Below are 72089 nucleotides of genomic sequence, written 5' to 3'. Positions count from 1 at the left end.
ATGAAATCTTTATTGAGGGAACACATGAGAAAATATTTTGGAAGTTTAGAAATTTATACTGATGGATCTAAAGCTGATGAAAAATGTGCAGCAGCATTTCATATTCCTGCTTTAAAGTTGACAAAATCTTTCAAAATTGGTAATGGATCTGTTTTTAAAGCTGAAATGATTGCAATAAATAAGGCTTTGGAAGTTTTAATTAACAAGCCTCCTTTAAGATGTGTTATTTTCTCAGATTCCTTATCCGTCTTACAAGCTATTAATTCAGATAATTTCAAAAACTTTGACTTTAGGGATTTCCATTATCTATTTTACCAATTGTCTAATATGGGAGTTGAAATAATCTTTTGTTGGATTCCTTCTAATGTTGGCATAAGAGGAAATGATATTGTTGATCTGGCAGCTAAAAAAGCTTTGAATAAAAACTCTTTGGATATTATTTTCCCATACTATGTTGATGATGTGGCAAAACTAATTGAAGATGTTTGTCTTGTTAAATGGCAAGATCGTTGGGATTCTAGTGAAAAAGGCAGATTTTATCATTCTATGGAACCAGAAGTTTCATTCAAAGTTAAATTTGCTAATAAAAATAAAATGGTACAAACAACTTTTACTCGTCTGAGGTTTGGCAAATGCCTTTTCAATGACATGATGTTCTTGTTTAAAAAACATGAAAATGGTTTATGTGATACTTGTGGAATCTTAGAAAATGTTCAACATGTTCTTCTTGATTGTGTCAAATATGTTAACTTCCACCAACAAATTATATCAAAGTTAAACGAAGAAGGGTTAAATTTTTCTGTATATAGTATTTTGTCTCAACCAATGTTCTATAATGATGTATATAAATTCATTGTTGAAAACAATATTTCAATTTAAAAATATGTGTATATATGTATATATAAATATATATATAAAACTTGTCAAACTCTTGAGTGGTACTGCATTAAATATTTAGGATTTTAATAAGATAAATCAAACCTTTACAGGACGCCATATCAATTCTCATTGGGCGCGTCCTTAAACCCCTTCAGTTCAGTTAAGTTCAGTTCAGTTCTGACTTTGCCAGAATGTCTCGTTTGTTTTCTCTAGTCGTTTCTGTGCCATTCATGCTTTTCATGGTTTTTCCCTCTAGCTATTTTTCTAGTTCATGTTTTTGCACCAAGGGTTTTTTCTTGTTCATGGTTTTTTTGCTTTTGTATTTTTGTCCTTACCTGTCTCATGTTTTTGTCTCTTGTTACCCGGACTATTTTTGCCATTTGTGTTTTTGTCCTGTTTTGCTACCTTTTTGCCATGCCCTTTTTTCCCCTGGATTAAATCACCTTATTTATTGGATTACTGTCTGTTGTGTGTTTTTCTGCTTCTGGAGCCAAACTTCACCTCTACCACCCATAACACTACTAGCTTTTCAGCTTGCTTACTTGCTTTCATTCACTCACTCACTCACTCACTCACTCACTCTACACACACACACATGCATTGTGGTCGGGAGGGAGCCCCTTTACTCTGCTCTCTCCCTCCTTTTATGCTCTGTCCCTGTAAGACACACACACTAATTGACAGCAGGTGGAATGACTTAGCCACTTACCTTCCCTGACCCCGCCCTCCATTCACAGACTGCTGCTTGGCCACGCTCCCACTGCCATATATCCCCACCGCCCGACCCAAGCCGGGGAGCCGTCCGTCCTGAAGCTGACTCCCCCCCGACGGGACAGGAAGTCTGCCACCACCATCTCTGCCCCTGGCCTGTGGATCACCTCGAACTTAAATGGCTGGAGGGCGAGATACCAACGGGTGATCCGCACATTGGCATCCTTCATGTGGTGGAGCCACTGGAGGGGCACGTGGTCCGAACAGAGAGTGAAAGGGTGCCCCAGCAGGTAGTATCGGAGGGCGAGGACCACCCACTTGATGGCAAGAGACTTCTTCTCAATTGTGCTGTGCTTGTTTTCATGCATCGACAGTTTCCGGCTGATGTACACCTCCACCTCCTGGGACAAAACGGCCCCCAGCCCTCTGTCCGATGCATCAGTCTGCAAAATAAAGGGGAGAGAGAAGTCAGGGAAGTGTAAAAGTGGCCCCCCACATAGTGCAGCTTTTACCTCAGAGAAGGCCTGTTGGCACTGCTCCGTCCACTGGACCGGGTCTGGAGCCCCCTTTTTAGTGAGATCGGTTAGTGGGCTGGTGACGTCCAAATAATTAGGTATAAACCTACGATAATAGCCAGCCAGCCCCAGGAACCGTCTCACCTCCTTTTAGGTCTTGGGCCTCGGGCAGGCCGCAATCACTGCAGTCTTGTTAATTTGGGGATGCACCTGCCCATGACCCAAGTGGAACCCCAGATACTGTACTTCCATCCGCCCTTTTTTGGGTTAGCTGTGAGGCCCGCTCACCTCAGCGACTTTAGAATGGCCCTCAGGTGTTCCAAGTGCTGTGGCCAATCATGGCTGTAGATTATTATATCGTCCAGATAGGCGGCCGCGTAGGCAGCGTGAGGGCGGAGGACCCTGTCCATAAGCCGCTGGAACGTAGCAGGTGCCCCAAACAACCCAAAAGGGAGCATGACAAATTGGTGTAAACCAAACGGTGTGGAAAAGGCTGTTTTCTCTCGGGATAGAGGAGTCAAGGGGATCTGCCAATATCCCTTTGTTAGATCCAGTGTCGAATAAAAGCGAGCAGCGCCTAACCGATCAAGCAACTCATCAATGCGAGGCATTGGGTATGCTTCAAATTTAGACACCGTGTTGACCTTTCTATAGTCCACACAGAACTGGACCGACCCGTCAGTCTTGGGAACCAGGACCACTGGGCTGCTCCAGTCACTGTGGGACTCCTCAATTATGCCCATTTCAAGCATGGCCTTGAGTTTGTCCTGAACCACATTTTTCTTGTGTTTGGGCAAGCGGTAAGGGCGGCTACGCACTACGACCCCCGGGGGCATTTCGATGTGGTGTTCTATGAGGTGGGTACGACCAGGAAGGGGCGAGAACACGTTGGAAAATTCCTTTTGCAACTTGGCCACCTCTGTGAGTTGGGCCGGTGAGAGGTGGTCTCCACAAGGGACCGGAGTGGTCCGAGATGTTATCTTTTTCACCTCTGGCCCCGGCTCTGCCTTCTCCAGGACTACCGATGCCAATGCCATGGGGACCCACTCATTCCAGCATTTTAAAAGGTTGAGGTGGTAGATTTGCAATGCCCCGACCCTATCCGTTAGCCTCACCTCATAGTCAACGTCCCCAACTCACCGTGTGACCTCGAAGAGCCCTTGCCACTTGGCGACTAATTTGGAGCTTGGCGTGGGCAATAATACGAGCACTTTGTCTCCTGGCATGAACTCTCTAAGGTGCGTGCCCCTGTCATACAGCCAGATTTGACATTCTTGTGCCTGCCTCAAATACTCCTGGGTTAGGTGCATGAGTGTGTGGAGTTTTGCGCGCAGATCAAGAACATACTGGATTTCATTTTTGCTAGGTGAAGGTCCCTCCTCCCAATTTTCCCGTAGCACGTCCAGAATGCCATGCGGCTTACGCCCATATAATAATTCAAATGGAGAAAACCCCATGGAGGCTTGCAGGACATCTCATACTTAATCCCTAATAACCTATACAGTTCGCACAGTGTGCGTGACATAAACGAAGTGCCTTGGTCTGTCAGGATTTCTTTCGGAATCCTGACCCGGGAGATAAAGCGGAAGAGCGCTTCCGCAATACTGCATGCTGAGATATTGCGGAGAGGCACTACTTCCGGATATCGCGTTGCATAGCCCACCAGAACTAAAATAAAGTGATATCACCAGGCTGACCGATCTAATGGCCCGACAAAATCCATCCCAATTCGCTCAAACGGGGTCTCGATTAGAGGAAGAGGGCGCAAAGGCACTTTTGGAGTGGCCGCAGGCTTTACTAATTGGCATTCACGGCATGCTGCACACCACCGACGGACATCCCTGCGAATCCCTAGCCAATAGAACTGGGCCATTATTCGGGCTAGTGTTTTATCTTGCCCTAAGTGTCCAGCCATGGGATTAAAGTGAGCCGCATGGAATATGAGTTACCTATGGCTCTTTGGGATTAATAATTGGGTTATTCATTTGCTAGTTTGAGTGTCCTGCGTCACTCGGTACAATCTATCTTTAATAATAGCAAAATAAGGGAAGGTCGGTGCCACGCTTGGCTGAAGTTTGACCATCGATTACTCTCACTTGGTCAAACGCATGCCGCAGAGTCTCGTCTCGTGACTGCTCTAATGGGAAATCCCCAAGGGAACCCCCGAGAGAGGGAGGAGCAGGCTGCTCCTCACTCTGACGCAGTGTTGATGTAGACGGCTCTGTGACAGCTTCTCCAGTCAACACCACACCGGGATCTTCCCGTGACCTACTAGTGCAGGACCCACTACGTGTTAAATATTCCATCAACTTTTTAAACCCTTGCCAATCAGTACCCAAAATCAATGAGTGGGTGAGATGAGGACTAACCGCCGCCTATACTCTATGCATTTGTCCCCAGAATAGAATACGGATGGACACTAAGGGATAATTGTGGACATCCCCGTGCACACACAACACTTTCACTGCTTGTGCTCTCCCCAATGCCTCACCTTGCACCAGGTGTTGGTGAATTGATGTCTGATTACAACCGGAATCCACCAAAGTGTGATATGTAGTCCCTTGAACACTTATCGGTATGCGATACATTCCGGCCCGATCGGGGGCAGTTTCTGGCACGTCGGGGATCTGGATCACATCTCCCACCTCCCTTGCAGGGCTCCAACTCTGGAGATGCTCCGACTCCCTGCTGCGCCAGCACACCGGCCCAGGCTTTCCCTCTGCACTGGTGTTATGGGTGTCACTCACCTGAGGAGGAGACAACACAGACATGGAAGAGGGAGATGGGAGGACACCACGGGTGCGACAGGCCGGCTGGGGAGGAGCCGGCCTCCGCCTCCGCGGCAAGGGAATGGGGTGGGGAGGAGAATGAGAGATGGGGGGAAGAGAGAGAGAGAAGAGAAGCAAGGGGAGACACCTCGTCTGCCTGCCATCAGAGCTGCCTCCAGATGGTCCTCCACCAGCTTGATGGCTTGTTCCAGCAACGCTGGGCGATGACACTGGACCCATTCCACCATTCTTTCCGGAAGTTGTGAGATGAATTGTTCCAGTGCCACCAGATCGATGATCTCATCGGCGTCGCGGTCTTCGGTCCTCAGCCACCGCCGGCAGGCATCCCGGAGTTGCTGGCCGAATGCAAACAGCCGGCCAAGCTCCTCCAATGCCAGCGTCCGGAAGCGCTGGCAATGTTGTTCTGAGGAGCGGCTGACCCGCTGCAGGATGGCTTTCCTCAGGTCAGCATACAGCAGTTGGCTGCCAGCAAGGAGCTGCTGCGTTGCGAGCTGCGCCTCACCAGTCAGGACCGTGCACTGCTCCAGCGGCCACCCCACACCTCGGCTGCTTGCTCGAAGAGGGTGAGGAACGCTTCTGGATCGTCCTGCGGGCCCATCTTCGTGGGGGTGCCGGCTGCGGTGATGGTCGACACTCCTGCTGACGCGAGCAGGTACCGAAACGCCTGGCGATCTTCCTGCTGGGCCAGCATCAAGGCTTTGAAATGTTACTCTTGTTCCTTTTGGAGGATGGTCAGCGCTTGATGCTGGTTCTGCTGGGCGGTAGCGAGGGCAAGGATGAGCTCTTTGAATGGGGAGGACTCCATGGGGTGGTTCCCTTCTGTGCTTCCTGGGTTTCAGCACCACTGTGGCAGTTCCTGGTGTGGGTGGAGCACAGACGCACAGCAGGCAAGTTGATGGTCATACACAAACTCTTTATTTCACTTTACTACTAGCTTGCTTGCTTGCATTCACTCACTCACTCACTCACTCACTCACTCACTCACTCACTCACTCACACATGCGTTGTGGTCAGGAGGGAGCCCCTTTTCTCTGCTCTCTCCTTCCTTTTATGCGCCGTCCCTGTAACAAACGCGCACACACACACATTAATTGACAGCAGGTGGAATGACTTAGCCACTTACCTTCCCCGACCCCGCCCTCCATTCACAGACTGCTGCTTGGCCACACCCCCGCTGCCACAATGACATAAACAATGTGTCAGACTATATGAGCGTAAGTCAAATACTCTAAAGAATACAGACAAACCACACACACACACACACAAACCAAGAAGCAATCAGCTGCACTAGTATCACATAATAAATCATTTAAAATTGTTCAATGATTGAATGATTTGTCAACTTAATTCTGTCTTCAAAACGAATAGCACACTGTTATAATGATGCTCAATATTTAAGTTTGATATTTAAGATGCAATTTAAGTGATTATAGTAATGCGAGCGTGTCTGCAAATCAGTGGAGCTGCACATTCATGTGTTCGAATAAGTTTAATTGCAGTGTTTACAGGGAAGGAGTGCTAGAGCATTATTTTAAAATAACCATGTGGATTATGGTTTTGCAAAAACAATCTGGTTTGCATGTACATACAGTATTTGTGATCTATTAAGGAATTTCCCCTTTCTGAACACTAGATGGAGGCCTGTCCTTTCAGTGGACATGTGTACTGGAAGAAACCATTTGATAACAGAGGCAAAGACTCTGAAGTACATGCAGGACAAAAAAAAAAAGGATCTCCTTTCTACTGTTCATTTACCGTCATCATGAAGCACAAGATCTTCCATACCTTTTAATTTTCCCAAATAGAATATCAAGAATATCAATAATGCATGTATTTGGAATTTTTTTCCTTCCTTTTCTGATTCTTCATCCCCTCAGCTCCTACCCCCCAAAATTTGGCCACCTGCCAAATCCCACCCACTAACCAGCTCTCATCTATCATTTGATAAATACCAACCAGGGAGGGTGAAGGCTAAGGCGTGCTTCCTCTAATATGTGAAGTCAGCCAACCACACCTTTTCGAACCCCCTCAGTGTTATACAGTCATAGGAAAGTGCTATCTGCACTCTTCCACATACTTGAGCACACAATAGCCCATGATTGGCTCGTGTCACTGTGAGTGACATGGGAGAGACAGAGAGATGACAAACTATTTTTGAAGCAAGTCCTTGGAATGATTTAAGTTTTGAATTATTTCTAGTGTGCTATCAATCAAAGTCGAAGACCCTCTCATGCCAGAATCTGGTCTTCCCAAGCAGTATCCTATCCCAGGACTACAAAGTTGTGCTAAAAAAAAAATTATATATATGGTGACACGGTGGTGTGGTGGTTAACACTATCGCCTCACAGCAAGAAGGTCCTGAGTTTGAGCCCAGCGGCCGACGAGGGCCTTTCTGTGCAGAGTTTGCATGCTGGCCACGTGGGTTTCCTCTGGGTGCTCCGTTTTCTCCCAAAGGCATGCAGGTTAGGCTAATTGGTGGCTCTAAATTGACCATAGGTGTGAATGGTTGTCTGTGTCGATGTGTCAGCCCTGCGATGACCTGGCAACTTGTCCAGGGTGTACCCTGCCTCTCGCCCATAGTTCGCTGGGATAGGCTCCAGCTTGCCTGCAACCCTGTAGAACAGGATAAAGCGGCTAGAGATAATGAGATTTTATATATATATATATATATATATATATATATATATATATATATATATTTGTTTAATTGGCAACAGGTCAGTAACATGATTGGGTATAAAAAGAGCATTCCAGAGAGGGTGAGTCTCTCAAAAGTAATGATGGGGAGGGGTTCACCGCTATGTGAAAGACTGCATGGGCAAACAGTGCAACAATTTAAGAATAACATTCCTCAGTGTAAAATTGCAAAGAATTTGGGGATCACATCATCTATGGCACATAATATCATTAAAAGATTGAGAGAATCTGGAGAAATCTCTGTATGCAAGAGACAAGATCGAAAACTGACATTGGGTGCCTGTGATCTTCAAGCCCTGAGGCGACACTGCATTAAAAGCAGACATGTGTCTGTAGTGGAAATCACTGTATAGGCTCAGGAACACTTCAGAAAACTATCTATCCATCCATTATCTGTAACTACTTATTCTGTGCAGGGTCGCAGGCAAGCTGGAGCCTATCCCAGCTGACTATGGGCGATAGGCGGGGTACACCCTGGACAAGTTGCCAGGTCATCACAGGGCTGATACATAGAGAGAAGCAACCATTCACACTCACATTCACACCTATGGTCAATTTAGAGCCACCAATTATCCTAACCTGCATGTTTTTGGACTGTGGGGGGAAACTGGAACACCTGGAGGAAACCCACGAAGACACAGGGAGAACATACAAACTCCACACAGAAAGACCCCCATCAGTCACTGGGCTTGAACCCAGAACCGCCACCTTCTTTGGGCCCGAGCTTTTTTACGATGGACTAAGCAAAGTGAAAAATTGGCCCGAGGTCTGACAAATTCCATCCATTATCCGTAACCATTTATCCTGTGCAGGGTCACGGGAGCCTATCCCAGCTGACTACTATGGGTGAGAGGCAGGGTACACCCTGGACAAGTCACCAGATCAATGCAGGGCTGACACATCGAGACACACAACCATTCACACTCACATTCACACCTACGGTCAATTTAGAGCCACCAATTAACCTAACCTGCATGTCTTTGGACTGTGGGGGAAACCAGAGGACCTGAAGGAAACCCATGCAGACACAGGGAGAACATGCAAACTCCACACAGAAAGGACCCCGTCGGCCACTGGGCTCGAACCCAGAACCTTCTTGCTGTGAGGCGACAGTGCTAACCACTACACCACTGTGCTGCCCATTCTTTCTTATTGATTATTTGTAATGATTCTTCACTGATATAGTTCAAACTCAAAGATGTAGAAATTGAAATTTCTAGGCAAGCATACCGTATAAAAAAGAAATCCCATCCTTTGGAACTCTTCTTTCACCACAAATGATTTCTCATTTATGAACTGTCATATAGTTGGATTCTTTGCTCATACAGAGTTGTATATCTGATATAATTGTCAGTTTTATTGTAATAATCTTCAACAGGACATCTGGAGCTGGATTTGAGGCATTTAGAACGCTGTATTTCCTTTGTCCGCTCCTCCGTCTCCTCCTATTCATCCTCTTAGTGCCCCACTGTCTTGCTGATGACATTATGGTCTCAGAAGTATGATGTGATGGTAACGTAGTCTGATTCAGCATATGGTAAAAGAACCATCCCCCCACACTGATCCCACTCTACATTGTTCTGCTTGCTCTTACAGCCTGAAAGTACACCAGGAACAATCAAATTAGTTGTTATTGAAACCTTAAAAATGTAAAGACTTCAATATAGTTAAAAGAGACATGGCAAGAATGATATGAGATCAGGAAGACAGAGGTCACATTAGTGCATTTGAAGTAAACACAGGGTTTACACTGTATACAGTGGTGCTTGAAAGTTTGTGAAAACTTTAGATATTTTTGCATAAATATAACCTAAAACATCATCAGATTTTCACAGAAGTCCTAAAAGTAGATAAAGAGAACCCAGTTAAACAAATGAGACAAAAATATTATACTTGGTCATTTATTAAGTGAGGAAAATGACCCAATATTACATATCTGTGAGCGGCAAAAGTATGTGAACCTTTGCTTTCAGTATCTGGTGTGACCCTCTTGTGCAGCAATAACTGCAACTAAATGTTTCCAGTAACTGTTGATCAGTCCTGCACACCGGCTTGGAGGAATTTTATCCCATTGCTCCATACAGAACAGCTTCAACTCTGGGATGTTGGTGGGTTTCCTCACATGAACTGCTCGCTTCAGGTCCTTCCACAACATTTCCATTGGATTAAGGTCAGGACTTTGACTTGGCCATTCCAAAACATGAACTTTATTCTTCTTTAACCATTCTTTGGTAGAACGACTTGTGTGCTTAGGGTCGTTGTCTTGCTGCATGACCCACCTTCTCTTGAGATTCAGTTCATGGACAGATGTCCTGACATTTTCCTTTAGAATTCGCTGGTATAATTCAGAATTCAATGTTCCATCAATGATGGCAAGCCGTCCTGGCCCAGATGCAGCAAAACAAGCCCAAACCATGATACTACCACCATCATGTTTTACAAATGGGATAAGGTTCTTATGCTGGAATGCAGTGTTTTCTTTTCTCCAAACATAACGCTTCTCATTTAAACCAAAATGTTCGATGTTGGTCTCATCCGTCCACAAAACATTTTTCCAATAGCCTTCTGGCTTGTGCACATAATCTTTAGCAAACTGCAGATGAGCAGCAATGTTCTTTTTGGAGAGCAGTGGCTTTCTCCTTGCAACCCTGCCATGCACACCTTTGCTGTTCAGTGTTCTCCTGATGGTGGACTCATGAACATTAACATTAGCCAATGTGAGAGAGGCCTTCAGTTGCTTAGAACTTACCCTGGGGTCCTTTGTGACTTCGCCAACTATTACATGCCTTGCTCTTGGAGTGATCTTTGTTGGTCGACCACTCCTGGGGAGGGTAACAATGGTCTTGAATTTCCTCCATTTGTACACAACCTGTCTGACTGTGGATTGGTGGAGTCCAAACTCTTTAGAGATGGTTTTGTAACCTTTTCCAGCCTGATGAGCATCAACAATGCTTTTTATGAGGTCCTCAGACATCTCCGTTGTTCGTGCCATGATAAACTTCCACAAACATGTGTTGTGAAGATCAGACTTTGATAGATCCCTGTTCTTTAAATAAAACAGGGTGCCCACTCACACCTGTTTGTCATCCCATTGATTGAAAACACCTGACTAATTTCACCTTCAAATTAACTGCTAATCCTAGAGGTTCACATACTTTTGCCACTCACAGATATGTAATATTGGATCATTTTCCTCAATAAATAAATGACCAAGTATAATATTTTTGTCTCATTTGTTTAACTGGGTTCTCTTTATCTACTTTTAGGACTTGTGTGAAAATCTGATGATGTTTTACTTCATATTTATGCAGAAATATAAATTCTAAAGGATTCACAAACTTTCAAGCACAACTGTATAATATCTCAGGAGACTGAAAGAAACCTGCTCATGTATGTTACTGTCACTGAAACAAGAAGAATAACTGCATGGTTTGATAATGATGAGCAAAGATTGCATCTCTAAAGATTACATGGTTTAGGGTGATTATTATCAGCAAATAAAGAACACATGCAAAAATTTCAAGATTATGAAATTATTTAAGGAATTTGCAATCAGAATATAATTTCCTATATTTAATTGAAAATAGTACAAAGACAACATAGCAAATGTTGAAACTGAGTAATGTTATTAATATGCTCACTTTGAATTTAATGCAAGCAATACATTTCCAAAAAGTTGGGATAGGGGCATGTTCACCACTGTGATGAATCACCTCTTCTTCTTTTTTTTTTTTTTAAACAACACTCTGTAAACTTTTGGGAAATGAGAAAAACAACCTCTGTTGTTTTAAAGTGTTATCCCATTCTGATCTAAAGTAGGATTTCAGCTGCTCAACTGTTTGGGGTATCAAATGTTTTCAGGTCTGGACTGCAGGCAGGCCAGTTTAGCACCCAGACTCTTTTACTATGGAGCCATGCAGATGTAATTGTGTAGAATGCGGTTTAGCATTGTCTTGTTGAAATAAGTAACGCCTTCCCTGAAAAAGACATCATCTGGATAGCAGGACATTTTGCTCCAAAACCTGTAAATATCATTCAGCATTAATGGTGCTTTCCTAGATGTACAAGCTACCCATTTCATGTGTACTAATGCACCCTCATACTGTACCATCACAGATGCTAGCTTTTGAGCTGTGCACTGATAACAAGCCAGATGGTTCCTCTCCTCTTTTGCCTGAAGGACATGGTGTCCATGATTTTGAAAATGAATTTCAGATTTCGATTCATCAGATCTCGGGACAATTTTCCACTTCACCTCAGTCCATCATAAAAGAACTCTGGGCCAGAGAAGGTGGCAGTGTTTCTGGATATTGTTTATATATGGCTTTAACTTGCATTTATGGATGCAGTGATGAACTGTGTTCACGGACGATAGTTTTCAGAAGTGTTCCTGAGCCCATACAGTGAGTTCCATGACAGAATCATGTCACCTAATGCCCCGAAGATCACAGGCATCCAATGTTGGTTTTCGTCCTTGTCCCTTGTGTACAGAGATGTCTCCAGATTCTCTGATCTTTGAATGATATCATGTACCTTAGATGATGTGATCCCCAAATTCTTTGCAACATTACTTTGAGGAATGTTATTCTTAAATTGTTGCACTATTTGCCCACACAGAGTGATGAATCCCATTGGTAATACCTGTACATCTTTACTCCTGAGAAACTCTGCCTCTCAGAGATGCTCTTTTTCTACCTGATCATGTTCCTGGCCTGTTTACAATTAATCTATTTAGTTGTGAGATGCTCCAACAGATTTTTTTTTATTTTTTATTTAGCATTACACAAGGTTTTCAGTCTTTTGTTGCCCCAACCCCACTTTTTGAAACATCTTGTTGGCATTAAATTCAAAATGAGCATATATTTTTAAAAATATGAATACATAATAAAATTTCTGTTTCAACATTTGTGATGATGTTTTTGTACTATTTCCAATGAAATATAGAGTTTCCATCATTTGCATTGCATCACACTCATTTTTAAAAAAATTTTTAATTTATTATTTTACACAGCATGCCAGCTTCTTTGGAAACAGGTTTATTTATTGTGTATATATATATATATATATATATATATATATATTCATTCATTTCATTTCATTTCATTATCTCTAGCTGCTTTATCCTGTTCTACAGGGTCGCAGGCAAGCTGGAGTCTATCCCAGCTGACTACGGGCGAAAGGCGGGGTGCACCCTGGACAAGTCGCCAGGTCATCACAGGGCTGACACATAGACACAGACAACCATTCACACCTACGGTCAATTTAGAGTCACCAGTTAACCTAACCTGCATGTCTTTGGACTGTGGGGGAAACCAGAGCACCCGGAGGAAACCCACGCGGACATGGGGAGAACATGCAAACTCCGCACGGAAAGGCCCTCGCCGGCCACGGGGCTCGAACCCAGACCTTCTTGCTGTGAGGTGACAGCACTAACCACTACACCACTGTGCCGCCCTATATATATATATATATATATATATATATATATATATATATAGAGTGCCTGCAAAAGTATTCATCCCCCTTGATGTTTGTCCTTTTTTTGTCACGTTACAAGCTGGAATTAAAATGGATTTTTGGGGGGTTAGTAACATTTGATTTACACAACATGCCTACCACTTTAAAGGTGAATTTTTTTTTTTTTACTGTGACACAAACAATAATTAAGATGAAAAGACAGAACTCTGGAGTGTGCATATGTATTCACCCCCGTTCATATGAAACCCCAAAATAAGAGCTGGTCCAACCAATTCTCTTCATAAGGCACATAATTAGTTGATTAAGATCCACCTGGGTGCAATCAAAGTGTCACATGATCTGTCACATGATGTCTGTATAAATCAGCCTGTTCTGGAAGGACCCTGACTCTGCAACACGACTAAGCCAGCAACATGAAAACCAAGGAGCCTCCATACAGGTCAGAGACAAAGTTGTGGAGAAGTATAGATCAGGTTTGGGTTATAAAAAAATATCCTAAAATTTTAATATCCCATGGAGCACCATTAAATCCATTATAGCAAAATGGAAAGAATATGGCACCACTACAAACCTGACAAGAGAAGGCCCCGCCCACCAAAACTCACAGACCAGGCAAGGAGGGCATTAATCAGAGATACAACAAAGACACCAAAGATAACACTGAAGGAGCTGCAAAGATCCACAGCGGAGATGGGAGTATCTGTCCATAGGACCACTTTAAGCCATACACTCCACAGAGTGGGACTTAATGGAAGAGTGGCTAAGAAAAAAGCCAATGCTTCAAGAAAAATTTAGAAAACATGTTTGGAATTTACCCAACAGCATGTGGCAGACTCCCCAAACACATGGAAGAAGATTCTCTGGTCAAATAAGACTAAAATTGATCTTTTTGGCCATCATGGGAAATGCAATGTTTGGCATAAACCCAACACCCTGGTATCACCATTCCTACAGTTCATTGACAGCGAGCTAAACTTTGACAGTCACATGAAAGCAATCACTAAAACGGCATTTTATCACCTAAAAAACATTTCCAAACTAAGAGGACTTATGTCAAAAAATGATCTGGAAAAACTTATACATGCCTTCATCTCTAGTAGGGTTGATTACTGCAATGGCCTTTTCACAGGCCTGCCAAAAAAGACCATCAAACGACTTCAGCTGGTTCAAAATGCAGCGGCTAGGGTTCTCACATGAACAAAAAGAACAGAGCACATTACTCCAATTCTTAGGTCCCTTCACTGGCATCCAGTAAGCTACATAATTGACTTTAAAGCATTGCTGCTGATGTATAAATCTCTAAATGGTACAGGGCCCAATTACCTCTCTGATATGTTGCAGCAGCCTAACCCAATCAGATCTACCAGATCGCAGCAGCAAAATTTATTGGTAAAACCTGTTGTTAAAACAAAGTGTGGTGAAGCAGCTTTTAGTTACTATGCAGTACAGCTATGGAACCAACTGCCAGAGGACATCAAAAATGCTCCTGCTGTTGACAGCTTCAAATCTAGACTAAAGACCAAGCTGTTTTCAGATGCTTTCTGCTAAATGATTAATATTGTCATCTTTACATGTTTTAAACTTTCTTAACTTTTACAGTCTCTGCATGTTTTAAACTTTACTTAACTTTTATTCTATTTTATTCTGCTGTTTTTTTACTGAACTTTTACTTCATTTTATTATTTTATTTCTACTATTGTTTAATTCTTATTATTTTTTCCCCATTTATTTTGTGTAATTTTATTTTCTATTGTTTACTGTTTTGCTTTTACTTCTATAAAGCACATTGAACTGCCACTGTGTATGAAATGTGCTATATAATGCCGCTTTTCCACTACAAACGCGGCTGAGTCGGGCTGAGCCGTGCCGTGCTGAGTCGGGCTGAGCGGGGCTGTTGGAGTTGCATTTCGACTACAACTGCGCTGAACCGTGCTGGCTGGAAGTGGGTGGACACATTGGGTGGAGTTAGCGAAAGTGGGTGGACGTCAGGTGATGTCGTTAAGCAGCGCAAACAGTGACATCAGTGAGCTTTTAAGCGGTAGTCTCACGACCCGAATAGTAAACAATAAACATGGAGGACATGGAGTCGTTAGTGTTGTTGGTCTTGGTGCTGTGGCTTGTTGTCACCGACAACGCGGACAGATACTGGCAAGAGCGTATAGATGAGGCGAGGCGCATAAGGCTTCAGAAATTCTCGTAATTTGTAATTATTCTCCTTCTGGGTTTGCGGTGTTTACAGATCCCAGCGCGCTCGCGGGGCGTGTGTGGGCATGTGAGGACACTCCTCCTCACCAATCAGTGCACAGGGGAGTGTCTGCTCACGCCCCCAGCCTCACTCGGCACGGCTTGGCTCGCTTCAGCCCCACTCCAAAACGGTGCGAGTTTTAGGGGCTAAGCAGGGCTGAAACGAGCTGAGTCGTGCTGGTTTTTGGTAGTCGAAACGCAAGCCGTGTCGGGCTGAAGTGAGCTGAAGCGAGCTGAAGTGAGCTGAAAAAGGGTAGTGGAAAAGGGCCATAAATAAACTTGCCTTGCCTTACAGTGAAGCATGGTGGTGGCAGCATCATGCTGTGGGGATATTTTTCATCTGCAGGGACAGGAAAGCTGGTCAGGACTGAAGGAAAGATGGATGGCACTAAAGACAGGACAATTCTGGGGGGAAACCTGTTTGAGTCGGCCAGGGGTTTGAGACTAGAACGAAGGTTAATGTTCCAGCAGGACAATGACCCTAAACATACTGCTAAAGCTACATTGGAGTGGTTTAAAAAGAAACATTTAAATGTCTTGGAATGGCCTAGTCAAAGCCCAGACCTCAATCCAATTGAGAATCTGTGGCAAAACTTGAAGATTGCTGTACACAAACGCAACCCAGCTAACTTGAAGGAGTTGGAGCAGTTTTGCCTTGAGGAATGGGTAAAAATCCCAGTGGCTAGATGTGCTAAGCTAATAGAGACATACCCCAAGAGACTTGCAGCTGTAATTGCAGCAAAAGGTGGTTCTACAAAGTATTGACTTTGGGGGTTGAATACCTATACACACTCCAAATTTCTGTTTTTTTCATCTTAATTATTGTTTGTGTCACTCACACACACACACACACACACACACACACACACACACACACACAAAATCACCTTTAAAGTGGTCGGCATGTTGTGTAAATCAAATGGTGCTAACCCCTACAAAAATACATTTTAATTCCAGCTTGTAATGCGACAAAACACCAAGGGGAATGAATACTTTTGCTTGATACTATAGACACTATATTAATTAGTGTCTATAGTATCAAGCAAAAGTATTCATGATTCATATATATATATATATATATATATATATATATATATATATATGAATCATCACTTTTTAAGATCATAACAGGTACAAGTATAAAAGCAAGGCTGTCAATTAAAGCACATTTGTGTTATACAGTACACTAATAAGCCAGCAGAAAGCTGATGCTAATCTTTTAACTTCATTTCCTTTTTCAGACAGGAATAACACCCTACTGTGCCTCCACTGAGCTCTTCTTCTATCCATCTATTCTTGAAATATAAGATCTCAAAAAGTCTCCTCAGCTGGAACTTGTTAGTGAGATGCTCTAAGGCACAGCCATTATCTCTGTACTCTGTGTGTGTGCGTGTGTGAGATAGATAGATAGATAGATAGATAGATAGATAGATAGATAGATAGATAGATAGATAGATAGAATGGTGTTTGAATGTTTGTGAACCATTTAGAATTTTCTATATTTCTGCATAAATATGACCTAAAACATCATCAGATTTTCACACAAGTCCTAAAAGTAGATAAAGAGAACCCAGTTAAACAAATGAGACAAAAATATTATACTTGGTCATTTATTTATTGAGGAAAATGATTCAATATTACATATCAGAGAGTGACAAAAGTATGTGAATCTCTAGCAGTTAATTTGAAGGTGAAATTAGAGTCAGGTGTTTTCAATCAATGAGATGACAATCAGGTGTGAGTGGGCACCCTGTTTTATTTAAAGAACAGGGATCTATCAAAGTCTGATCTTCACAACACATGTTTATGGAAGTTTATCATGGCACGAACAAAGGAGATTTCTGAGGATCTCAGAAAAAGCATTGTTGATGCTCATCAGGCTGGAAAAGGTTACAAAACCATCTCTAAAGTGTTTGGACTCCACCAATCCACAGTCAGACAGGTTGTGTACAAATGGAGGAAATTCAAGACCATTGTTACCCTCCCCAGGAGTGGTCAACCAACAAAGATCACTCCAAGAGCAAGGCGTGTAATAGTCGGCGAGGTCACAAAGGACTCCAGGGTAACTTCTAAGCAACTGAAGGCCTCTCTCACATTGGCTAATGTTAATGTTCATGAGTCCACCATCAGGAGAACACTGAACAACAATGGTGTGCATGGCAGGGTTGCAAGGAGAAAGCCACTGCTCTCCAAAAAGAACATTGCTGCTCATCTGCAGTTTGCTAAAGATCACATGGACAAGCCAGAAGGCTATTGGAAAAATGTTTTTTGGACGGATGAGACCAAAATAGAACTTTTTGGTTTAAATGAGAAGCATTATGTTTGGAGAAAAGAAAACACTGCATTCCAGCATAAGAACCTTATCCCATCTGTGAAACATGGTGGTGGTAGTATCATGGTTTGGGCTTGTTTTGCTGCATTTGGGCCAGGACAGCTTGCCATCTTTGGTGGAACAATGAATTCTGAATTATACAAGGGAATTCTAAAAGAAAATGTCAGGACATCTGTCCATTAACTGAATCTCAAGAGAAGGTGGGTCATGCAGCAAGACAACAACCCTAAGCACACAAGTCGTTCTACCAAAGAATGGTTAAAGAAGAATAAAGTTCATGTTTTGGAATGGCCAAGTCAATGTCCTGACCTTAATACAATCAAAATGTTGTGGAAGGACCTGAAGCGAGCAGTTCATGTGAGGAAACCCACCAACATCCCAGAGTTGAAGCTGTTCTGTATGGAGGAATGGGCTAAAATTCCTCCAAGCCGGTGTGCAGGACTGATCAACAGTTACCGGAAAAGTTTAGTTGCAGTTATTGCTGTACAAGAGGGTCACACCAGATACTGAAAGCAAAGGTTCACATACTTTTGCCACTCATGGATATGTAATATTGGATCATTTTCCTCAATAAATAAATGAGCAAGTATAATATTTTTGTCTCATTTGTTTAACTGGGCTCTCTTAATCTACTTTTAGGGCTTCTGTGAAAATCTGATTATGTTTTAGGTCATATTTATGCAGAAATATCGAAAATTCTAAAGGGTTCACAAATTTTCAAGCACCACTGTCGATAGACAGATATCTCCTCTCATACTGTATTACCTCTCCCGCAGTTTTAGACTTCCATACACCTATATAGACACATGTCTCATTCATCTCATTATCTCTAGCCGCTTTATCCTGTTCTACAGGGTCGCAGGCAAGCTGGAGTCTATCCCAGCTGACTATGGGCGAAAGGCGGGGTACACCCTGGACAAGTCGCCAGGTCATCACAGGGCTGACACATAGACACAGACAACCATTCACACTCACATTCACACCTACGCTCAATTTAGAGTCACCAGTTAACCTAACCTGCATGTCTTTGGACTGTGGGGGAAACCAGAGCACCCGGAGGAAACCCACGTGGACATGGGGAGGACATGCAAACTCCGCACAGAAAGGCCCTCGCCAGCCATGGGGATCGAACCCGGACCTTCTTGCTGTGAGGCGACAGTGCTAACCACTACACCACCGTGCCGCCCATAGACACATGTATGGATCCAAAAAAATTTTTTTTTTTTTTGCTCCTTACCAGAACACAACTGTGTTTCACATAGTTTAATAATAATTTAATGATTTTTATTTTCACATGCACACATTCTTAGCTATACCAGTGATGGAAAGCGTATCAAATACACTGACTTGGGTACTATGAATGTAGAAATAATTAATCTGAGTAAATGTAAAAGCAGTGATCAAGAAAATGATCTTGAGTTTAAAAACAACTTCTGTTTACAAATTACAAATCACTTTGTTGTTTTTAACATCATTAATCCAAAAAATTTCTATATCTGTGTCAGGCATTTTTGAAAAATTGTACACAGTGTATTGTTTGAAATTTTTCAAAAATTGTCCACAGTATCGTATCTAAAAATTGAAGCAACCCCATGTCTAGCATCCCTGCTGGCTGGTTGCAATATAACATGTTCCACCACCCATCACCATGTGTTTCAATTACAAAATAGCCTTTTTCCTATATCACTTTTCTCATGCCAACTGTCTTTCATCTACAGTGTCTAATTTGTACAGTTAGTTTTCCCTATGCTCATATCTGTACATTTTATTTTCCCCAGAACTTAGACTTTAAAATGTTATTCTACTGTATCATAAGAAGGTGTGGCTAAGCTTGGGAATGAAGTAATTGGCAGCCTTGGCAAAGTGCTGGACCTTGGTATTGTGGAGAAGGGGGAATGCCTACCAAATGAGTAGGTACCAGACGTTGACTCTTGTCTCTACTGCACAGACTCTGGCTCCAAATTTAATGTTTGAAAAAGTTAACGCTGACACCTTTCTGTTTTAGCCAGCATTAACTTTTTCAGCAGTTTGGCTACAGTAGCTCTTTTGTGAGATTTGGCCATATTGGCTAGCCTTCATGCTCCATGCAAATCAATGAGCCTTCAACACCCATGACCCTGTTGCCGGTTCACCGGTTGTCCTTCCCTGGACCATTTTTGGTTGGTACTAACCACTGCATACAAGGAATACCCCACAAGATGTACCAGTTTGGAGATGCTCAGACCCAGTCATCGAGCCTTCACAATCTGGCTCTTGTCAAAGTCGCTCAGATCCTTACGCTTGCCCATTTTTCCTGCTTCCAACACATCAACTTCAAGAATTGACTGTTCTTTTACTACCTCATTTTTCCCACCCCTTGACAAGTGCCATTGTGATTGGTCATAATGTCATGGCTGATCGGTGTGTGTGTATATGGACATGAGTGTAGTTCATATGAACTACATCCAGGACATTGAGTAACATAGTTTCCAATATCCTCACTCGTGAGGAAATCTATGAATTGTTTTGATAAATTTTGATACTTTTTGTATGTGATTGTGTCTATATAATAAAAAGAAAATCACACCTTGGCTTGAAGATATGAAGTTTATCTTCTCGTGTTGAAAAACACATTTTTTATCGAAACATATTGTGGATCTGAGTGACATATTTAAACAATATTGGCTTGCTTTAAGTGGTCTATCGGATATATTCCATTCAGCTAGCATGATACTGAACAAGTCGAAGACAAGTAGCTGAATGGAACATATCTGATAGACCACAACAAAAAGCTAGCCATTATTATTATTATTATTATTATTATTATTATTATTATTATTATACATACACATTCCTTTCAGGTGTTCAATGCATCATTCTCTTTCAAAATTCTCTCAAAATCTTTCATATTTAATGAAGCAAACCTGGAGGCCATGTTTGTTTACAAATTGTCACAGTCGCTCGCTAGCGCAGAAATTTTACATTTCCGATGTCTCTTTTCTAGTTTTTTGATGTCTGTTGGTATGTTTTTCTCTTGTAAATATGTTTGAAGAATATCTAATTAAGTTTTGGTAGCCTTTTGGGCGTTCAACGTGTCCTTCTCTTTCCTGGCAAACAAAGAAATGATTCTGCGCATGCACAGCAGAAAACTTTCTCATTGGATATTCACATCAGCTCCAACATGTGATGTCATGTTGTCTTGATAACCATGCAATATTGTAAACCATATACAACACTCATTCTCCATTGGGTAGAGTGATGTAATACATGTAGGATAAGTGATATGCTAACAATATTGCATGCTATCAAACCAAATGAATGGAACCCACTAGAAGGGAATACAATACATGTTTTTATTCCATCGAAAATTGTCCTGTATGTATAATAATTCAATAATATTGGCTGGCTTTAAGTGGTCTATCAGATATATTCCATTCAGCTAGCATGATATTGAATGAGTCGAAGACAAGTAGCTGAATGGAATATATCTGATAGACCATGAAAAAAAGCCAGCCAATATTATTATTATTATTATAATACACTTTCTTCATATCAGCATTTTCGAAGGCCAATGTGAACTTACCCACAACTCGGGGCTGTTAGCGCGGCAGTCCAGTTACCTTCTTGCTGGTGTAGTCTTAGCGAAGGCCAATGCTAGTGCAGTCAAGATGAATATGATTATTATTATTATTATTTTCCCTGTGTAATTTACTTGTTACTTTTAAAATCAACATGGACAGCTACACACAACGGAGCGACCTGGCAGCCAAAATTCTCTCAAAATCTTCTACTTTTAACGACGCAAACCTCGCAGCCATGTTTGTTTACAAACTGTCACAGTCACTCGCTAACGTGGAAGTTTTACATCTCCGATGTATCTCTTTTCCAGTTTTTCAATGTCTATTGGTATGTTTTTTTTCTTGTAAATATGCGTGAAAAATATATAATGAAGTTTTGGTAGTCTTTTGGGTGTTCAGCGGGTCTTCTTTCTTTCCCGGCCAACAAAGAAATGATTGTGCGCATGCACAGCACAAAAGTTTTATCACTGGATCTTTGCATGAGCTCCGATGTGTGACATTGTGTTGTCATGACAACGTGCAATATTATAACAATATTGCATGCTCATTCTCTATTGGGGAGAGTGGCGTAATACATGAAGGATAAGCGGTATGATAACAATATTGCATACCATCAATAAACCCACTAGAAGGGAATAGAATACATGTTTTTATTCCAATCAAAAAAGTGTCCTGTCTGTATAACATCCATCCATCCATTATCCATAGCTGCTTATCCTGTGCATGGTCGCAGGCAAGCTGGAGCCTATCCCAGCTAACTATGGGTGAGAGGCGGGGTACACCCTGGACAACTCGCCAGATCATCGCAGGGCTGACACATAGAGACAAACAACCATTCACACTCACACATTCACACCTACGGTCAATTTTGAGCCACAAATTAACCTAACCTGCATGTCTTTGGACTGTGGGGGAAACCCATGCAGACATGGGGAGAACATGCAAACTCCACACAGAAAAGCCCTCGTCGGCTGCTGGGCTCAAACCCAGGACCTTCTTGCTGTGAGGCGACAGTGCTAACTACTACACCACCATGCCACCTATATGTATAATAAGTCCCGATATTTCACTCTGATGATGTCACTCTCAGTGTTTTCCCACTGACTAGACGTGTGTTGTCAAAATGACGAACTGGTTCAAAATTAAAATTCTTTTGATTAACTTGTGTATTTTTTGTGGATGGCCTAATGGTTAGAGAAGCAGCTTTGGGACCAAAAGGTCATCGGTTCAAGTCCCTGGACCAGCAAGAATGGCTGAAGTGCCCTTCGGCAAGGCACCTAATCCTCAATTGCTCCCTGGGCTGTTCTGGGTATGTTGTACGGTATGTCGCTCAGGGTAAGAGTGTCTGCTAAATGCCTGTAATGTAATATATAATATAAAGAATATTACATGGTGGTGAAAAGTTTATACTCTTGTATTGAAAAATAGTTTACTTGCCCGCTTCATTTACTCATGAATATGTTCAACACTCGAAGATAAACTTCATATCTTCACACACAAAGTCCTCATTATTATGAGTAATACATAATACATAGTATGTGACATACGTTACAAAACTAGCCAGTCTTGTTTGGACTTGTATGCTGTTTCTTCTTCTTTAAGGTTTTATGGCAGTTGGCAAACCAACTTAAAGGTGCATTACCGCCACTGACTGGGCTGAAGTTTTGAACAGAGATATACTGTAAGGGAGGGGGAAAAAATGTATATTCTTTTAGCTAATTCTGTATCTTTCAGAAATTTGATAATGTAACAATACATCTGACTTGATGCTCTCCCTAATAAACCAGGTAAAGTGAAATTGTGATGATTAACCATTCTGAGAGATTTATAAAGCTCATTTCTTTTGCATTCATATTTCTTACAGTGAAGCATTACCTGCTCTACTGATTCCGGATGGCTACAGTATTCACAATTTCCGGCTGGGTATTTGCCTATTTTGTTAAGAGAACAGTGAAGTCCTGTATGTCCAATTCTTAATCGGGTGATCATGATGTCTTCTCTCCAACTCCTGCCCCCTATCCTTCCAGTATTCACCTGTTTTTCAATGTAGTATAGATGTCTTCCTGTTTCACTGCCATCCCAATATTCCTGCCAGACTGACTTTGCGTAGGACTTGATGTAAATCTTAGCCTCTGCCTTACTGATTGGGATTTGCAATTCTATTTCTATATTATTTAGTGTTTGCTTAGCCAGCTTGTCAACCTGTTCATTTCCATCCACGCCAACATGCACAGGTACCCAAAGAAAACTAGTTGTAATGCCCTTTGAATCTATTTTACACAAAGTTATAAAGATTTCATTGATTATATCTGTTCTAAATGATTTACCTGATTGAATACTTTCCAATGCTGAGTAACTATCTAAGATAGTTTTGTTGACTGTTTTGTTTACTGCATTTTCTTTAACCCATTCCAAGGCCAATAATATTGCCACCAATTCTGTTGTATTCACATTGTTGGTCACTCTTTTCTGAAGACTTACTCCTTTCTTTGGGATATACACTGCTGATTCAGCACACCCTTTTTGGGGGTCTTTAGAACCATCTGTAAATATACATGTATATTTAGAAAAATAAAAATCCAAATAATTTTGTACAATTTCCCTTACTGATATATCATTTGATTTCTTTCTTATTTCTTGATGAATATTTAAATCTACAACTGGTAATGGGAATAACCATGGTGGGACTGGTGATAATGGGACTGTTTGGGCAATACTGTAGCTGATGTAAACCAATACTTTCTGCTTTAGAAAGAAAGAAAGCACAACTTTATTCATCACATACTTGTGAAATTCCTCTCTGCATTTAACCCATCTGAAGCAGTCAACACACACATGCGCACACACACATACCCAGAGCAGTGGGCAGCCATGCTAACAGCACCCGGGGAGCAGTTGGGAGTTAGGTGCCTCGCTCAAGGGCACCTCAGCCCAAGGCCGTCCCATATTAACCTAACCGCATGTCTTTGGACTGTGGGGGAAACTGGAGCACCCGGAGGAAACCCACGCAGACACGGGGAGAACATGCAAACTCCACACAGAAAGGCCCCTGTTGGCCACTGGGCTCAAACCCAGAACCTTCTTGCTGTGAGGTGACCGTGCTAACCACTACATCATTTTAGCATCACTTATCCATCCAAAGCTTTGGAAATTAGATTCATAGTGTTCCCAACAATCTTTTGTTCTACTTTTAGCAGGATGATTGTCATAATGCCTCTGAAGATTGACCCAATATGCCATCATCAAATCAAATCAAATCAAATCAAATCAAGTTTATTTGTACAGCGCTTTTAACAATAAACATTGTCGCAAAGCAGCTTTACAGAATTTGAACGACTTAAAACATGAGCTAATTTTATCCCTAATCTATCCCCAATGAGCAAGCCTGTGGCGACGGTGGCAAGGAAAAACTCCCCCAGATGACATGAGGAAGAAACCTCGAGAGGAACCAGACTCAAAAGGGAACCCATCCTCATTTGGGCAACAACAGACAGCCTGACTATAATATTAACAGTTTTAACAGGTATAACCCTCAACTGTCCTCATGGGGCCGTCCTTCACAGGAGCGGTGCGATAAAACTCCGACCAGACACAGGGCACCAGGATGGATCAAGCAGGTCCGAGGGGCAGAAGAGGCCAGCATCTCAATCCCAGGATCAACATGTAACTCAGAGGGACAGATTGGGGGGGAGAGAGAGAAAGAAAACACATTGTTAGGTATGCCCTAAAAATGACAAGTATTAAATCTGTGTGGTAGGCTCGCAGAGACGAGAGTCTTTACATCCGGCATAACACACAACAATGGCATGTTAATATGGTAAAATATATCATGACCTGCTCTGGCTGGATGTTTGATTGGGTGATGGGAGCACACTCCTCAGCAATGATGAGATGTAGATGGGACCCTTAGGGCTGGCCAAGACAATTCAGTTACATTTCACCTGGTCTGGGACATGCGACAGAAGTCTGACGGCCAATTCCCTGCAGGCTACGATAGCCAGTCGAGGTCTCCACCCTCTCCACCAAAAGATTTCCTGTTGACTCCATGTAACTCAGAGGGACAGATTTGGGGTGGGGGGGAGGGAAAGAAAACACAGGTGGTTAGGTATGCCCAATGTCACCTGAATAAGTAGGAACAGTATACATATTGCACCAAGTACAAGCAGGGACTTCGGCAACTAACTATGACAGCATAACTAAAAGGAGAGAGCCAGAAGGTAACACAGGCATGAGGGAGCCCCGGGACATAAAGCAGCCAGCCACTACACCGTCAACAAACTCGAGTGAGCAAGCGAGTGGGGACTGACAGCATCCATACATCCCAGTTTACCAAAACACTCTATGTCTGAGGACCCTCCAGATCTACTCCTTTACCTCATAAACACCATTAACAAAAGGCTTGACTAAACAGATATGTTTTCAGCATAGACTTAAATGCTGAGACTGTGTCTGATTCCCGAACATTACTTGGAAGGCTGTTCCATAACAGTGGGGCTTTGTAAGAAAAGGCTCTGCCCCCTGATGTAGCCTTCACTATACGAGGTACCAGCAGATAGCCTGCACCTTTTGATCTAAGTAGGCGTGGCGGGTCATAAAGGAGCAGAAGTTCACTCAGGTACTGTGGTGCGAGACCATTTAGTGCTTTAAAGGTCAATAGTAGTATTTTATAATCAATACGAAATTTGATTGGGAGCCAATGCAGTGTGGATAAGACAGGCGTGATGTGGTCATATTTTCTAGTTCTAGTAAGGACTCTTGCTGCTGCATTTTGAATTAACTGGAGCTTGTTTATGCACTTATTGGAACATCCAGACAGTAAGGCATTACAATAATCCAACCTGGAGGTAACGAAAGCATGGACTAGTTTTTCTGCATCATGCAATGACATTAAATTTCTTATCTTTGCAATATTTCTGAGATGAAAGAAAGCTATCCGGGTGATGTTATCAATGTGAGTTTCGAATGAAAGACTGGGGTCAATAATCACTCCGAGGTCTCATCAATTGTAGCCTTCTGATCCTTAATGGCATTTCTCCCATTTCCACCTGCATTGAAGACACTGGGGATGTTTTAAAAGACCCACTGCAAATTCTTAAAGTCAAGTCAAGTCAAGTCAACTTTGTTTGTATAGGGCTTTTAACAATAGACATTGTCCCTGTGGCAGCGGGGGCGTGGTCAAGCGCCGGTCTGTGACAGGAGGGCGGAGTCAGGGAAGGTAAGTGGCAGAATCACTACACCCTGGGTGCGATTTGCTGGGGGGGATGGTGGGGATCATCCTCCCCTCTGGTTTTTATCTCTGCTGAAAAAAAATCCTCGGGGACAACCCCGTCAATAAAACAAACAAACCAAAAAAAAGTTGACATGACAGGCATGTTGTGACACAGTTTTCTATGGTCTACATTGCACTCACTTTCAAAATGACCTGAAGTGGCAGCTTTGATGTTCACGAACGTCTAGGGTTGCCAACCGTCCCGTATTGGGCGGGACATCCCATTTTTTGGGTAATTTTAATTTGTCCCGTCAGGGACAGATCCTGCCCCTCACTCCAATGCTGTGGTCTAAATTGCGTAATTGCCGTGAGAAGCGCTATTACAGCGAGTCGCGGTCATCTGTGATTTAAAACCATTCACTGTTGCCATATCCTGAATTTTTAAGCTATACTGACAAAATAGGCATCAAATTAAACTAGAGCAGATGGTGCAGCCAGTGGATACAGCCTAACTGTTCAATAAGGATAGCAGATAGCTTAAAAAAAAAAACTTCCGAAACAGGATAGACCTCAGCCTATAGAAGGGGAGCTTTTCTGCCTCACTCCTGCCTTTGTGATGTCTTTCTTTCTTCTGCTATGAAGCATTGCAGAAGGTTCTTAGGGTTTTCAAATGGACAATTAAGCAAATATCAGGGTTTTACAGCTACAGCAAATCATTTTTCAGTTTATGACATTGCCTTCATAAATATGGCCTGATGAATTATTTGGCCAAAGTTTAAAAGAGAAAAATGAGACAATAATATTAGAATTGTTTGTTATTTTGCATTAAGTTACTTAAAAATATCCATTAATTGGTCTATTAATTTTTAAAAGCTCTATTTTAGAAATGAATTTGTAGTGGCCTACATTTGAAACACTCACCTAAAGGCGATTCGGTACTGTAACTATTTTGGGGTGCTGGGGTGCGTGTACAGGGCCTGTACCAGTACTTGTCCACACCCGGAACAAAGTGTCCCTCATTTGGATATGAGAAAGTTGGCAACCCTACGAACATCCCCAGCAAATAGAAACATTGTAGATAATCAGAGTGTGAACGTGGATTTAGCGCCATGAATCACATCCTTACTGATGAGCGCAACAGAATGAATGTATCCACACTGACAGCCTTCTTTTCCTCGCTGTCAATGGGCCAGACGTGCGTTCCTTCCCTGCTGAGAAATTCGCAGAAATGTGGATTAAAGAAGGGCGAAACGCGGCGGATAGCGCATCGACGGGAAAGCAGAAAAGGCCACATGAACTGCGCCATCAGAGCAAACTGTTCATTTAGTATTCATGTATTTTAGTGATTTTCGAGTCACTGTCCATTTAATCCGGAGGGAGAGAAACATCACAGCAACGCGACAAGCCATGCGAACTTTGTTGTGTTAGTGTTCATGTATTTAGTCAGAGAGATAGGAAGATGAATTTACTATCTCTGGTTTAGTGTTCGTTTTCATTTAGTATTATTCATTTGATATCATCGGATGTTAATGAGCTGTTAGCCTATTGTTACCTTAATTTTGTGACGTTTCATGATTAAAAAAAAAACATCCCCCCTTCTGGTTTTTTGACAAATCGCACCCTGACTACACCTGATGTCAATTAACCTGTGTTTGTGTGTGTCTTCCCAGTGACAGCGCCCTACTTAAGGAGGGAGAGCGAGAGCAGAGGAGCTCATCCCGAACCAGACGCTGGTCGTGTGTGTGGGTTTGTTTGGTTTACGAGTTGTTCACTGAAAAGTGTGGCAATAAAACCCCTGTTTACGAACCTGATCTCTGTCCTGCCATCCTCTGTGCTCCACCCACCCATATAAACTGTTACAGTGGTGCCGAAACCCGGGATCTGGAGCGCAGCAGCCAAACAGCCCCATGGAGTCCTCCCCATTCGCCGAACTGGTCCACGCCCTCTCCACGGCCCAGCAAAGCCAGCACCAGGCGCTAGTCACCCTCCGAAAGGAGCAGGAACAGCGGTTCGAGGCCCTGGTGCTGGCCCAGCAAGAAGATCGTCAGGCGTTCCGGCACCTCCTCACGTCAGTGGGGTCCACCAGCACTCCCACCGCGGGCCCGTCCCCCCTCACCCTAACCAAGATGGGCCCGCAGGACGACCCCGAGGCATTCATCACACTCTCCGAGCAAGTCGCAGAGACCTCGGGGTGGCCGATGGAGCAGCGCGTGGTGCGCCTCCTCCCCCTGCTAATGGGAGAGGTGCAGCTGGCCGCGCTACAGCTCCCCACCGACCGCCAGCTGGCCTATGCGGACCTCTGCTGGGCCGTCCTCCAGCGTGTGGGGCGCACCCTTGAGCAGCAGCAGCAGCGCTTCCGTGCTTTGCGCTTGGAGGAAGTCGGCCGGCCGTTTGCATTTGGCCAGCAACTCCAGGACGCCTGCTGGCGGTGGTTGAGGGCCGACAACCATGATGCCGAGGGGATCATCGACCAGGTGGTACTGGAGCAATTCGTCGCACGCTTGCCAGCAGGAACCGCGGAGTGGGTCCAGTGCCACCGCCCGGCGTCGCTGGATCAGGCAATCGAGCTGGCAGAGGACCATATGGCGGCTGTCCCGGCGGCAGGACAGCAGACAGCCTCTTCTCTCCTCTCCTCTCCTCTCCTCTTCTCTCTCTCTCTCTCTCTCTCTCTCTCCCTCTCCTCCTGTGTCTCGTCCTCACCCCATTCCCCCACCACAGAGGCGGGGGCCGGCGCCACCTGTGCCGGCCCGCCGCACCCGCGGTGCCCTCCCGTTTCTCCCTTCTGTGTCTGTCTCTTCCCCCGCTCAGGTGAGTGAGCCCCAGAACACAGGTGCAGAGAGGAAGCCCGGGCTGGTTTGCTGGCGCTGTGGGGAGCCGGGCCACCTCCAACAACAGCGCACGGTAATGGAGGTGGGCGCGGTGGTTCGGATCCCCGACGTGCCAGGAGCCGCCCTCGATCGGGCCGGAGTGTATTGCATACCGGTGAGTATCCAAGGGGATACATATCAGGTGTTGGTGGATTCTGGTTGTAATCAGACCTCAATTCACCAAAGCCTGGTGTAAAATGAGGCATTGGGGGAGCACAGGGGGTGAAGGTGTTGTGTGTGCACAGGGACGTTCACAGCTACCCTTTGGTGTCGGTCCACATTTTTTCCGAGGGGAAAAATTTATAGTGAAGGCGGCGGTTAATCCTTGCCTTACCCACTCTATAATTTTGGGGACTGATTGGCCGGGATTTCGGGATTTAATGACACACTTAGTGAAGAGTGGGTCCTGCCATTTAATAGGGGGAGGTCCCGGTGTCCCTTTGGTGGGAGCAGCTGTCGCAGAGCCGTCTACATCATCTCCGCGTCAGAGTGAGGAGCCGCTGGCCCCTCCTCTCCCTGTTGGTGAATCCCTCGCGGATTTCCCATTAGAGCAGTCGTGAGACGAAACTCTGCGGCATGCGTTTGACCAAGTGAGAGTAATTGATGGTCAAACGCTCCAGCCGAACGCCACCCCGTTCTTCCCCTACTTCGCGATTATGAAGAATAGATTACACCGAATGACGCAGGACACTCAAACTAAAGAGCGAGTCATGCAGCTTTTAATTCCGAAGAGCCGCCGGGAATTGGTATTCCAGGCGGCTCACTTTAATCCCATGGCTGGACACCTAGGGCAGGATAAAAACACACTAGCCTGAATAATGACCCGATTCTATTGGCCGGGGATTCACGGTGATGTCCGTAGGTGGTGTACGGCGTGCCGCGAGTACCAGTTAGTAAATCCAGTGGCCATTCCAAAAGCGCCTTTGCACCCTCTACCATTAATCGAGACCCCGTTCGAAAGAATTGGGATGGATCTCGTCTGGCCATTAGATCGGTCAACATGAGGGTACTGCTTTATATTAGTTCTGGTGGACTATGCAACGCGATACCCGGAAGCCGTGCCTCTTCGCAATATCTCAGCACGCAGTATTGCGGAGGCACTCTTCCGTGTCATCTCCCGAGTTGGAATCCTGAAAGAGATTCTGACTAATCAAGGCGCCTCGTTTATGTCACGAACACTGAACGAACTGTATGGGTTATTAGGTATTAAGCCGATCCGCACCAGCGTGTATCACCCACAAACTGACGGTTTAGTTGAACGGTTTAATCGCACCCTCAAGAACATAATTAAAAAATTCGTAAGTGAGGACGCACGTAACTGGGATAAATGGCTCGAACCCTTGTTATTTGCAGTACGAGAAGTCCCCCAAGCCTCCACGGGGTTCTCCCCATTTGAATTATTATATGGGCGTAAGCCACGTGGCATTCTAGATGTGCTGCGAGAAAATTGGGAGGAGGGACCTTCACCAAGTAAAAACGAAATTCAATATGTTATTGACCTACACGCAAAACTCCACACCCTCACGCACCTAACCCAGGAGAATTTGCAGCAGGCCCAAGAACGGCAAACCCGCCTGTACGACAAGGGTATGCGCCTTAGAGAGTTTGCACCGGGAGATAAAGTACTTGTACTGTTGCCCACATCGCGCTCTAAATTAGTCGCCAAGTGGCAAGGACCCTTTGAGGTCACACGGCGAGTCGGGGACGTCGACTATGAGGTGAGCCGAATGGACAGGGGTGGGGCGCTACAGATTTACCACCTCAATCTACTCAAACTTTGGAATGAGGAGGTCCCCGTAGCATTGGTGTCGGTGGTTCTGGAGAAGGCGGAGCTGGGGCCGGAGGTTCAAAAAGGCGCATTGACATCGCATACCTCTCTGGTCCCCTGTGGAGACCACCTCTCCCCGACCCAACTCGTGGAGGTTGCCCAGTTGCAGACCGAGTTTTCAGAAGTGTTCTCGCCCCTGCCCGGCCGCACCAACCTCATAGAGCACCACATTGAGACGCCCCCGGGGGTGGTAGTGCATAGCCGCCCTTACAGGCTACCCGAACACAAAAAAAAAAGGTGGTTCGGGAAGAACTCGAGGCCATGCTCGAAATGGGCATCGTCGAGGAGTCCCACAGTGACTGGAGCAGCCCGGTGGTCTTGGTACCCAAGGCCGACGGGTCGGTCCGGTTCTGTGTGAACTATAGAAAAGTCAACGCGGTGTCTAAATTTGACGTGTACCCAATGACTCATATTGATGAGTTGCTCGATCGACTAGGCACTGCTCGCTTTTATTCGACACTGGATATAAAGAAGGGATATTGGCAGATCCCCTTGACTCCACTATCCCGAGAAAAAACGGCCTTTTCCACACCGTTTGGTTTACACCAATTCATTACACTTCCGTTTGGGCTGTTTGGGGCGCCTGCTGCGTTTCAGCGGCTGATGGACAGGGTCCTCCGCCCCCACGCCACCTATGCGTCCGCCTACCTCGACGACATTATCGTCTATAGTAATGACTGGCCGAGGCATCTCGAACATCTGAGGGCCGTCCTTAGGTCGCTGAGGCGAGCGGGTCTCACAGCCAACCTGAAGAAGTGTGCGATTGGGCGGGTGGACGTATGGTATCTGGGCTTCCACTTGGGCAACGGGCAGGTGCGTCCCCAAATTAACAAGACCGCAGCAATTGAGGCCTGCCCGAGGCCCAAGACCAAAAAGGGGGTGAGACAGTTCCTGTGGCTGGCTGGCTATTATCTTAGGTTTATACCTAATTATTCGGACATCACCAGCCCGCTGACTGATCTCACTAAAAAGGGGGCACCAGATCCGGTCCAGTGGACGGAGCAATGCCAGCGAGCTTTTTCTGAGGTAAAGGCCGCACTGTGTGGGGGGCCACTTTTACACTCCCCTGACTTTTCTCTCCCCTTTATGTTACAGACGGATGCGTCGGACAGAGGGCTGGGGGCTGTTTTGTCCCAGGAGGTGGAGGAGGAGGACCGCCCAGTCTTATACATCAGTAGGAAGCTGTCGGTGCGGGAGGGGCACTACAGCACTAGGGTTAGGGAAAAAGACTGCCTGGCAATCAAGTGGGCGGTCCTCGCCCTCCGTTACTACCTGCTGGGGCGCCCTTTCACCCTCTGTTCGGACCACGCGCCCCTCCAGTGGCTCCACCGCATGAAGGATGCCAACGTGCAGATCACTCGTTGGTATCTGGCACTCCAACCCTTTAATTTCAAGGTGGTCCACAGGCCGGGGGTGCAGATGGTCATGGCGGACTTCCTCTCAAGGTCAAGGGGGGGGTAGTCAGCTGCAGGCCAGACGGCTGCCTGGCCTGAGTCGGGCGGTGGGGGTATGTGGCAGCGGGGGCGTGGTCAAGCACCGGTCTGTGACAGGAGGGCGGAGTCAGCGAAGGTAAGTGGCAGAATCACTACACCTGATGTCAATTAACCTGTGTTTGTGTGTGTCTTCCCAGTGACAGCGCCCTACTTAAGGAGGGAGAGTGAGAGCAGAGGAGCTCATCACCGAACCAGACGCTGGTCGTGTGTGTGGGTCTGTTTGGTTTACAAGTTGTTCACTGAAAAGTGTGGCAATAAAACCCCTGTTTACGAACCTGATCTCTGTCCTGCCATCCTCTGTGCTCCACCCACCCATACAAACTGTTACAGTCCCAAAGCAGCTTTACAGAATCTGAATGACCCAAGACATGAGCCAATTTTATCCCTAATCTATCCCCAATGAGCAAGCCCGTGGTGACAGTGGCAAGGAAAAACTCCCTCAGACAACATGAGGAAGAAACCTTGAGAGGAGCCAGACTCAAAAGGGAACCCATCCTCACCTGGACAACAACAGACAACATGACCATAACATTAACAGTTATGACATGAAGTCAGTTTCGTTGATGTTATAAACTCTTCATTAATGGAAACTTGAGTGCAAAACTGTTTATGACAACTGCAGTCCTAAAGTTAGCAAGTCAACTGTAGTCCTCAGCCATAAAAGCATTACTCTTCCAAGTGCGACTTCCAACTGTCCATATGGGGCCGTCCTCATCTGGACAGGCGCGAAGTGCTGAGACTCCAACAAGACACAGGGCATCAGGATGGATCAGGCAGGTCCGAGGAGCAGAACAGGCCAGGATCTCGATCCCAGGACTGACATGTAACTCCTGAAATATTAAAGTCTGAGCTTGTAGTACAGCTAATGTTTTAATGTTTGATTCTGCTTCAGACATACAGGGGCATAGCTAGGATTTTTTTCAAAGGGAGGGGGGTTCACACTCTGACTGGCAGCCTGAGTACATTATGTAACAAAAAAAAAATTACCATTGCTAGTTTTAGGTAGCGGGCAGCACGGTGGTGTAGTGGTTAGCGCTGTCGCCTCACAGCAAGAAGGTCCGGGTTCGAGCCCCATGGCCGGCGAGGGCCTTTCTGTGTGGAGTTTGCATGTTCTCCCCGTGTCCGCGTGGGTTTCCTCCGGGTGCTCCGGTTTCTCCTACAGTCCAAAGACATGCAGGTTAGGCTAACTGGTGGCTCTAAATTGACCGTAAGTGTGAATGTGAGTGTGAATGGTTGTCCGTGTCTATGTGTCAGCCCTGTGATGACCTGGCGACTTGTCCAGGGTGTACCCCGCCTTTCACCCATAGTCAGCTGGGATAGGCTCCAGCTTGCCTGCGACCTTGTAGAACAGGATAAAGCGGCTAGAGATAATGAGATGAGATGAGTTTTAGGTAGCTTAGAAATCGTCTCTTCCATTATTGCTGTTTCTTCCACATTTTCTTGATGTTGTGTTCTATAAATGGCACACTAAAACTTAGCTTCAAAGCCACAAAATGTAACTTTGATGGAAAAAAATATATAATAAATTGCTTACCTCTCTTCAAGTCGAAAGAAGGAGGAAAGTTTTGCTTGTTTTGACATGGCGAATTATTAACACGAGGAAATACTCGTAATTCGCAACTAAAGACTGCAGCTTCACTGGCAGCTTGACCATGCATTCTAGTGCAATCGTGTTGTGCTTGCGCAGAACTGTTTCAGTCCTGCACGCCTTGGCTCGTGCACCTGAAGGCGCGCCTCAGGCTGCGCGCGCACCTAACGAGCTCTGGCATGCAATGAACTATGTTTAGGCTATTTAAGGACTATGCCCATGCAAGGATGATGTGAAGTATTACACCGCGTCTAGTGTGCCTTACAGAGCCTTGTTTCCTGGCCCTGTCCTTGTTGACCTCCTGGTTTTTTGACTCCTGTTTCTCGTCCCTTGATCTTGTACTGTATAGTTTTGCCTCTGATATTCTGTCCACGCCTCGACTGACCTCCTGCCTGTTTCCTCAATTACGACTTTGCCTGCTGTTTTGGACTGTTTGCCTGTTGTGTGCATTTCACACATTTTTTGCTCATATCGCACTGTGTATTATTTAACATATCTGCACTTACATCCGCCTCTCCTGCACACACTCTGACAAACTGGGTTTTCGTGCCCAAACCACAAGAAGTCAAGGTTATAGAATGCAGTCTTGGTTCTGTTGGATCTCAGTGCGGCCTTTGACACAGTGGACCACAACATCCTCCTAAACCGCCTCGAGGGGCGGGTGGGCATCAGTGGCACAGCACTACTCTGGTTTAAATCATATCTACTACACAGAACTTTCTCAGTCTCTATCGACCACTCCTCCTCTCCCTCAGCCCCGGTCTCATATGGTGTCCCACAAGGTTCCATTTTGGGCCCGGTGCTCTTCTGTTTATACATGCTCCCCCTAGGTGACATAATTCGCCAACACAATGTTTCATTTCATATTTTTATGCAGATGACACTCAGTTATACATACCATTAACATCAAAGGATTCCACCCAGTGTTTGTTGGACTGCCTGGATGCCATTAAGTGTTGGATGACCAAGAACTTTCTCCAACTCAACGATTCTAAGACTGAGGTTATCATTTCTGGTTCCCCCAAATCAATCCCCTCTGTGACTTCTAGTTTATCTACCCTCTCACCTTTTGTGAAACCATACGCCAAAAGCCTCGGGGTCATCTTCGACTCTGAACTTTGTTTTAAGAGACAGATAAGCTCAGTCATTAAAAACAGCTACCACCAACTCAGAGTCATTACCCACCTTAAGCCCTCCCTATCATTCCAGGATTTAGAAACCATTATACATGCCTTTGTAACATCTCGCCTCGACTACTGTAACGCCCTCTATTTTGGCCTCCCCCAGTCCCAGATAGCACACTTACAGCTGGTGCAGAATGCTGCTGCTAGACTTTTAACTGGTACTAGGAAGCATGATCACATCACTCCTGTCCTCTCCTCTCTGCACTGGCTCCCCATATGTTTTAGAATCCAATTCAAAATACTTCTTTTAGTTTTTAAGTTTTTACATGGCCAGGCACCTTCCTACATTTCAGACATGCTGCGACACCACTCTGCACCCAGGTCTCTCAGATCCACTAACCAAGGCCTCCTCCATGTTCCCCAGTCCCGTCTCATACATAAAGGTGACTGAGCCTTTGCAGTGGCAGCCCCACGTCTTTGGAATGGTCTGCCTCCAGACATCAGACTCGCTCCCCCTGTCACTACTTTTAAATTTAGACTGAAAACACACTTTTACACTTTAGCCTTTGCTTCTTAGTTCTTAGCTTTCTTCTCTCCCTTAAGCCACTGCCCTTTAACACCTTTTATGTATCTAAATTGCTTTTTAACACTTTTTATGTATCTTAATTATTTTACGCTTCATCTTCTTTTACTATGTGTTGGTCAATGCTGTCAGTATTTTGCCACTGTACACTGCGCCCAGTTGTCTTTGTCTATTGGAATGCTGCTAAAATGTTTTCTTACCATATGTTACTAATATGCTTTATTGCTTTTATTTTCTTTTTATTGTTTTAGCCAGACACTGTACAGCACTTTGGTCAGTTTGCACTGTTTTTAAATGTGCTTTATAAATAAAATGTACTTACTTTACTTACTAGAAACCCTAATGAGGCTGAGGTGATAATCTCGTTTAAAAAAAAAAACATTAGAAAAATTACAGTTGGCTCTTTTCTAATATTCTTATGCGGCTATTGAAAAAATGTTTGGTCTGACAAAGGGGGGTGTCATGGGCACCCCAGGATCCCCCTCCCCCTCTGTCCTCCCCCCCTCCCCCTCCTCCTCCGGACATATATGCTAAACAGTCAAACACAGACCTCATAAAAGCCCAGTATGGACTTGTGTGCTACACCACTGTGGGGCACGGTCGCCTCACAGCAAGAAGGTTCCGGGTTGGAACCCAGCGGCCAGCGAGGGCCTTTCTGTGTAGAGTTTGCATGTTCTCCCCGTGTCTGTGTGGGTTTCCTCTGGGTGCTCCGGTTTCCCCCACAATCCAAAGACGTGCAGTTAGGTTGATGTGGGGCGGCCTTGGGCTGAGGTGCCCTTGAGCAAGGTACTGAACCCCTGATTGCTCCCCGGGCACTCTGGTGTGGCTGCCCACTGCTTTGTGTGTGTGTGTGTGTGTGTGTGTGTGTGTGTGTGTGTGTGTGTGTGTGTGTGTGTGTGTTCACTGCTTCAGATGGGTTAAATGCAGAGGATGAATTTCACTGTGCTTGAAGTGTGCATGTGACAAATATATGGGCTGAGATTTGTGCCAGCAGAATCAGGATTTGAATCCTTTACATAGCCAGCCAAGAAATGTGAAGAAGAGGTGGTGAACAACATGCGAGCGGCGTGCAGCGATGGCATCGGATGAGCGACATACGAATGAGGTATTGGAAACTTAACAAATTAACGTTCTTGTGTTTAGCTGTTGTCATTGTGACAGGTTTTGTAAAAATGTTTCGTTTCTTGAACAGAGCCTATCATTAGTGACTAAAATCTCTGCTAGCAGTTATTAAGTTTCTCTCTCAATGAGATTCCAGCTCTCAACGACAACTAGTTAGCTCATTTAATCCGTGTGTTACTAGAGTACTCCGCTGCCGACATAAGAGTCATTTACCCCAGTCTGTCAGAACTACAACAGTAACGGCAGACACACTGTACCAAACATCAAGACGTGCATGGCTGTACTGAACATAAGCGCAATTTGTGTATGGCAAAAGTCCATGGCTGTAGTAGCATCGACTCGAGCCCCTAGGCTTAGCATGCTAGGCTTAGCTAATTGAAGATCTAAATCATAAAATGGGCTATGATTATGAATACTTTAAGTGGTGCAATGTAAGACAGTACAACGTGGAATTCTATCCACGTTTTCTTGGTAAGATATTTTAAAGGTAAAAGATCGAGTGCAAACTTTTCCAAGGTAGTACTCCATGAGAGTAAATCTAACGTGCCTCAATGGCGGAGCTGGAGAAATGTGAACTCGGCTATGAGTTAGCTAGTGCTGTGCTAACATGTTACTGATAGCTCATTTCCACGAGGCAGCAAAACGGCATGATTGCATTGTTTTCTTTTACGGTCTATGGATTGCACGTGTGAATAGCTTGCTGGGAACAGGCAAAACTTCAAGCCACACACATAGTCCATTCTATCTAAAAAGGGCCAAACATGGAACAAAATGTAATTGTTTATATTGTAAATATTGTTACATATTTATGTTGTTGTATGGGGGGTGAAGATGTGTTAAATTCTTTCAACCTTCTGTTTTGACAGGCACACAACTTAGAGCCTGTGAACTCAGCGAGACATCTGTTAAATCTATTGATAAATTCACCCAGCGCCCACTCTCCAGCCATCCCTGGTCCCAGTGAGGCTCCAAGGTGTTGTCTATTTTCACAAGAAATAACACACAGATTTAAACATTTATACATATTTCATTATTTGACCCCTGAGACATTTTACTCCTTTTAAAGGCCCTGTATGTGGTATTTGTGTAATTTTGAAGTTCCCACTCTTCAGAAATTGTAAGTAATTGCATGTAATAAAAGGATGACTAATGAAGAAATGCACCCTGCCCACCATCTGATAATTTTTAGAGCCATAGGAACGGTTTGAATAATGTGTTACTCCATCACTGCCTCAGACATAAACTAGTACCCCAAGACTGGCTGGACCAACACTTGTCAGCACACAGATTCTGAAGGAGATCTATGCAGTGCTATGCATATAGTACTTTTGTTAGGATTGTCAGTAGGATTACTTCTTCACACTGTGGTATGTACAGTTTTTTTTTTGGTATGCATTGCACTTCAAAATGACACAAACCACACATGGGGCCTTTAAATGTTAATTACTCTATAAAATAATGTTGTGCATCTTCTGAACACGGTGTTATTCCAACAGACAGGGAGTGAGGCAGGAAGTGAGGCCCAGGCCCAGTGTCAGCAGTGAAATGTCAAGGTCCTCTTTTGTACTTTGGTTTCTATGTCAGGTTGACTTGTCCCTTTTTAATTTAAATGCTCAAGCTATAGCTAGTGAGATGTGTACCGTATTTCTTTGTCAATTTTTGACAGGTATTTTGCACGTCCTAAAATCTACCAACCCTGTGGTGTGTGTTAAATCTTTTAAAACACATTGAGCTGCATGATTGTATGAATTGTGCAATACAAATGCAGTTTATTATTGTTGTTATTATAACTATTATACTGCTATTGTGTAACACCAGAACATTCTCATCACAGATCTTTTCCTGGCCTTTTTGGGCCAAAGGGAAAAAAGTGGAAAGGGGAAAAACTTGTCAGAGGGCCACACCACCATGACAAGGAGATGCAAATTACCTTTTATCTCTTGCCAAAATGTGTGGACCGCACTCCAAAAGGTGATGAAGAGATTCACCATCTGCAGGCAGGCTTGGGGTGGAGGTCAACAGTTATACTGCAGCTCTACACCCATGATCAGGTGAGGCAACCTTGAAATTGTATTTTTTTCCTATTAATTTTAACATATGAATGTATAGCCATAATAATTTATTATTTTTAATATAAACATGTTAATGATAAATCCGATTATTCATCCGTAAGTCTCCCGACGATTTGCTGCTGAGACTGCTGTCGTTTTACTAACAGTGAAGAGTCTCGTAGTATGCGTGTCGTTAAGTCAGATATTGCAAAATAGTTCGACTGGATTTAATTGTTGTATTATGTGCTATATACTTTTATTATAAAAGCAAATGTTCTTTTATCAATAATATGGTATGATTAATATAAAACCTTGAAGGTATCTTCAGCTCTGAAGGCTCTCTATCCGATGCTGGACAGCGTATCAGGAGGCTGGTTAATGTACAAAGGCACAGGTACATAACACTTACCCATGTCTGTGTTATCTGAGTCGACTGTATAGTTGTGATAAAGTGCTGTACAAATAAATTTGATTGATTGATTATCTTGTTCTAGCTCTTCAGATCAATATGAGTGAAAGCTACTGAAATGTGACAATAATCAACTACTTAACTTTTCTTGTAAGGAGGATGGGGTTCTAGAAAACTGCACATGGTGTCTCCAGAGGACAGCGGCTACAATGGGCAGATACTAAAGTCAGCAACTAGATGTGGAAAGGCCATGATGTATATAGCTCCAATCCAAGAGGAACTTGACACACTTCCACTGCCTCCTGAGTCAAGATCCTTCAGCAATATGCCAAAGGCAGTGTGCCACTCCTGCCATATTAGTTACCCTTTGCAAATCCTTGCCGTACATGTGGCAACATGTAAGCCCTCTGAGGTATGTACAAATACATTGTGAATGTGGCTTGTCTAATACTTGTTTCATAGAAATAGATTTTTTCATATAATAACCTGCTTCTTGTTGCTGCTGCCTATGATGCTTGATCTACTTGACTTGACTACTGTACAGTAGTTTTTGTTCTTGTTCTTCTTGTCTAAAGCTTAGACTTCTCAAATGTTATTTATTTCTCTGTTACACTCTCACTATTGTATGTGTCCTGCTGTCCTGTCTTGCACTTTAATATCTGTCCTGTTTAATATCTGTCCTATCTATGTCTTCGCATGGGATAGAGAGAAACGTAATTTCAGTTTCCTTGTATGATCTGTGCATGTGAAGAAATTGACAAAGCCGAGTGTGGCAGTGGGGGCGTGGTCAAGCGCCGGTCTGTGACAGGAGGGCGGAGTCAGGGAAGGTAAGTGGCAGAATCACTACACCTGACGGCAATTAACCTGTGTTTGTGTTTGTCTTCCCAGTGACCGCGCCCTATTTAAGGAGGGAGAGTGAGAGCGGAAGGGAGCTTCCCCAGAGGAGACTACAGTGTGTGTGTGTCTCTGTTTATTGAATTGTCAGACTGAAAAGTACGGCAATAAAGCCTCCTGTTCACCCTGATCTCTGTCCTGCCGTCCTCTGTGCTCCACCCACACGCAGGGAACGTGTACACCGAGCTTGACTTGAAAATGGCTGACAACTTGCTACTTTCTTTTATCAGATTAGTGATGAAGGCCACAAATCCAATATGGAAGACCTTGAGGTAAGCTCAAATCAAAATTTCTCTCTACAGTTGACAATCCATGACAAAAAGCAATTGTTATGTACAGTACGGGTGTAATGTCCAATTCCATGTGATGACTAACAAATGTTCTCTGGGAAACACTGCGTGCACATACAGTAGCCTACATACTCATACATGCCATGTAAAGCAACCTTGGGTGTTTATTATTTTTAAGTTTGTTAATTGATGTTTTGTGTCTCGAAAACGTGTTGAAAGATGAATAACAAAAGATATATATTATATATATATATATATATATATATATATATATATATATATATATATATATCTGCTCTGAAGACAATCTCCACAAGAACCATCACTGAGACCAACAAGCTGATACACAGTGCAGCAACAGTAATCATGGAGATGCCTGGACACAAGGTGGGCTCGGGACATAAACAGTATCCACCATGGAAGAGACGATTAGAGGCCAAGATAAAGGCAGCACGGAGAGAAGTTAGCCAGCTAGCTGAACTACAGAAAGGGAACATGGTGAATAAAGGGGCACCCAGGAAGTACAACTCACTCTCCATACCAGAGGCACTCGAAACTGCCAAACAGCGACTAACAGCTCTGGCCACCCAGTTGAAGAGATACACCAAGGAAGGAGAGGCCAGGAGAATAAACAAGCTGTTCTCCACTGAACCAGCCAAGGTGTACTCTCAGTGGCAGGGAAACAACAACCGGTCAGACCCACCAAGAGCTGAGGTGGAAAAATACTGGAAAGACATATGGGAAAGAAAGGCATCACACAACACCGATGCCCAATGGTTAGTGGACCTAAGAGCTGACCACAGCAACCTCCCAGAACAAGAACCAGTAACCATCTCAATGGCAGACGTCCAAGAAAGAGTGTCAAAGATGAAGAGCTGGACAGCACCAGGCCCCAATATGATCCATACGTACTGGCTGAAGAAGCTAACTGCACTCCATGAACGCCTAGCAGCACAGATGAACCAGCTGCTGAGGGATGGGACCCACCCAGAATGGCTAACCCAAGGCAGGACAGTCCTAATCATGAAGGACCCCCAGAAGGGACCCATCCTATCCAACTACCGGCCAATTACCTGTCTCTGCACAACATGGAAAGCCCTGTCAGGCATCATTGCAGCAAAAATGAGTAAGCATGTGGCTCAATACATGAGCGAGGCACAGAAAGGAATTGGCAGTAACACCAGAGGAGCCAAGCACCAGCTACTGGTCGATAGAACAGTTGCCCGAGACTGTAAGAAGAGACAGACCAACCTGTGCACTGCCTGGATTGACTACAAGAAAGCCTACGACTCAATGCCACACACATGGATACTGGAATGTCTGGAACTGTATAAGATCAACAGGAACCTAAGGACCTTCATCCAGAACTCAATGGAAATGTGGAAGACAACCCTACGTAGAGGCCAACTCAAAACCCATTGCCCAAGTCAACATCAAGTGCGGCATATACCAAGGAGATGCGCTATCACCACTGCTGTTCTGCATAGGCCTGAACCCCCTCAGTCGGATCATCACGAAGAGCAGCTACAGGTACCGATTCCGTAGTGGGGCAACAATCAGCCACCTGCTCTACATGGATGACATCAAGCTGTATGCCAGGAACGAGCGAGAAATAGACTCGCTGATCCACACCACCCGGATCTACAGCGATGACATAGGGATGTCATTCGGATTGGACAAGTGTGGCCGGATGGTCTCAAAGAGAGGCAAGATGATCCGGACTGAGGGGATTGACCTACCAGAGGGCAACATAGGTGATATCCAAGACAGCTACAAGTACCTTGGCATCCCACAGGCTAATGGAAACCATGAAGAGGCCACAAGGAAGTCAACCACAGCCAAATACCTCCAGAGAGTAAGGCAGGTCCTGAAAAGTCAGCTGAATGGTAAGAACAAGGTCCGAGCCATCAACATGTACGCACTACCAGTCATCAGATACCCCGCTGGTATCATAAACTGGCCAAAGGAGGAGATAGAAGCCACAGATATCAAGACTAGAAAGCTCCTCACCATGCATGGAGGGTTCCACCTCAAGTCCAGCACCCTGAGACTATACACTAAGCGGAAAGAGGGAGGTCGAGGGCTAGTGAGCGTCAAGACCACGGTCCAGGATGAAACATCGAAAATCCAAGAATACATCAGAAAGATGGCCCCAAAGGATGAACTGCTAAGTGAATGTCTCAGGCAGCAGAACCCTGATGAGAGTGCAGAGGAGGAGGAGGAACAGACAACCTGGAGGGACAAACCCCTACATGGCATGTACCACCGTCAGATAGAGGAAGTGGCTGATATCAAGAAATCCTACCAGTGGCTGGATAATGCAGGACTGACAGACAGCACAGAGGCACTAATCATGGCAGCACAAGAACAGGCCATAAGCACAAGAGCCATAGAGGCCAGGATCTACCAGAGTAGATCAGACCCAAGATGCAGACTGTGCAAAGAAGCCCCTGAAACAGTCCAGCACATAGTAGCAGGGTGTAAGATGCTAGCTGGATCAGCGTACATGGAGAGGCACAACCAAGTGGCTGGGATAGTATACAGGAACATCTGCAACCGGTATGGAATAGAAGTACCCAAGTCCCAATGGGCCATACCACAGAAGGTGGCTGAGAACAACAGGGCCAAGGTTCTGTGGGACTTCAGCTTCCAGACTGACAAACAGATCCTGGCTAACCAACCGGACATAGTGGTGGTGGACAAAGAGCAGAAGAGGGTGGTGGTAATAGATGTGGCGATCCCAGCTGACGCCAACATCAGGAAGAAGGAACATGAGAAACTTGAGAAGTATCATGGGTTGAAAGAGCAGCTGGAACAGATGTGGAAGGTCAAGGGTTGCGTGGTCCCCGTGGTAGTGGGGGCACTTGGGGCAGTAACCCCCAAACTGGGAGAGTGGCTCCAGCAAATCCCAGGAACAACATCTGAAGCCTCAGTCCAGAAGAGCGCAGTCCTAGGAACATCGAAGATACTGCGCAGAACCCTCAAACTCCCAGGCCTCTGGTAGAGGACCGAGCTTGAGGATGACATGGATACCACCCCCCCGCCGGGGGTGAGAAGGAGATTTATTTTTTTTATATATATATATGGGCATCACAATTTCTTTTTCATTCCTTACAGCCTGAAGAGGAAGATGTGCTTTTTGTGTCCTCAAAGGCTGAGGTGTGTTGTGTGATTATTTTGTTTTTAAGTATCATTGTCTTTACGTTTTTATGTTTAACATCTACATGATTCTATTTGCAGACTTTGTGTCCAATCTGTGGCCAGAATTTCCCTCCCAATGTCCTGGAGGCACATGCTAGCGAGTGTGGAGAGAGGTAACTTAATCTTTAAGAAAGTATGTCAAGATATTGCACCATTTTAGGTAAAGATATACTGTACCTCCAAGCATTGTTTTTCCCACCAGTGGATTCATGTATTGACCAGTTGGATTTGATTGATGTAAATTGACCCAGCTGTTACCATAAAGACTGACTGCTTTGTGTGCTGAGTCCACTTTTTAACTAACATATACTCCTGTACTGAGGATATGAGTTTCATTCTTCTGTGTCCCTTCTGTGTTGCCATTTCAGCAAAGCTGCCTTTATTTCTTCAGCTTCACAACTACAAGAGATGAGCATTTCTAGGTTTGTATGCTTCTAGTGTCGTTTATCAATAATAATAACTGGCCCTCAAACCTTTGGGGAATATTACCACTTATGTTAAAGAATCCAGGGATCACCAGAAAGTTATTAGCCAGACTATCGCCACCTAGTATCTCTGCACAATTTCATTTCACTACTGCATCTAGCTCAGGTAGTGCAACTATAAAATATAACAACCTCTGACCTAAAGGAATGAACAGTATCATTCCATATGCAGTTCAGAATTTCACATCTTGTGCAACTGCCTGTTTTCTCCTTCAGCCTTGATGACGTTTTGCAGGCCATATCAGCTGCTGTTAACAAAGCCGAAGAATTTCCTCTCACTGTATCCAGATCCAATTTGGTGGAGCGGGGCCTTACTCAATGGAAGCATCAGAAGAAGGCATCGCCTACAAGTCTTTTGAAAATTAGGTTTATTGGGGAGGCAGGCCTTGATACAGGGGCTCTAAGGAAGGAGTTCCTTACAGGTACACACATTTGAAGTAGAACCTCCGCCAAGCAGCTTAGATTTTTCGACACTGTACTATTTTATCCCAATGACTTCATGATTGACTTATTTAGTCAACAAACTTGTAACGCTGGCAAAACATAACCTTCTTTGCAGTTGTAAATGTGATGAAAAACAAGTTGCAATAGAAAAAATGACAGCTACATGAATAGAGCAATTCTTTGTGTCTGAAGAGATGATTTCAGGGATTGAGCAGAAGCTGTTTGAAGGTGACCAGATCGGAAAATGTCCCAAATATTCCATGTTGGATCTTGATCAAGCAAACTTCAGGTGTGCTTATGGGCTTAATTATTATTTTTTTTTATTAATTTGTCCTATCAGAGCAGCACTGTATGGATTGTGACCATAAGACAGTATGGTCTAGTCTGATTCTTCTAATTTATATGGTTTCTGTCAGGAGTGCTGGTGAAATCTGGGCTGCTAGTCTTGCTCAAAGCGGACCACCACCCTGCTGCCTCAAACTTTGGTGCTATAAGTACTTGTGTGACGGGGAGATACAGATTCAGCACATTTCCAAACAAGATGTCTCTGATGCTCAGTACACATCACTTATCTCCCATGTAAGAGATCTTAAGGGTTTTACCGCTGTAAAATGTGGCTGATTGATATTCGCATTTCAAAAATGTAATTTTGACCCCAGCGTGAAATTGTTTGACACTGCCTCAATCATATTGCAGTTATTGAGGTTGATATACGCACACTGGGCTTATCCTTTATGTATTTTTCTGAATCTGCCCTTTTAAGGTTGAGTCAGCCTCAGAGGATACATTGTTTGAACTGGTTGAGGAAATTTTGAGCTGTGGCTATACTGGACCTATTCATGTTGAAAAGAAGGAAGAAATTATTCGGTTAAATTTTTCACTTTGTTGATCCTTTTGATGTCTAAAACGTCCACATTAAATATGCAATGGATGCGAGCTATTCTCATTGCATTGGTACAGGCATGGGCAGTGAGAGTACAAGCATGGCTGAGACGGATAACGCATAAATACATAAACAAAAAGTATCATTAGACTTAAACCACCATGACAAGGCTTTTTGCTATTTTGGATTTTTAATATCGCCTTAAATTTTAGAAAAATGTCGTGTTCACATTCTCTGGGTGTATATTCTTTGCTGAAACCTTTCCGCCCAACCATAATGCTAAGCACAATAACACAAATGGATTATCAAAGGCTTCATGTACAGCAATGGGCTAAACAGTACAGTATCATTACACATGTACAGTATCACAACACATGTACAGTACCAGTATCATAATGATTACAACAGCTCTTAAAGTACTGTAGTTATACTGTGAAATGTCACAGCGGTGAGGTCCTTATGCTTTGTTTTACTATATTTGCCATATTGAATTACTTTTTTCCTTTTATATTTTAGTGCTGTTGTTCTTCATGCCATTCTTCGGCTACTGCCCCTTTTCTGTCAGCTCAGGGAAGGTCTGGCACTGTATGGTGTAGCTGATCTGATGAGGCAGTACCCGGACGTCTGCCAGGTGCTGTTTGTCCCTGGGTTGGAGGTGAAGGTGAGTTAATCCACTTATGCCGAATGTTGCATAACGCAACAATGTCTTGGACTGGGGTTGTGTTAAATGTTTGTGGGGGGGTTTGAGCCACAGTTTGGTTTTGAGGCAAGTGGGTTTGGTTTTTGTTTTATGCAGAGTGCCGAGGCTCCACACATTTCTTTCTATTATACTGTAGCTCGCCGGCATATCTGGTGTGCTGTGCTTTAGTTGAAAAGTTTACAAGGAACTTTATTTCATACATTTGAGTGTTTCATTTAACTGATCAGTTTCACCAAGAAACATTGCATTTTCCCCTTTGTATAATGGCACAAAAGTTTGGGATAATAAGCATGCAAACAAACCAGCACATGGTTTTGTATTTTCCTTCATGGAAAAAAGTGTTGTGCTGCATTATTGAAATTGCAGTTACAGTATTACTGCAGCATTAGATGAATAGATGAATATTTCAGACACAAAAATATTGCAAACATACTGCAAACTGTACATATGTACATTAAAAATATTTTCATGTATTATGGAAGTAGCGACACGGTGGTGTAGTGGTTAGCGCTGTCGCCTCACAGCAAGAAGGTTCAGGTTTGAGCCCCGTGGCCGGCGAGGGCCTTTCTGTGCAGAGTTTGCATGTTCTCCCCGTGTCTGCGTGGGTTTCCTCTGGGTGCTCCGGTTTCCCCCACAGTCCAAAGACATGCAGGTTAGGTTAACTGGTGACTCTAAATTGACCGTTGGTGTGAATGGTTGTCTGTGTCTGTGTCAGCCCTGTGATGACCTGGTGACTTGTCCAGGGTGTACCCCGCCTTTCGCCCGTAGTCAGCTGGGATAGGCTCCAGCTTGCCCGTGACCCTGTAGAACAGGATAAAGCGGCTAGAGATAATGAGATGAGATTATGGGAGTATCGGATCAGGACTGTATCGGTAGATACTCAAAATCAAATGATCGGAATCGGATCGGAGGACAAAAAAAAGGTCAAGATATCCCTACTTATAGGAGGCTTATTATAGGCCTATGAATAGTCTGTTTAATGTCATGACTGGTATGATATTGTATTGTCTTTTCCCACTTCTTTCTCATACCAAGGTTCCAAGCATTTATTATTGTTGTTATTACTACTTCTACTATTATTCATATCATCGTACTTACTAATTTCTTTTTTTTTCTCTTACCAGGCTGACGCGGACTCTGTTTTCGCCATGTGCCGTCCTATGTTCAGTGACAAAGGCTCCATCAAGGAACAGATGGAAGTGACGCTTATGAACCACCTGCAAGACTTCCTCCAGAGTATGGAAGCATGTAAGTGCTCGTTTAATTTCTTCTTGACCTGCCCCTACCTCTGGCAACACCTGTGACTGTATGTTCAGACCGAAAATGACCAAAGCAAATCTGTTACCTATCCACATTCGTGCCTAGTGGCACATAAGACTTCATAAATCTTTGGTCACCTAATTGGCTGACCAAGCATAGAGAAATAATGACTTTCGTCGCTCTAGTAGCTTTTGTTGCCTCTGGTTTGAACATACAGTAAGCTCTCTGCCCAACACACACACACCATCAGTAAGCCCATCTGACCTTATTTCAGTACATTTTGTAAACCCAGTACATAGATTTCCAAATTGTACCTCTTGTGCTGTTACATGTCTAAAATGTCATTTAACATGCCTGCTTTATCTGTCTCTGGAAGGTGACCATCTAGAGGCAGGCCCAGATTGCCTGTCTCCCAGTAAAGTACTTCAGTGGCTCACAGGACAAGGCCACATTCCTGTGTTACCAGAGGAGAGGCTGAACTTCCAAGTGTGTGTGGAGTTTATCCACAACTGTGACATTCAATATGGTACCCATACTGTTTGCTATCCTACAGTTGCTGCTTGCAGTAACACCATTCGTCTGCCAGTGAAATATATGCAAACATATGCAGAGTTTGTTGCAATAATGTCAGAAGCCTTTCACTTAGGCCAGGCCTTTCATCAAGTTTAGACATGTGAGTTGCTAATTTCTGCTACTGTTCTAAATGCCAATTGTGCTGTTCCACGCAGCAATCACATGCCAGAGACTCTTAAAGGGGTGGCATATGTTGAAGTCTTGAAGGGATGGGTCATCGGATGTGGGACTCAAGCACTTGTGTTTTTTTTTTTTTGATCTGTGGGAGCACCACTGCATTATGGGTAAAGGGAAATCACACTGTAATCATTTTGTTAAATCATCTTTATAGCACTTTATTTTTCACTTAAAAGAACCCATTGTTTTATGCAGTCATTATTGGCAAGCATTACCCAGTGTTTCTCTGAGGACTTACAAGTGAGATGGAGTGTTCTTTTGTCATACAGATATTTCTGTCTGTTTCTCCTCTCCCAAAAAATATGGAAAAAAAAACATTTTGTGGCAATTTCATTATTTTGTCAAACTGTCTTTATTTCTGTGCACTTTTTCACTGAAAAAAAAACTATGCGCCCAGTATTTACGTCATTATGCAGTGACATTCAGTCGTTACTATATACAGCAAGCATAACCCACTTTTCTCTGAGGAAATACAATTGAGTTGAACATTTTTTTTGCCCAAGTACAAGTATTTGTGTCTTTTTCTTCTGTTTTTCTTCTCCTAAAAAAGGAAGGAAATACTGTACATAGAATACAGACTTAGTTGTAGTTTTGTTGTGAATGATTGCGAAGTAGGTACAAAGCGTGAGTGAGTGTGGTCAGATAAATGTCTCTTCCAAAACTATTTGAGTGAGAAAGGGGGTCAATGGAAAGGCGCAGCATTGCAAGATCCTCTGTCGTCAATGGACATTCCATTTCTGGCACGGTAACACCTGGGTTGGTAGAGCTGTCATGACAAAGCCCTACGTTTTCCCAATCAATATCCTTGATTATTATTCCCTAGTACAACAAACAGAATGTCAGTATGTTTATTGAGAAAATTGTTTTATAGACAAAGTAAAATTACTTTAATTACTCAACTACCTCATTTTCTTCATGCATCTCTGGCTGTCTGATGGGGTGCTGCAATTCCCACAACTGGTTTGGGGAAAGGAAGCCCTCTGTCCTGAGAGGATGGTTATTCCATGCAGTGGAGAACTTAGCCAAATCAGCCTTGAGTCTGGTGAGGAAGGTGTACTGAGCACAGAAGAGATGAAGATGATCCGAGATGTCAAGGGCTCCATCTTCCTCCAGGCTGTGTAAAACGTCATAGTAAATGTGTATAACTCCCGTCCAAACATCCCTCCATAGACGTTCGATTCTACAATTCATACAGTACAAAGAAGTTCTTATACTGTACTTGGATATTGAGGTAATTTCTAATCATCATTATTGTTACGAAGAGATGATCTTACCTCTGGTTGTGCATGCTTTTTCCACTGATAAAGCTGCCATGTCCTGTCCCTCTGACCGTAAACATCATCTGGGCAATGCTGACATTTTCAACACCCTGGTCACCTCTTACCCTGCAACACATCAGATGTTGAAAATTAGCATACAACAAATACATTCATTTCTATTGCTTAAAGGAGAAATCTGGTGTTGCTTAAGGTCACTGAATGGTTGCGTCTTTGGTCTAGCACTCGGTGAACTGTAAAAGATACTACGAAAATCACAGTTCAAAATAACTGCAGAATTACTCACTTGTAGGGCCGTCCAAATCTCCTCACTCCATCCAGGAAAAACTCAAAACCAGTACTTGCTGTGTTGTTAGAAGCAGCATTGAGATACATGATCTAGAAGGAAAACCGACATGAGTTCTATAAATGATGGTCATAAGATGGAAACCCAAACAAGAGAGATATTTTTATGTCTATGTTCTTTGTTACAGTAGGAAACTTACCTTCCTTGAGTAGCCGTCAATGCCCCTGAATATCACCAGGTTATATCTAGTGAAAAGGATGGGTTAGTTTAACAGATAGATAAGAACACAGGGCTGGCATATTTTAAGGCAGGCCAAGTAATACTGCCAAAAATGTAACAAACACACCTAATGAGTTTATGATTGGTGTCTATGTGCTGCAGAAAATGTGGGCCTTGAACACAGTATTTACGTCAAACAACACAGCCCATACTTGTCATTCTTGATAAGATGCCCTCTGAATCAACTCTATGCATAGAGGCCTTGAGTCTGGTCCATTGTACATGGTGGCCCTGTGCTTCAAGACACCCCTTGACAATCTGGTATCCAGCATGAGGAAGTCTAGCACTTGCACTTCATTATCGAGAACATCATCAGTTATGGTGGAATACAGGCTCCTAACTGACATGTTGTACTCCTGCATCCTCCTGTACATGGTTCTCCTTGAGACTCCAAGAATGCCTGCTACATATGTGGCAGGTAGACCCAAGTGAAGCAGACTCTGAAGATGGTCCGTTGAGACCTCTAGTCTTAAACGTCCAAGGGGACCTAAACTCCAGACGACAGATTTTGAGGGGGCAGGTTTATTCCGCCGGTCTAGCAAAACTCTCAGTTGTTGGAGGGCTTCCCATATGTCATTAGGCAGGGCTATATTATCCATTGCATTTAGAAGGGTCATCTCTTGGGTCACTACGAAGTCCAAATAATCGAAATCAGGGGGGTTGCTGTTGAGGATATGCTGCACTCTCTCCCTCAGTCTGGCCAAGACCTCCTGGATGACAATGTTCTGCAAAGGCAATGAAATGATGTTATACAGCAATTGGGTCTGGTCGAACTGTTTAAGCTTAGGCCTAATATGATAAACCATTTCATCAGATGGAGCTCCACTGTTACCACAATCTACGACCCCCAGGATATTTTGACCCAATGTCACTCAGTAGTCATGAGATCCGCGTTTGTTCTATGTTACAGCAAATTAATACAATTGGACATTATTTTGAATGGGTCTGGGCTCCTTGTTAAAATAAAATGTTTGGGAGTACTTGAGAGACACAGAGCAGAGATTTGGAGGTGTGGAATGTGGGTCTTGGGGATTGCTGAAGGGGATTTGCAGGTTCCTGGCTGCTGTCCCACATTGGATTTCTTGCTGCAGGGGATGGCATGTTTTGGAGATCGGCGAATTTCGGAACCCTGTTGCAGACAGACTGGGAGTGGTGGAGACTTGGTGGAACTGGAATTGGTGGATATTTCTGTGTGGATTTGAATGGCATCCTTGGTTTGAGCGTTGCTGCCGCAGGCAAGCTTCCAGAATGGGTTGAGAATGCAGGGAATGCAGATTTGTCTTTTTGATTTCCTTGTTGAAATCACCATCTGGTGTACAGTGACCATTGGGGTTCAAGGTTGGGGCTTGTAGTGCGGGACATTGGGTCTCTCTGTGCAGACTTTTGGGTTTCTATCTTGCATGGTGGGGATTGTATTGCACTTTGAAATGTGTGTGTTTTGGGCAGGAGGTGAGGAAGTCGGGGGATTCGGTTGCCTGTGTCTCTGGGGCTATTGGTGATGGGGGGCTCGGGTTTTGGGGATTGACTTCTTTTGGTGGTGTCTCTGAGCCCTCCGGGTTTCGTTGGGATCTGAGAAGGTCGAGCATAACCTCTTGTTGATTTGGCATGGAATGACCCGTATGTAGTATATATTTATTTTTGTAATTATATATTTATATAAATATTCATGAAGTGTATATATGGTATATATTTTTACAGGTGTATTAATGAAGTTTGGATTTTGGCGTAGTTAAAAAGGGGTGGGAAATTAAAAAAGTATTGTACTTCTTCCCACTCCTTTTTCGAACAATGTGCGGTGTATTGTAATGTCTTAGCTCTTTATGTATTTTATTTATTAATTTTTTTGTCACTTTTTCGTTTTCTTTCTTGTGTATGTACAAATAGTTACATACATTTTTTTTACATGTTCGAAATAAAAATAAATTCATTCATTCATTCATTCATTCATTCAAAATAAAGGGCTCAGTTTGATCCGCTGAGGCGTCCATCCTTCTTGATTATCCTAACTACAACAATCTCAGACAGACCCATCATAGTAGGCTATTAAAAACTAGGGGTGTAATGATACACAAATAATTTGGCACGAGGTCACGGTTGTTGTTGTTGTTGTTGTTGTTTTTTTTTGCGGTACAGTGTGGGAACAAAATGCAAACCATTTGCTTGTTTATTTGCGTATTTGTTAATCAATTTGTTGTTACAAATATTGTTGTAGCCTACCATTATGAAGGGGAAATTAAAATAAATGCAATGCTGCGTGGTAGGCCTAATACTAAGTTAAATAAAATAGCAACCTTGTAAGCAACAAATGATGAAATAGCCTATGGATGAATTGAATGAATTATTTTTTTAAAACAAAATCCTTGTAAACAGTAAGCTTCAACAAGTGCAGCACTAACAGTTACAGCATGAACACACGGATGAAATGAGCTAACTGGTTGTCGTTGAGAGCTGGAATCTCATTGAGACAGAAACTTAATAACTGCTAGCAGAGATTTTAGTCACTAATGATAGACTCTGTTCAAAAAACGAAACATTTTTACAAAACCTGTCACAATGACAACAGCTAAACACAAGAATGTTAATTTGTTAAGTTTCCAATACCTCATTCGTATGTCGCTCATCCGATGCCATCGCTGCACGCCGCTCGCATGTTGTTCACCACCTCTTCTTCACGTTTCTTGGCCGGCTACTACTGTGGTCAACAACGCGACCGCTGATTGGCGAAAGAAGAATCCTGCGTGTCTGCGCTCGATTGCTCTTCCTTCACACCCGATGTTTGTCACAGAAACTTGAAACTGAATTTGAATTATGAGAACTGAATCTGAATATTTAGAGATTAAAAATGAATAAATTTCAAATTCAAATCATCATATTCAGATTGTAAATGCACACAATCAAATAGCGAAATACAATGTCAAATTGGGGGCGGCACGGTGGTGTAGTGGTTAGCGCTGTCGCCTCACAGCAAGAAGGTCCGGGTTCGAGCCCCGTGGCCGGCGAGGGCCTTTCTGTGCAGAGTTTGCATGTTCTCCCCGTGTCCGCGTGGGTTTCCTCCGGGTGCTCCGGTTTCCCCCACAGTCCAAAGACATGCAGGTTAGGTTAACTGGTGACTCTAAATTGACCGTAGGTGTGAATGTGAGTGTGAATGGTTGTCTGTGTCTATGTGTCAGCCCTGTGATGACCTGGCGACTTGTCCAGGGTGTACCCCGCCTTTCGCTCATAGTCAGCTGGGATAGGCTCCAGCTTGCCTGCGACCCTGTAGAACAGGATGAAGCGGCTAGAGATAATGAGATGAGATGAATCTGAATATTTAGAGATTAAAAACGCATAAATTTCAAATTCAAATCATCATATTCAGATTGTAAATGCACACATTCAAATAGCGAAATACAATGTCAAATTGGGGGCGGCACAGTGGTGTAGTGGTTAGCACTGTCGCCTCACAGCAAGAAGGTCCGGGTTCAAGCCCCGTGGCCGGCGAGGGCCTTTCTGTGTGGAGTTTGCATGTTCTCCCTGTGTCCGCGTGGGTTTCCTCCGGGTGCTCCGGTTTCCCCCACAGTCCAAAGACATGCAGGTTAGTGACTCTAAATTGATCGTAGGTGTGAATGTGTGTGTGAACGGTTGTCTGTGTCTATGTGTCAGCCCTGTGATGACCTGGCGACTTGTCCAGGGTGTACCCCGCTTTTCTCCCGTAGTCAGCTGGGATAGGCTCCAGCTTGCCTGCGACCCTGTAGAACAGGATAAAGCGGCTAGAGATAATGAGATGAGATGAGAATGTCAAATTGTGTGATGCAAATTCAGTTTGTCAATGCAACCATTCAAGTTCAGCTATTCAAATTCAAATGTAAAGGATTCAAATCCTGATTCTGCTGGCAAAAATCTCAGCCCATACAAATAAAGGTTTCTTCTTCTAAAAACTACACTTCCCATAAAGCCCTGGGTGTCGACAGAAGTAGCCAATAGGGAACGGGCTCCTCTGTGACGACATTAGATTTGGTCTTATTATGCGCGAACAGCAAGCAGTCGGCGCGAAAGGGAAGGAGAGAGAGACAGATCAGGTGGGTTCTCATTTGGAAGTTGGAGAAATTAGATCTGAAAGAAAACAAGTAAAAGTTTGTGCATTTTTTTTTAAAGCAGTCTGATCGAGGTTTGGTTTTATTCAGATAGAGGGTGGTGTTCGGATGCCTGCAGTGCACTAATGCAGCATGTGGGTTGATAAATGCAGGAGATTAATTAATTTTCTCTCTGATGCGGGTTAGTTTGGCTGGTTTTTGAGGGGTTATTTCGCCATGCACAGATTAAACCATCAGACTTTTTGGAATTACCTTCCAGTACCTCGCTCTCTTTTGTTTGCTCTGAGTGAACTGTGTGTGTGTGTGTGTGTGTGTGGGGGGGGGTGGATTTGCTGTAACTTCAGTCAGCCAACGTTGTGTGTTCAGATTATTTCAGAAATAAACTACTAGTCCTTAATCTCTCTGGTGTTTATCTCCCTGATGAAGCTGATTGGTGTGTTTTGGCCTCCCTGTGTGCAGCAGTGCTGTATTGCGCTCCTGACTCTGTGTGCTTGGCCGGTTCCACAGCTTTGTGCTTTTCGGTGTAAAAGCTCGGCGCTGCTGCTCGGACTGGCGCTTCAGATGCCGTGTGTAGAGTTTAATTCCCGTTATTCCGGGACTGAGAGAGAGAGATCAGGAGCCTGGGTGTGTGAGGCGGAGTTGGAGTCTCTCTCTCTCTCTCTCTTTGTTTGCTGGTGTCCGCCATGCGGCTGGTGTTGCCGGTGGGTGTGAGTTTGTCTGTGAGATGGGGAATAAACCCCTGAGCACGCGGCTGAGGGAGGAGGTTGGTGTTCAGTTTGCGCGTGAGGAAGATTTATTATTATATTATTTTCTCTCCCGCTGCATGGCGCGCGCACAGGTTTCACTCTGCACTTTGTTTTGATGTGTGTGACGTCGGGCGGAAGAAAACATGCGCGAGCGCGCCTTTTCACCCTCAAGGACTGTGACTTTTTTTTTTTCCTCTCACGGTGCGCGCCAAAACTCGGTGCAGGGGCTCTCTCTCTCAACCTCTGTCTGTCTGTCTCTCTCTCTCAACCTCTCTCTGTCTGTCTCTCTCTCTCAACCTCTCTCTGTCTGTCTCTCTCTCTCAACCTCTCTCTGTCTGTCTCTCTCTCTCAACCTCTCTCTGTCTGTCTCTCTCTCTCAACCTCTCTCTGTCTGTCTCTCTCTCCCAACCTCTCTGTCTGTCTCTCTCTCCCAACCTCTCTCTGTCTGTCTCTCTCTCCCAACCTCTCTCTCTCTGTCTGTCTCTCTCTCCCAACCTCTCTCTCTCTGTCTGTCTCTCTCTCCCAACCTCTCTCTCTCTGTCTGTCTCTCTCTCCCAACCTCTCTCTCTCTGTCTGTCTCTCTCTCCCAACCTCTCTCTCTCTGTCTGTCTCTCTCTCCCAACCTCTCTCTCTGTCTGTCTCTCTCTCCCAACCTCTCTCTCTGTCTGTCTCTCTCTCCCAACCTCCCTCTCTCTGTCTGTCTCTCTCTCCCAACCTCCCTCTCTCTGTCTGTCTCTCTCTCCCAACCTCCCTCTCTCTGTCTGTCTCTCTCTCCCAACCTCCCTCTCTCTGTCTGTCTCTCTCTCCCAACCTCCCTCTCTCTGTCTGTCTCTCTCTCCCAACCTCCCTCTCTCTGTCTGTCTCTCTCTCCCAACCTCCCTCTCTCTGTCTGTCTCTCTCTCCCAACCTCTCTCTCTCTGTCTGTCTCTCTCTCCCAACCTCCCTCTCTCTGTCTGTCTCTCTCTCCCAACCTCCCTCTCTCTGTCTGTCTCTCTCTCCCAACCTCCCTCTCTCTGTCTGTCTCTCTCTCCCAACCTCCCTCTCTCTGTCTGTCTCTCTCTCCCAACCTCTCTCTCTCTGTCTGTCTCTCTCTCCCAACCTCCCTCTCTCTGTCTGTCTCTCTCTCCCAACCTCCCTCTCTCTGTCTGTCTCTCTCTCCCAACCTCTCTCTCTCTGTCTGTCTCTCTCTCCCAACCTCCCTCTCTCTGTCTGTCTCTCTCTCCCAACCTCCCTCTCTCTGTCTGTCTCTCTCTCCCAACCTCCCTCTCTCTGTCTGTCTCTCTCTCCCAACCTCCCTCTCTCTGTCTGTCTCTCTCTCCCAACCTCCCTCTCTCTGTCTGTCTCTCTCTCCCAACCTCCCTCTCTCTGTCTGTCTCTCTCTCCCAACCTCTCTCCCAGTCTGTCTCTCTCTCCCAACCTCTCTCTGTCTGTCTCTCTCTCCCAACCTCTCTCTCTCTGTCTGTCTCTCTCTCCCAACCTCTCTCTCCCAGTCTGTCTCTCTCTCCCAACCTCTCTCTCCCAGTCTGTCTCTCCCAACCTCTCTCTCTCTCTCTGTCTCTCTCTCCCAACCTCTCTCTCTCTGTCTGTCTCTCTCTCCCAACCTCTCTCTCTGTCTGTCTCTCTCTCCCAACCTCTCTCTCTCTGTCTGTCTCTCTCTCCCAACCTCCCTCTCTGTCTGTCTCTCTCTCCCAACCTCTCTCTCTCTGTCTGTCTCTCTCTCCCAACCTCCCTCTCTCTGTCTGTCTCTCTCTCCCAACCTCCCTCTCTCTGTCTGTCTCTCTCTCCCAACCTCCCTCTCTCTGTCTGTCTCTCTCTCCCAACCTCCCTCTCTCTGTCTGTCTCTCTCTCCCAACCTCTCTCTCTCTGTCTGTCTCTCTCTCCCAACCTCCCTCTCTCTGTCTGTCTCTCTCTCCCAACCTCCCTCTCTCTGTCTGTCTCTCTCTCCCAACCTCCCTCTCTCTGTCTGTCTCTCTCTCCCAACCTCCCTCTCTCTGTCTGTCTCTCTCTCCCAACCTCCCTCTCTCTGTCTGTCTCTCTCTCCCAACCTCCCTCTCTCTGTCTGTCTCTCTCTCCCAACCTCCCTCTCTGTCTGTCTCTCTCTCCCAACCTCTCTCTCTCTGTCTGTCTCTCTCTCCCAACCTCCCTCTCTCTGTCTGTCTCTCTCTCCCAACCTCCCTCTCTCTGTCTGTCTCTCTCTCCCAACCTCCCTCTCTCTGTCTGTCTCTCTCTCCCAACCTCTCTCTCTGTCTGTCTCTCTCTCCCAACCTCCCTCTCTCTGTCTGTCTCTCTCTCCCAACCTCCCTCTCTCTGTCTGTCTCTCTCTCCCAACCTCTCTCTCTGTCTGTCTCTCTCTCCCAACCTCTCTCTCTGTCTGTCTCTCTCTCCCAACCTCCCTCTCTCTGTCTGTCTCTCTCTCCCAACCTCCCTCTCTCTGTCTGTCTCTCTCTCCCAACCTCTCTCTCTCTCTGTCTCTCTCTCCCAACCTCCCTCTCTGTCTGTCTCTCTCTCCCAACCTCCCTCTGTCTGTCTCTCTCTCCCAACCTCCCTCTCTCTGTCTGTCTCTCTCTCCCAACCTCCCTCTCTCTGTCTGTCTCTCTCTCCCAACCTCCCTCTCTCTGTCTGTCTCTCTCTCCCAACCTCCCTCTCTCTGTCTGTCTCTCTCTCCCAACCTCTCTCTCTGTCTGTCTCTCTCTCCCAACCTCCCTCTCTCTGTCTGTCTCCCTCTCCCAACCTCCCTCTCTGTCTGTCTCTCTCTCCCAACCTCTCTCTCTCTACCTCTCTCTCCCAACCTCTCTCTCTCTGTCTGTCTCTCTCTCCCAACCTCTCTCTCTCTGTCTGTCTCTCTCTCCCAACCTCTCTCTCTCTGTCTGTCTCTCTCTCCCAACCTCTCTCTCCCAGTCTGTCTCTCTCTCCCAACCTCTCTCTCCCAACCTCTCTCTCTCTGTCTGTCTCTCTCTCCCAACCTCTCTCTCTCTGTCTGTCTCTCTCTCCCAACCTCCCTCTCTCTGTCTGTCTCTCTCTCCCAACCTCTCTCTCTCTGTCTGTCTCTCTCTCCCAACCTCTCTCTCCCAGTCTGTCTCTCTCTCCCAACCTCTCTCTCCCAACCTCCCTCTCTCTGTCTGTCTCTCTCTCCCAACCTCCCTCTCTCTGTCTGTCTCTCTCTCCCAACCTCCCTCTCTCTGTCTGTCTCTCTCTCCCAACCTCCCTCTCTCTGTCTCTCTCTATGTATCTAACTCTGTGTCTGTCCAAAATCACTCATTTGTTCACTACTCGCTATATAGAGAATTACTATACAGTGAGCTCATTGGTAAAATGAAGAGGAGGAGGGGAAAAAAACAAACCAACACTTTCGGACACTACGCCACCGCACCGTTATTTACATCGTTACTGTCGCACAAGTGAAACGTGCCAGATCAGTTGGCTGGTGGGGTTTCAAAATAAATACGTGTGTATTTTTGTGATAAATCCGTATTATACTGAGCGTATTTCCCAGTACTTTTGTGTCTGCTGAATCTTTCAGTTCTTTTAAATCAAGGCTGAATACTTTTTTCTTCTTTGCCGCTTCCTTTTATTAAATCAAATTTTGACTTTTGATTTTTCAGCACGACTGCAATGCATGATGGGGTTATTGCTTGGTTGGTGCCCATTGGTTGTACACTACTTTTTGTGATGCATCATGGGATACTATGAGTCCACTATATATTCAGACAGCACTACAAAAGGGCGAGCTCACTATATAGTGAGTGATTTCAGACACAGGGTTGGTCTCTGTCTGCTGGTCCTGTTCTCTCTGTCTGTCCCTATGGGACACTGCCATGTAGTGTTTACAGCTAATCTCCCTGCTGTAAGCCCTCTGTTTGGAAACATTAAAAGCTAAAATCATCAACCACTTGCACACAACCCATACAGGTGGAGTTTTATCTTTGTCCAAATGTCCCTTTAAGTTGCCGCAGGAGGGCACAGAGTGTGCTGTCCACTGAAGACTGATCCTGATGAGGTTTTGCTCTCTCCCTCCTCTTCCCCTCAGGTGTACAACTCCTCTGAGATCTTCTGATACAATGGCCTCTTCTGGTAAGGAGATGCGTTTCTTTCAGGCTTGGCTGTCCTTTACTCGACACTCATTTGAGTTTTTAAAGATGTCTTGTTTTTTTTCCTCTCTTTTTATCCCTTGCTTTTAGATATTAAAGTAAAGGAGCTGGACAAGCGGGCCTCAGGCCAGGCCTTTGAGGTCATTCTGGGTGATCCTGCCCCAGAGGTGAAGGGAGACTTCCCTCTCTCTCCACAGAAGAAAAAGGATTGGTCACTGGAGGAAATCCAGAAGAAACTGGAAGCAGCCGAAGAAAGGCGCAAGGTAAATGAAAGGTGCCTTAAACACCCACATCTGTTCGGCTTGTTTACAGAGGTGCTAACATCTCGGGATTACAGTGATGTGTGAGAAACCTACGCTGTAGCGCTGTCAGAAATGGCATTTGATTTCCTTCTAACACATGGATTCAAACTATTAAAATATATTTTTGCACATTGTCATAACTGGACAAACCAATTAACTACTTGTATAGGAATATTTTTCAACGTTTTGATTTCTTGCCTAATTTAGTCATAGCTAATTCAGACCTTTCAGACAAGTTGCCAACCACGGAAGGCGGAGGTCATTACATGCTTCCGCCGAGGCATGGGACACCAACTGCCCTGTTCCATATGCATGAGCTTGGGTGCCTATGATCGGCTAGCATTGCTGTAATTGACTGGGTAGAAAGGGCATGCCACTCCTGAAAACCAAGCATTGGTTCGCGGTGGCCTCAAAATTGGCCGTGCTCTCAGGTAGGGACCTGAGAGCACGGCCAATTTTGAGGCCACCGCGAACCAATCGGGGTAGGGTCCCCAAAAGCATCGTAGCACAAAGATCATTACATGGTAGAGCGAGCATCACAATGAACACACTCTCCTAGTTGAGATGCTCTAAGGGTTAAGAGGCTTTTGGGAAGCCCACTGCAGATCGCACTTCACTCATGAATATTTAATGAGATTTCCTCAGGCCACCCTGCAAAAAGAAATGAAGGCAAGGGTCTAGTTTTGACTTTTTCTTTCTTTCTGTTAGTGTTGCTTGGGGCTTGTTTTCAGTTCACACCTGCCAGAACTAGGGCTGAACAATATGGACAAAATTTCATATCTCGATATTCATGCCAGATATCTCGATATCGATACAATATGACTACGGGTTTGGTGAAAACCAAGCATTTTTCAGAAAAATAAACGTAATACAAAAAAAATGTGGAAAATGCAGTTTTATTTTTAAGAACTTACTGCCAGTCATCAACATAAACATAAATTACAAATAAATAAATTACAAATCAAACATTTTACTGCAGCTCTGCTTTAACAATAAATAACAAATGCAGCAGCTGGTGGAACATTGAAAGTGCATTGAAGGGCAACATCTTGTATTCTTCAAAAGATCACATAACTCGTCTCGTCTCGTCTTCTTCCGCTTTATCCGGGACCGGGTCGCGGAGGCAGCAGTCTAAGCAGGGAAGCCCAAACTTCCCTTTCCCCAGACACCTCGGCCAGCTCCTCGGGAAGAACACCGAGGCGTTCCCAGGCCAGCCGAGAGACATAGTCCCTCCAGCGTGTCCTGGGTCTTCCCCGGGGCCTCCTCCCGGGGGGACATGCCTGGAACACCTCCCCAGGGAGGCGTCCAGGAGGCATCCGAAAAAGATGCCCGAGCCACCTCAGCTGATTCCTCTCGATGTGGAGCAGCAGCGGCTCTACTCCGAGCTCCTCCCGAGTGACTGTGCTTCTCACCCTATCTCTAAGGGAGCGCCCAGCCACCCTGCGAAGGAAACTCATTTCGGCCGCTTGTATCCGCGATCTTGTCCTTTCGGTCATTACCCAAAGCTCATGACCATAGGTCACCCCTCCTTGAACTGCCACCTTATTGTGGTGGAGGGGTTTGTGTGCTTGAATGATCCTAGGAGCTATGTTGTCGGGGCATTATGCCCCTGTCAGGGTTTCCCAAGGCAGACAGGTCCTAGGTGACAGGCCAGACTAAGAGCAGTTCACCAAAACCCCTATGGAGAAAAATCCGAGGACCGTGACGTCGCCCGGGATGACGCAGCCGGGGCCCCACCCTGGAGCCAGGCCCGGGGTTGGGGCTCGTATGCGAGCGCTTGGTGGCCGGGCCTTTGCCCATGGGGCCCGGCCGGGCTCAGCCCGAAGAGCTGACGTGGGCCCGACCTCCTGTGGGTTCACCACCCACAGAGGTAGCAGTAGGGGACTGGTGCAATGTGGATTGGGTGGCAGTCGAAGGCAGGGGCCTCGACGACCTGATCCCCGGACACAGCGGCTGGCTGTTGGGACATGGAGATCACATAACTGTATGCAGAAAATGCATTTGCTACTAACAGAACAGGTACCATGTCTTTTGTAATGTGGTGTTATAGCGTCTGTAATTTCTTTGTCTGGTGGATGTCGACTCGTACGGTGTAACGCTACTGAACGCATCAGCAATCAAACTTTGCTTTGGCTTATTTTGGGATGACTGAGAAGTCCCTGGTGTTTCTCTCATTGTCATACACTCTTCGTGCAGCACGTGATGGTGTTGTTTCAGGTGGTGAAACATGATTGTTGTGCTACCTTGCTTCGTCGCAATTTTTGCAAAGCACGACCTGCACAACACCTCACTCTGGTTAACATTGTCCTTTTTGAATCCAAAATACCTCCAAATAATGGAGGATGATTTATGTTTTGGCACCAAGTCAGATTCTGCACCGCCACCGGCCGCATTATCTTCCGAACTCCTTTCTTTCTTTCTTTCTTTCTTTCTTTCTTTCTTTCTTTCTTTCTTTCTTTCTTTCTTTCTTTCTTTCTTTCTTTCTTTCTTTCTTTCTTTCTCCGCTGTGTCTGTAGTGTGTGCGTGTCGGTCTCCGTCTCCCTCGTCCCGCCCTCATATGTTTGTCATTGGTTGGCTTCAGCTGTCGATCCACAGCAAGCATGAAATAAGGTTTGTGGTTGGCTGGCCTTAACGGTGCATTCAAGGGCAATTGTAAAAATGTTTGTTGTGACTGCCAGAGCTGTACATGCAGGGCGAGCGTGGGGAGGGGAAATCTATATCGTTGCTTTTTTGATATTAATATCTTGAATGTTCATATCTAGATATAGATACGATAATATATCGTTCAGCCCTAGCCAGAACCAACATTCTCTTGAGCCACAGAACTTAAAGGTGTCACGTAATTGATCAGTTAAAGCTATACGGCCTTTTGATTTCATAAAACTGGTGGAATTTAGTTCTCTCTGAAATTTGGTCATCGTGATATGTTTTTATTTATGTAATGTGTCTCAACAAAAAAATAAGCAGACGGAGGAAGTCCGTGTGCACACGTGCATGCTTAGCTGCTTCGTCTTTAGGCAGGGTTTCCCCTGGGTTCTGGAAAACTCTCCACCCACCCCCAGTTAGTTACTGACTTTTTTTTTTCAAATGTCTTAATACATGTTTATACCAACCAAACTGGCACAATTCAGATATTTGTACAGATACAGCTAGGCCTCTCCATTACAGAACATTTGGGCTCCACTCCAGACTCTAATAAGAGACTTGATTTTGGGCTCCCTGTGCACCATCAAGCTCAAATAAACCTTTTTAATTGGAGCTTACTTCAGGATATTTTATCAGGGAATTATTCGAGAGATATTAGAACTCCCTTTAGTCTTCTTCAATGCAAAACTTGATTTACAGTTGAACAGAGTCGAGAAGGGTCTGGGAACAAACACTGAAGGAATCCGATTTTCCCATCAATGTTTGGTTCGTCAACAGAATGATGCGTACGTCTGCCGCAGGGACTCGACGCAATGCCCCTCGAAACGGAGCGCTTCAGTGACTTGTCAGCTGATGGCACTTTCACTTGAGTGGTGTGGGTGTTTTTTTTTTTTTTGTTTGTTTTTTTGTTTTTTTTGTTTTTTTTTATTAAATAATTTAATCGACCCCTGAATTACTGACACTGCCTAATGTGCTCAGGGAAGGTCGGGGCTCTGAGTGTCTCCCCCCCCCCCCCCCCGGTACCTGTTTCAGCCCTTGAATCATGTTCAGTGCTTGAAGCCCCAAAAAAACTTCCTCGGCTTAGACTGCGCCACTGTTCGGTTCACACAGAAATAATTACACTGCCGATTAAGACGCACTGTGATTGGTCAAAAACTTGGCACTCATTTGTCCATTATGCGTAGTTGATTTTTATTGGTCACAAGCACATGCTCCTTGTTTACACTCTGGTTCCCCACCGTCTCTTCACTGGGGTAGGATTTTGGGAAACTGAGGGATTTGTGGAGAGATTTCTATAAAAGTGACATGATAAATGACAAATTTCATTCGTCACTGTGACTGCTGCTAGTAACTTTTTATCTTCGTCACTGAAGGATTATATTCATCAATGACGTGCGTCACGAGCGCCAGCAAGAACCCTGGCTTCCTTTCCTTTGCAACATAACATCTTTTCTCGCTTTCCATTACTGTAGTCGGTCTTTCACGTTTCATTCGCACACTCGTGTCCTCCATTTTTTTTTTCTCTCCTGTTTCAAATTTGTATCCCACAATGCCTTGCGCGAACAGGGAAAGCCCACCATGTGACTCATGACGTCGTATCTTGTATTGAGTCATGGTGAAGTAGGAAAAAATGGCAGAGAATTTAGGGCCAAGTGGCCCTAAATTCATTAATTGTTTTATTTAACAAACAAACAAAAAAATCCTAATAAAACTGAAAGTCTGTTTTTTTTTTTTTTTTTTTTTTTTTTTAATTCTGTAGCTTTCGGTCCACTCAGCAAAATCTGGTGTCGGGGGGGGAAAATTATTTTTATGACTTAAACTTGAAGAGTCTGAAAGGCAGTATAGCTTTAATTATATAGCTTGTAAGTATACTTCTATTTTCAATTAAAAAAAAAAAAAATGTATGGCGGGACGGTGGTGTAGTGGTTAGCGCTGTCGCCTCACAGCAAGAAGGTCCGGGTTCGAGCCCCGTGGCTGGCGAGGGCCTTTCAGTTACCCTTTTTCCACCAGATCAGTTCCAGGGCTAGTTCGGGGCCGGTGCTGGTTCACAACTCGTTCAACTTGCGAGCCAGCTGAGAACCAGTTTGCTTTTCCATAGCTTGCGGTGCTAAGGGAAGCCACGTCATTACGTCGCTGTATACGTCAGTTACGTCGCTACGTTTGCATAAACTTTGGCGCGAATATCGAAGCAAAAACAACACTGAAGAAGCAGCAGCAATAATAATAATAATAATGGATGACTTCGCATTTGTACAGCTGCTGCCTCTCGTCGCTTAAAAATGGCGATCTTTCACGGTCTTGTTGTTGTTGGTCTTAACAACTCCCCCCCCCCCCCCCCCCCCCCCGACGTAAGCGGTTCTTTCCTCTGGCCCAACAGAGAGTTGGTGCTAGCCTGGAACCGGTTTTTCTGGCCCCAGAGCCAGTTCTTTGTCAGTGGAAACAGAAAACCCGGTTCCAAACTAAGCACTGGTCCTGGAACTGCTTTGGTAGAAAAAGGGCATGTGTGGAGTTTGCATGTTCTCCCCGTGTCCGCGTGGGTTTCCTCCGGGTGCTCCGGTTTCCCCCACAGTCCAAAGACGTACAGGTTAGGTTAACTGGTGACTCTAAATTGACCGTAGGTGTGAATGGTTGTCTGTGTCAGCCCTGTGATGACCTGGCGACTTGTCCAGGGTGTACCCCGCCTTTCACCCATAGTCAGCTGGGATAGGCTCCAGCTTGCCTGCGACCCTGTAGAACAGGATAAAGCGGCTAGAGATAATATGTACGTTATACCAATAGTTGTAACGATTTTACTCCAATAATGAGGATTTTTCTACGTCAGAGTACAAAAGCTTACGATTTAGGATTGGCAGCTCAGCATCTGCATTTATTTTTGTTTGTTTTAAGCACTGAACTTTTTTTTTGTACTGAATCGATGACTTTTAAAATACCGTGGTTTTTTTGTCTGCTTGGCACAAAGGCGGCTTGCTTGTCTGTTCATTATAGGTCATGGAAATTCAACTTTTTAGTCAGTAAAAGGCAGGGAATTTGACATTTGATTTGTTGGTATCCCTGTATATGGTTAAAAGTATGTGGACCCATGACCATGGCACCCATATGAGGGTCTTATGGTATTGGCCTTTAAATGACCTTGATGGGTTTTGTCCAGTTATTAATACGCATTGCTTGCATGACTGCAAAGGCAATAAATCTACTTCCATCATATCAAGAAATGTTGCCCCACGACTTGATCTTGATCATTTTGACATCCAGCCTATATTATTTTGACTCTTGAACAAACTGAACGTTGTTCCTCTGAACATGTCTCAACACTTCTAGATCTCTTAATGCCTTGGAATGGCACTAGTGTTAATAGTTTAACCCTTTCACCACCATATAACTTCATACACGGGTTTCCCCTACTCCAACGGACGGGAATAGCGGTCTGCAGTGGTGAAAGGGTTAATGGCGCATCTCCTGAAGTTAATCCCTGATTACTGAACCACTAACTTCCTTTGCAGTCCCATGAAGCTGAAGTTCTGAAGCACTTGGCTGAGAAGCGTGAGCATGAAAAGGAGGTACAGCAGAAAGCTCTGGAGGAGAACCACCATTTCAGCAAGATGGCGGAGGAGAAAATGAATCAGAAAATGGAAGCTTGTAAAGAGAACCGTACAGCAAGGATGGCAGCCATGACCGAGAAATTCAAAGAGAAGGTACAATGTGGTTTTCTGTATTTTGGCTTTAGTAGTGATTGTTTTATTCGGCTAACGGTTTTATTTCTCTTCTAGGATAAGAAGCTGGAAGAGGTCCGAAGAAACAAGGAGAACAAAGAGGCAGGGATCTAACCTGCTCCATGGAGGGTTGAAGGTTTTTTAAGGGAGGGGAAACCAAAGCTTTTTCACTTCTTTACTGGACATGTTCATGTCCTTTTTTTTTTTTTTTTTTTTTAAATAAATAAAACCTGACTTTCACTGACCTAACATCTGATTGTGCATTATTTTCTAATGTGCTTTTTGGAATGGGCATTTTGTAGTCTTGGCATTTTGAAGGAAGCATGTTGCTGTTACACATTAAGCTCCTCAATTTCTATTCATGCAGCCTGCACTCTGTGCTAGTATGTTCAGTCTGTTCTTGCACTTATGAATTTTTATTTTTTAAATTCTTAAAATAAGGGGCAGCTATGGGTTCTCCGTCATTATCAGGCGTTTGGTGTTTCTGGAATAAACTCCTTGTACTGCTGTGTAAATGCAATCCCACCCTAAACTTTTCCTACTTCTCCTTGCTCCCTCTGTCTTGTGGCTGGTTTTACTTTCCTGCTGTAAAAAATGACCAAGGGTTAATTGTGACTAGGCAGTTGGACTGTTTCTTTTTCTCTAGGGTAGCCATTTTGGCTTGGAGGGATAAGGCTGTACTGTATGTGTACTGTAGAATGCAAAAGAGCAATACCTTTTGGTTATGTTGACTTCAGTGTGGGAAAATAATAAAACGTTCCAAGACTAAACTGTTTTATATGGGTGTTATTGGTGTGTAAAATGTCTTATTTCTTCTGGAGCATTAAGTAGTGATTTGGATCTTATGCTCTTTCAAACCCCTTAATTGCTCTGGAAATAAAATTTTGAAACCCAGGTTTCCCCATGGCCTGACTGAAACAGCATTAGAATGGTACAGAATGATGGCTTGGATTTGGGTGTAATTTTATCTTAGACTTTTTTGAAAATTGCATGGAGATATGACTTATCTTTTAGTCATAATGTCTAGTTCACAAGTGAGCGACATGAACGAGTTTTTTTTTTTTTTTTTTTTTTTTCTTTCTCCAAACACGAGAGGACAACTTCATATCTTGCCACCATGTATTTTGTTCTTTATATGGACCCCCCCCCAAAAAAAAAAAAAACAAAAAAAAAAACCCGCAAGTTCATTTTTGAACCAGTTCTCCATTTTGACTGCACATCTACTCATTGAGAATGCTGGGGGTGATGTCATCGACATGAAATATCAGGAATTATACATACAGGACCCTTTTTCGATGGAATAAAAACATGTATTCTATTCCCATCTAGCAGGTTTCATTCATTTGGTTTGCTAGCATGCAATATTGTTAGCATATTGCTTATCCTACGTATATTACACCACTCTACCCAATGGAGAACGAGCGTTGAATATGGTTTATATTACATGGTTGACAAGACAACATGACATCATGTGTCAGCGCTGATGCGATACGCATTACATGTAAAACTTCAATGCTAGCAAGTGACAGTGACTATTTGTAAACAGACATGGCTGTCAGGTTTACTTCATTATATACAGAGGATTTTGAAAGAGAGAGGCATATTGAATGTATGTAAAATATTGGCTGGCTTTTTTTCTCTCTCCCCAAATGGTGTATCGGATATATTCCATTTATCTAGCATGATCCTGAACGAGTTGACAAAACCACGAAAAAAGCCAGCTAATATTATTTAAATGTCACTCAGAGCCAGGATGTATTTTGGATGAAAAATGCGAGTTTTTCAACATGAGAAGATACGTTTCATATCTCAGGGTAAATTAGGTGGGGTGGAGAAAAAATGTTTTGTGGATGGATGAGACCAAAATAGAACTTTTTGGTTTAAATGAGAAGTGTTATGTTTGGAGAAAGGAAAACACTGCATTCCAGCATAAGAACCTTATCCCATCTGTGAAACATGGTGGTGGTAGTATCATGATTTGGGCCTGTTTTGCTGCAATCATTGATGGAACAATGAATTCTGAATTATACCAGCGAGTTCTAAAAGAAAATGTCAGGACATTTGTCCATGAACTGAATCTCAAGAGAAGGTGGGTCATGCAGCAAGACAATGACCCTAAGCACACAAGTCGTTCTACCAAAGAATGGTTAAAGAAGAATAAAGTTAATGTTTTGGAATGGCCAAGTCAAAGTCCTGACCTTAATACAATGGAAATGTTGTGGAAGGGCCTGAAGCGAGCAGTTCATGTGAGGAAACCCACCAACATCCCAGAGTTGAACCTGTTCTGTACAGAGGAATGGGCTAAAATTCCTCCAAGCCGGTGTGCAGGACTGATCAACAGTTACCGCAAATGTTTAGTTGCAGTTATTGCTGCTCAAGGGGGTCACACCAGATACTGAAAGCAAAGGTTCACATACTTTTGCCACTCACAGATATGTAATATTGCATCATTTTTCTCAATAAATAAATGACCAAGTATAATATTTTTGTCTCATTTGTTTAACTGGGTTCTCTTTATCTACTTTTAGGACTTGTGTGAAAATCTGATGATGTTTCATATTTATGCAGAAATATAAAAAATTCTAAAGGGTTCACAAACTTTCAAGCACCACTGTATGGTCAAGTTAGGATGGGCCACAACTGATGGACTTGACCACCTGCTCCTGCTGCAGCATTCTACTGGAACTGACTTGTCAACGTTTACAATTAAAGATGACCATAAGACTCAGACACACATGTTCCTTTATACTGGAACACCAGAGATAGCAGAAGCTCTAAAATGTTTGGCAACTCCACTGAAAGATGAGATGGTGTCTGCTGCTAAAAAGAGTCCTGTAGTAACATTAGTTGCAGATGAAACCACTGATGATGGTAATATCAAACAATTTAATATTAATATTTGTGCTTTTGTTGGCTGTGAAGCTAAGTGGTATTTTGGTACTTTGAAGGCTCTTGATGATGGCAAAGCAGACACCATGTCAGCTGTTATTCAGGAGATTGTAGAAAAGGACTTGGGTATTCCCTTTTCAAAGGTTATAGGAGTAGGGCTTGATGAAGCTACAGTAAACATGGGAAAAGTGAATGGGGTGAAGGCGAAGTTAAAAATGCTTAACCCTTATATCATAGTCTGGTGGTGTCTTGCCCATCGTCTTGCCCTTGCAGGGCATGATGCTGCCAAGACAGTTAGTCAGGTTGATGTTATGAAAGAGCTTATGCATAATACGTACTTGTTTTATAAAAGCAGTCCTGTTCGTGAGGTGTCTCTTAAGAAGATGGAAGATGTGATGGAGTCTCCAAATCTCAAACTATTAGAAAACAAGGACCACAGGTGATTTGCGAATGATTTTGCATCAGAGAGGTTATATCTGTTGTTCCCAACTGTTATTTTAGAATTTGAGGATGAGGCAGAAAATTGTGGTAATGCCATAGCTGGTGGTCTAGCTGAGCAGTGGCTCCAAAAAGAGACCCTTGTTTCACTTGTAGCAGTTAGAGATTCACTGCCCATTATTACTAAGCTCCAGAGAAGATTACAGTAGTGTCAGGTAATAGGTTAACTATTGATGACTTTGATGATTGGTATGAAGAGTGTTTTCAAAAATTAGAACAAATACTCAGAGAAGGTGGGCCCCATCTAAAAGATTTGGATAAGTTCCTGATGGAAAAATGATCCATGTTAGATATTGGTGGTAGGAAAGAATTATGTGGTAGAAAGTCTATTGAGGACCTTGAGAAGTCAGTATATGACCTCTTCATACAGGCTTTGATAGGTAATGTTAAAGAGAGGCTAGGGCCAATTGTACCAATTGTTAGGGCTGAAGTAAGACTTTTTAACCCAATGATAGTTCCTGCTTGTATCAATGACCTACAAAACCACCTTCATGATGAGTTTGAAGAGGTTATCAATTTCTATTGCACTAAGCATGACATGGAGCCATACTTCCAACAAGATGACATACTGGCTGATAAGGAAAATTGGTTGAACCTCCTGTACAGGAAAAGAGACATGAAACTGTCCACCTTCATTCGCTGGTTCCTTGCTGGGCCATATGAAGAATTCAACAAGAGCAACGCCTTCCTAGCCGCAACAATTTTTGACACTACCACTCATAACAGTTGAGTCAGAGAGACTATTCAGCCAAATGAAAATAGTCAAGACCAAACTAAGATCAAGAATGATCCAGCCTGTACTGAATGCTCATATAAGAATTCGGACAGATAGGCCAGAGCTTAGGGCAGCCCTCTCTGATGAAGTCTTGGATTGGTCTGTTCTTAGACGTCTTTGAAAGGGCCTGAAATGCAGGGAGTATAGCTAGGTTTTGAATATTAGCATAAATGTCAGTACATGTACTTGTATATCGAGTGCCAATTCTTGTCATGAGAGAATATAGTTGATACATGTAAGCCTATATGTACATGTATTTTCAATGTTTAAGTATGTTTTATGTATTTTTGTTATGAAAATAAGTTCAAAGTTCTAGTTTGTTCAAGTTACTGAATAAATTTGTCATTAAATGTTACCACATCCATCCATCCATTATCTGTAGCCACTTATCCTGTCCTACAGGGTCACAGGCAAGCTGGAGCCTATCTCAGCTGACTATGGGCGAGAGGTGGGGTACACCCTGGACAAGTCGCCAGGTCATCGCAGGGCTGACACATAGACACAGACAACCATTCACACTCACATTCACACCTACGGTCAATTTAGAGCCACCAATTAGCCTAACCTGCATGTCTTTGGACTGTGGGGGAAACTGGAGCACCCGGACGAAACCCACGCAGACACGGGGAGAACATGCAAACTCCACACAGAAAGGCCCTTGCCGGCCACTGGGCTCAAACCCAGAACCTTCTTGCTGTGAGGTGACAGTGCTAATCATTACACCACTGTGCCGCCCTATGATACCACATTATCTCTTTTTTATCTTATGGGACTTCTTGAATTCTCACCCAGTTCCCCCCATTTTCAAAAATTTCAAAAAAGTGTGTGGGGGGAGGTCCCCCCCACTTTTAAAAACCCTAATTTTCCCTGTATCTTCAAGCCAATGTGTTTTTTTTTATTATAGAGACACATTCACAAAAAGTTCCCAAAGTTATCAAAACAATTCATCGATGTCCTCACCCGTGACATAGAAAGATTCGTCACAGTTTTGGTTCTCAATGTCCTGGATGTAGCTCATATGAAAAAAACGAGTGGTGCATTTCACAGTAAAACACTCACGTCTGTTTATGTACATTTGTGGTCAGAAGTTTACATACAGTGACATGAATGTCATCTTGGATATGAATGTCATGGCAATATTTGGGCTTTCAGTAATTTCTCTGAACTGTTCTTTTTCTGTGGCAGAATGTATAGCATACATCTTTAATTAAAAAAAACACTAGAACTTGGTGCACAAGTTTTAATTTTCTTTGGGTTTTCTGAAATCAACACAGGGTCAAAATTATACATATAGCACACCTAATATTTGAGTAAAATGTCTCTTCGCAAGATTCACCTTAACCAAACATTTTTGTTTACCATGAACAAGCTTCTGGCAGAATTCTGGTTGGATATTTCATGACTCTTCATGGTATAATTGGTAGAGTTCAATTAAATTTTTTTTTTCTTGGCATGGACTCTACTTATAAGCACGGTCCATATATTTTCAATAGGATTGAAGTCAGGACTTGTTTTAAGCTTAATGTTAGTCTGCTTTATCCTCCACAACCAGCTCTGATGCGTGTTTGGGTTCATTGCCCTGTTGTAAGTCCCAAGTCGTGTTCAAGTTTCTGATAGTTTATGCTGAAGAATTCTGAGGTAGTCCTCCTTCTTCATTGTTCCATCCACTTTGTGCAATGAACCAGTTCCACTGGCAGCAAAACAGCCCCAGAGCATGATGATCCTACCACCACCACCAGCTGGTACAGCGTCCCTCTGTACATGGTGGTCATTGTGGCCAAACAACTCAATTTTTGTCTCATCTGACCATACAGCTATTCTCCAGAAGGCTTTTTTCTTTGTCCATATGGTCAGCTTCAAATTTTAGTTAAGCTTGAAGGTGTCAATTTTGGAGCAGGGGGTTATTTCTTGGATAGCAGCCGCTTAGTCCATGGTGATCTGAACTGTAGACAGTGATCCATCAGCTTCCAGTTCATGGCAGGGCTGTGCCATGGTGGTTCCCAAGTTGTTCCTGACCATCCAAACCAATCTCCTTTCAGCTGAGGGTGAGAGTTTGGGTTTTCTTGAAGCAAAGTGACTACACTTCACAATAACTTGGATACAGTTGTTTGAACTGATCTTGGAATTTGCAGTTGTT

The 72089-nt window shown here is 44.2% G+C and overlaps 2 protein-coding genes across 6 annotated transcripts; both read left to right on the top strand.

Moving 5' to 3' along the window:
* The first annotated feature begins 40053 nt into the window (after nt 1-40053).
* Nucleotides 40054-52033, top strand: LOC132870874 (uncharacterized). Of its 4 annotated transcripts, none has more exons than XM_060904795.1 (12): nt 40054-40432; nt 40601-40642; nt 43778-43819; nt 43901-43974; nt 44230-44283; nt 44563-44768; nt 44983-45079; nt 45207-45369; nt 45554-45657; nt 46190-46334; nt 47498-47621; nt 48010-52033. In XM_060904795.1, the coding sequence occupies exons 2-12, from the start codon at nt 40628-40630 to the stop codon at nt 48300-48302; spliced, it is 1317 nt and encodes a 438-aa protein (XP_060760778.1). In that variant the 5' UTR covers nt 40054-40432; nt 40601-40627; the 3' UTR covers nt 48303-52033. The 4 variants fall into 4 exon arrangements, with proteins under 4 accessions (XP_060760778.1, XP_060760779.1, XP_060760777.1 ...); XM_060904794.1 differs by having other exon boundaries at nt 40055-40432; nt 40540-40642; XM_060904797.1 differs by having other exon boundaries at nt 40055-40642; nt 46244-46334.
* Nucleotides 52034-54219: 2186 nt separating this feature from the next.
* stmn1a (stathmin 1a) lies at nt 54220-66560 on the top strand. 2 transcript variants are annotated; one of them, XM_060904793.1, is made up of 5 exons: nt 54220-54283; nt 59072-59115; nt 59223-59395; nt 65581-65772; nt 65848-66560. In XM_060904793.1, the coding sequence occupies exons 2-5, from the start codon at nt 59103-59105 to the stop codon at nt 65902-65904; spliced, it is 435 nt and encodes a 144-aa protein (XP_060760776.1). In that variant the 5' UTR covers nt 54220-54283; nt 59072-59102; the 3' UTR covers nt 65905-66560. The 2 variants fall into 2 exon arrangements, with proteins under 2 accessions (XP_060760776.1, XP_060760775.1); XM_060904792.1 differs by having other exon boundaries at nt 54258-54283; nt 58989-59115.
* Nucleotides 66561-72089: the final 5529 nt, after the last annotated feature.

This window comes from Neoarius graeffei, chromosome 22, assembly GCF_027579695.1.
Source record: "Neoarius graeffei isolate fNeoGra1 chromosome 22, fNeoGra1.pri, whole genome shotgun sequence".
Lineage (NCBI taxonomy): Eukaryota > Metazoa > Chordata > Actinopteri > Siluriformes > Ariidae > Neoarius > Neoarius graeffei.
The sequence above is the reverse complement of the archived record's forward strand: the minus strand, read 5'-3'. Positions and strand labels throughout refer to the sequence as shown.

Bases quoted from the DNA above. Each gene is read 5' to 3' on its own strand.
- LOC132870874 (XM_060904795.1), top strand. The intron at 44,284-44,562 runs GTTTGTATGCTT...TTTCTCCTTCAG, and splicing joins CAAGAGATGAGCATTTCTAG to CCTTGATGACGTTTTGCAGG. The intron at 44,769-44,982 runs GTACACACATTT...TTGTGTCTGAAG, and splicing joins AAGGAAGGAGTTCCTTACAG to AGATGATTTCAGGGATTGAG.
- stmn1a (XM_060904792.1), top strand. From the start codon at position 59,037: ATGAGGTTTTGCTCTCTCCCTCCTCTTCCCCTCAGGTGTACAACTCCT. The intron at 59,116-59,222 runs GTAAGGAGATGC...CCTTGCTTTTAG, and splicing joins TGATACAATGGCCTCTTCTG to ATATTAAAGTAAAGGAGCTG. The intron at 59,396-65,580 runs GTAAATGAAAGG...CTTCCTTTGCAG, and splicing joins CAGCCGAAGAAAGGCGCAAG to TCCCATGAAGCTGAAGTTCT.